At 36.1% G+C, this 72,089-nt stretch overlaps 1 protein-coding gene and 1 long non-coding RNA gene across 2 annotated transcripts; one reads left to right on the forward strand and one right to left on the reverse strand.

Moving 5' to 3' along the window:
• Window positions 1–26,524: 26,524 nt before the first annotated feature.
• On the reverse strand, window positions 26,525–56,639 carry LOC125788969 (endoribonuclease ZC3H12A-like). The gene is made up of 6 exons (XM_049472945.1): window positions 56,511–56,639; window positions 49,059–49,623; window positions 40,744–40,883; window positions 34,536–34,770; window positions 32,912–33,012; window positions 26,525–30,928 (listed from the first exon to the last, which is right to left on the reverse strand). The coding sequence occupies exons 2-6, from the start codon at window positions 49,604–49,606 to the stop codon at window positions 29,886–29,888; spliced, it is 2,067 nt and encodes a 688-aa protein (XP_049328902.1). The 5' UTR covers window positions 49,607–49,623; window positions 56,511–56,639; the 3' UTR covers window positions 26,525–29,885.
• On the forward strand, window positions 45,727–46,429 carry LOC125788971 (uncharacterized). The gene is made up of 3 exons (XR_007429925.1): window positions 45,727–45,809; window positions 46,054–46,133; window positions 46,380–46,429. It is a non-coding gene; the product is annotated as an uncharacterized LOC125788971 (long non-coding RNA).
• Window positions 56,640–72,089: the final 15,450 nt, after the last annotated feature.

The raw sequence follows: 72,089 nt of genomic DNA on the forward strand, positions 1-72,089 counted from the left end.
CAGTGTGAATTAAGGAGCTCTAGAACAGTGTGAATTAAGGAGCTCTAGAACAGTGTGAATGCAGAAAGAACATTTCAGAAAAGATTAAATGGGAGCAAACATTCTATAATAGTGTGAATAAGGGGAATAAATTGTAGAAATGGTCAATGGAAGTTCTAGAATGTATCCCCATTTAGCCAGTACTAGAATGTTTCTGTATCCACAGTGTTCTAATTTTTTTTGCTCATTGATCCTGTTCTAGAATGTTTCTTTATCCACATTGTCCTAGATTTTGTCTTTATTAACTGCTCTAGAATTTCCCCCCATTTATACTGTTCTGGAATGTTTTATCCACACTAGGATGTTTCCCCATCTATCCAGATTTTATCCTGTCCTAGAATGTTTCTTTAGCATCACTGTTCTAGAATGTGTCTTTATTAACTGTTCTAGAAATTTTACCCATTTATCCTGTTCTAGAATGTTTTATCCACACTAGGATGTTTCCCCATCTATCCAGATTTTATCCTGTTCTAGAATGTTTCTTTATCCACACTGTTCTATATTTTTTATTTATTTAGTGTTCTACGATGTTTCCCATATATCATGTTCTAGAATGTTTCTTTATCTACACTGTTCCAAACTGTTATAGAATGTTCCCCATTGATGCTGCTGTTCTATAGTAGGTTTCTTTATCCACGCTGTTCTAGAAGGATCTAACCCCCCCTGTTCGCACTGGTTCTCTGTTTTTCTGAACAGGTTACTGTAATAGGTCATCATCCACACTGTTCTAGAATGATTCTTTATATACACTGTTCTATATTTTTTATTTATTTAATGTTCTACGATGTTTACCAATTTATCCTGTTCTAGAATGTTTCTTTATCCACACTGTTTTAAACTGTCCTAGAATGTTTCTTTATCCACATAGTTCCACACTGTTCTAGAATGTTTCTTTATCTACACTGTTCTACAATGTTTCCCATTTATCCTGTTCTAGAATGTTTCTTTATCCACATAGTTCCACACTGTTCTAGAATGTTTCCTTATCTACACTGTTCTAGAATGTTTCCCCATTTACCCTGTTCTAGAATGTTTCTTTATCCACACTGTTCTATATTTTTTATTTATTTAGTGTTCTACGATGTTTCCCATTTATCCTGTTCTAGAATGTTTCTTTATCCACATAGTTCCACACTGTTCTAGAATGTTTCTTTATCTACACTGTTCTAGAATGTTTCCCCATTTAACTTGTTCTAGAATGTTTCTTTATCCACACTGTTCTATATTTTTTATTTATTTAGTGTTCTACGATGTTTCCCATTTATCCTGTTCTAGAATGTTTCTTTATCCACATAGTTCCACACTGTTCTAGAATGTTTTCTTATCTACACTGTTCTAGAATGTTTCCTTATCTACACTGTTCTACGATGTTTCCCATTTATCCTGTTCTAGAATGTTTCTTTATCCACATAGTTCTATATTTTTTATTGGGTAAAGTGTTGGGTGATGTGTTGGGTGAAGTGTTGGGTGATGTGTTGGGTGATGTGTTGGGTGATGTGTAGGGTGAAGTGTTGGGTGATGTGTTGGGTGAAGTGTTGGGTGATGTGTTGGGTGAAGTGTTGGGTGATGTGTTGGGTGATGTGTTGGGTGAAGTGTTGGGTGAAGTGTTGGGTGATGTGTTGGGTGAAGTGTTGGTTGATGTGTTGGGTGATGTGTTGGGTGAAGTGTTGGGTGATGTGTTGGGTGAAGTGTTGGGTGAAGTGTTGGGTGATTTGTTGGGTGATGTGTTGGGTGAAGTGTTGGGTGATGTGTTGGGTGAAGTGTTGGGTGATGTGTTGGGTGAAGTGTTGGGTGATGTGTTGGGTGATGTGTTGGGTGAAGTGTTGGGTGAAGTGTTGGGTGATGTGTTGGGTGAAGTGTTGGGTGATGTGTTGGGTGATGTGTTGGGTGAAGTGTTGGGTGATGTGTTGGGTGAAGTGTTGGGTGATTTGTTGGGTGATGTGTTGGGTGAAGTGTTGGGTGATGTGTTGGGTGATGTGTTGGGTGAAGTGTTGGGTGATGTGTTGGGTAAAGTGTTGGGTGATGTGTTGGGTGAAGTGTTGGGTGATTTGTTGGGTGATGTGTTGGGTGATGTGTAGGGTGAAGTGTTGGGTGATGTGTTGGGTGAAGTGTTGGGTGATGTGTTGGGTGAAGTGTTGGGTGAAGTGTTGGGTGAAGTGTTGGGTGATGTGTAGGGTGAAGTGTTGGGTGATGTGTTGGGTGAAGTGTTGGGTGATGTGTTGGGTGAAGTGTTGGGTGAAGTGTTGGGTGAAGTGTTGGGTGAAGTGTTGGGTGAAGTGTTGGGTGATTTGTTGGGTGAAGTGTTGGGTGATTTGTTGGGTGATGTGTTGGGTGATGTGTTGGGTGAAGTGTTGGGTGATGTGTTGGGTGATGTGTTGGGTGATGTGTTGGGTGAAGTGTTGGGTGAAGTGTTGGGTGAAGTGTTGGGTGATGTGTTGGGTGAAGTGTTGGGTGAAGTGTTGGGTGATGTGTTGGGTGAAGTGTTGGGTGATGTGTTGGGTGAAGTGTTGGGTGAAGTGTTGGGTGATGTGTTGGGTGAAGTGTTGGGTGATGTGTTGGGTGAAGTGTTGGGTGAAGTGTTGGGTGATGTGTTGGGTGAAGTGTTGGGTGATGTGTTGGGTGAAGTGTTGGGTGATGTGTTGGGTGAAGTGTTGGGTGATGTGTTGGGTGAAGTGTTGGGTGATGTGTTGGGTGAAGTGTTGGGTGATGTGTTGGGTGATGTGTTGGGTGAAGTGTTGGGTGATGTGTTGGGTGAAGTGTTGGGTGATTTGTTGGGTGATGTGTTGGGTGAAGTGTTGGGTGATGTGTTGGGTGATGTGTTGGGTGATATATGTGGTCAGTATGTTCTGACCTTAAAGCCTCTTCATGGAGGTGATTCAGTACATTAAAACACAACATAAATACACAATAATAATAAAGGGTCGGGTAGATCAGCAGGTCAGAAGCGTGGGTGTAAATGGTATTTATGGAACAGCTCGGTACTCTATGTTCTTTTTAATCTGGTTTGAAAATGTCAGAGCCTCGTTTTATAGACAGACCAAATACTGCCCTCTAAAGGAGGCATACTACTATATATCCTCTCTCTAATATTTACTGTTTGTTCATGTCACATTATGAATATATGTGAAACCTCTTGTATAGGTACTTTTGTATCAAAGAACATTTATTTCAAGTAAAATTATTTTTCAGGATTTTACTTGTTAAGAAATGCTTGTGCATCCCTGGAAAAGATGTGGTTATAAAGGGCAGATCAGAGTTGAGCTTTAGAGAACACATGCAAGCTTTCCATGAGGTGCTGTAAGTCTAAATATGTGTCTATTCTAAATATATATATGCAGTATTATGTAGATAAGGCTCTCCTGTTTGTGCAGTGAGCTTATTGCAGGTTGCAGTTTTTAACCGAGAGGTTCTTATCAGCAGAACCCCGGGTTACTCAGAGCACTGCAGCTCATGCTGGAGTGTTTTACTGCTCATCACCTACTCATCATCCTCTTCACCAGGTGATCCGGACCAGAGAGAGAGAGAGGAACATGCAGAATTAAAAACATTACATTACTGCGTACCTGCTGCACTGCTGACTCACTTTATTTCACTTATTCACTGATTATAATACACTGTATACACCACTCTCTATTACACAAGTCAAGCTCAGCATCAAATTATCAGATAAACAGTTTAAGCCCCTGTCTTACACCATGCACAAGATGTGTCAAGATGATAATTGCTATCTCACACCCTGTTAGCAGTCTATTTTCACGCATTTTTAAATAGAAACAGTGCTTCAGTCTGGAAATGAGGTGTGTTCAGGTACATTTCTGGAATTTTGAGTTTTTATCTTGGTAACAGAAAACACAGGTGCGCCACTGACTGAATACAACCTAGACAGACGTCAACAGTCAGACATTCATCGCTATCTTGGCAGTGAATTGTCAACACAGGCACATCCCCAACACACATACACCCACACACACTTGTTACACACATGAGATATTCTTTATTTAGAATTATCTTCTGCTAGAGTTAATAGCAAATGCAGATATAATATGAATATAATGACTGAATGGAATTAAAAATATAAGGATTCTAATTTTATCATGATCACTTTCTAGTAATCCACTTTGTTAGACTTATATATATATATAGTGTATAAATGTGTTAGTTGAGTGGGCAGGGATGGTTGTGGGTAAGGTGAACTGGAAGTGGTGGGTTGGATGTGGGAAGGATGGGATGGGTGTGGATGGGATTTAAAAGGAATAGGAAAACATTGTTCGTTTTTGTAATGTACTATATTGTTACTATAAAAAAAATGCTTTGCCACTGAACCATGGGGTTTCACAAAAATGTTGTTTTAAAAATCATATTGTTATCTGTATCTAATTATTAATGTATTTGTTTATTTGTGTTGTGTTTTTACATGAACATTTAACATGGTTAATAAAGTTAAATAGCTATTTTAATAGCTATTTTGTAGTTATCCATGCAGTTAAGTTTAAAATTTGTGAAGGGTTAAGCTAGATTAACTTAAAGCTGGTATATGTCACTTTGGACAAAAGCATCTGACAAATGTAATGTAATGTAATGTCATATATGTTTTATATTTTAGATTCTTTAAAGTGGCTCCTCTTGCTTGATGATCAGTTGATGATCAGTTTTGAACATCCTCTCAGTCAGCTTTATGAGGTAGAGTCTCCTGGAATTCAGGCTTTCAGTTAACAGCTGTGCTGAACTCATCAAGAGTTAATTACTTGAATTTCTTGTCTCTTAATAAAGTGTTTGAGAGCATCAGTTAAAGTAAAGTAGTGAAGAGGTAGAGTTACAGGTATACAGTGAATAGTGAATATTTAAGTAATGTTCTAATCCAGGTTATGAGAAGCAACAACTACTCAACTAAGTCAACCAATCTGAAAGTAAATTTTCTAAGAACTTTGAAAGTATCCTCAAGTGCAATCGCACTTCAACATTATAATGGTGAAACTGGCAGTCATCAGGACCGGTCCAGGAAAGGAAGAGCGAGAGTTTATCAGAGTTACAAGCCTCAGAAACTACAAGTTTTATCAGAGCACTTTTAAGTTACTACATGATTCCTTATGTGTTCCTTTATAGTCTGAATCACTTCTCTATTCATTTACTATTTATCTATTTCAGAGGTGGAAAAAGTACAGAAAAATTGTAATTAAGTAAAAGTACCCATCTAAAAATCTACTTGAGTAAAAGTAAAAAGTAAAAAAGTACTCAATTTAAAATTTACTTTGAGTAAAAGTTACATAGTTACTTTTAATTATTTGATGTAAAAAAAGTACAACAAATCATATATTAAATTGTTTTTAAATTAACTATTATTTTACATAATGATTTGGATCTTTTCAGGCAGTATTTGTTCAGACCACCCTATAATACATTTTCAAGAACAAGTGGTACAGGTTTCTATCATCCTTTTTTTGTTCTTTACTGTTAAAAAGTTATGGTCATATAGGCGACTATAAACTGTATTTTTATAGTTTTACAATTTATTATTATATTTTAATTTGCCATTGCTCTGCTTTAACTGCTATTTACATGTTTTTTTTAACATTAAAGCAGATTGTTTAATGATAAAAATACTTACACCACATGCTTTCTCAGGTTTGATGTGGAAGTTTTGAAAGCAGAACAGCTCTGACCGGCGGGGCACATTTTGTATTGCATGAGGAAGTTACTGCCTCGTTATTCCACACGCGAGCATCTGTGCCAATTTTTTTATTTTAATTCAGACAATTGTTTTTTTTCCCAACATTTTATTTTTACTCAGTAATTGGGACGTTTCTAATGTAGCAAAGTAAATTGCTTGTGTCAAAATGTACTTGTGTAAAAGTAAAATTACCTATTTTAAAAAAGATCTTTTTAAACTGTAGTTAATGCATCTAAAGTTAGTGATATGTCAGAAAAGGCATCTGGGTAAATTAAGTCATGTAAACTCAGATTCTGCCACTTGATGTCAGTACTGATAAACAGACAGTAATGACTCTGTTCACCTGTGTAAATATAGAATGTTATAGAAAGATAGAAATTAAAGGACATTTATATCATTTATATCTTTTGATAATGTTCTCTTCATCACTCTGTTGCTCATTAACAGATTACAGAGAAGCAGAGTAACTAGAAACAGGGGAAATGGGATTGCCGTGTTTAATAAAGTGTATCATTGGTGGTATCAAGGGAAATTACACATTTGACACAATTAAGACAATGAATCAGATTTTCTCCTGAAAGAATTCTCGTCTTTATAAATTTTACAGTTATTCTGATTAATAACTGATTAATAACCATCATCAGTCTCCCTTAGAAACTCATTAAAACCCCTTATAAATCTAGATCACCTTTGGCGTTCATTACAGGCACTCTGACAGCCCGACGCTACGTTAATAACATAATCATTTTCTCCATAAGTGTTTCAGAGCGGTGGTGTGAAATGTGGCCTGAGATCTTTCCTCAATTTCTATTTAAACAGGACCCAGAGGCATCAGCGAAACGGGTACCACTTTAAAATAAGACTACCTTTATAAAGGGTTTATAAATGGTTTACAATTAGTCTATTAATGGTTACTAATTAGGTTATAAATGCCTTAAAAATGAATTTAACGCCATTAATAATCAGTTATAACACATACGTAGAAAGGGCAACAGTGACCTGTTGTTTGCCAAATAGTGAACCCACAGCTATCTATATTGTTGCCCTTTCTCTGTATGTGTTATAACTGATTATTAATGATTTTTAAGGCATTTACAACCTAATTAGTAACCATTAATAAACTAATTGTAAACCATTTATAAACCCTTTATAAAGGTAGTCTTATTATAAAGTGGTACCATTTATTTAAACCAAGGGTTTCATTTCTGCCACATCGTTGACACACAGCCCAATTCATTTTTAATCTTAAATTAACCAAAGACTGAATACTAGTCCCCCCTTCCCCAAAAAACACATTTATCTAAAAGCCATAATGACGATAATGTTAAAATATTTAAATATTAACCTTGATAAATGTGGGATTTTGCACAAGGCTCTCTGTTTCAACCACATATATGACCATTGAAAATGAATTTCAGTACAATGTAAATAAAGCTCTGGAAAAAAATAAGAGATCACTTCAGTTTCTGAATCAGTTTCTCTGATTTTGCTATTTATAGGTTTATGTTTGAGTAAAATGAACATTGTTGTTTTATTCTATAAACTACAGACAACATTTCTCCCAAATTCCAAATAAAAATATTCTCATTTAGAGCATTTATTTACAGAAAATGAGAAATGACTTAATTAACAACAACAAAAAAAATATGCAGAGCATTCAGATCTCAAATAAGGCAAAGAAAACAAGTTCTTATTCATAATTCTCATTTTTAATCACCAGTGTTCCATGTTTTTTTCTCCGTTAGTGAATAATAGTGAATCACTGTGGTTCTCTGGAGACCCAAAGCTTTAGAAATGACTTTATAAACTTTTCCAGACTGATAGAAGATCGATGACTTTGTTTTTCTCATCTGTTGTTGAATTTCTTCAGATGGGGGTTTAATAATAATAATAATAATAATAATAATAATAATAATAATAATAATAATAATAATAATAATAATGTGCTGCTTTTTGTTGAGATCTTTTATCTGCTTCATGTTGTCAGACAGGTTCTATATTTATATCTTTTTATCTCTTTTTCTTTCATGTTCTGTTTTTCATACATCTAACCAGCCATGAAAGAACCCATTATTTAACCTCCAGCTCTGTTGGTTTAGTTCTGTGTGAGTGGTGCAGCAGGCTGGTACGTCAATCAATCAGGCTTATATATTTGAATATTAAGACTTGATATGAGTCTTCTCTGGAACCCAATTCAAAGACAATCAAAACATTCAGTTCTACTGTAATAAACATGCGGACAAGTTATTCCATGCAGCACTTCGGGGTAGAACAGGCTACAAACATCTACTTATTACCTGGAGAAGAGCCATGACTCTGCAGAACAGTTTTATCACTTTATGACTAAACTTTTTTATTTTCTGCAATAAATTTATTACATTTTCCTTAATTTACCAAGTGCTCTGTACGTCTTTTTTTAGACTTTATGATAAAAACAGCAGCAAAAAGCTCTATCTGGATGGGATTCGTTTCTCAGGGGGTCCTGGGGTTATTTTATTCCTGTCTAGAATGACCATATGTGTTTTTCTCAGACGACCTCTGAGAAAATTACAGGCTGAATTATCTACTGTTTTCCGTGGTCCTCCGGTAATTTTAGTCCCGTCCAGATCCACATCTCTGAGTTTTGTCTCCTCGCGTTTAATAAAATAGATATTTGTCCACTGCTGCACCGTAATTACACTTGGGCGCGTGTTTCCACGGAGATCCATGTTAAAAACACAACAGCAAGTGGAAATGGAGGAGCTACTGAACACCTGAATGTCATGTGCAGTCCGGATGCAGGAGTTTTATCACTGAGTAGAAGTGTGAAATATTTTTTACAGACGTCCTCCTCAGAAACTAATCCCATCCAAATAGAGATATTCATACACTACAGGTAAAAGCCTTTGTTGAAACTCAGTTTTTAATCATGTTAATCTGAGCTAAAGGCTAAAGCTGCTGTTTCCATGTGGGTCAGCCAGACGTCTTCCTGTAGCAGTTTTTTTCTCCAGTTTCCAAGAGTCTTTATTTGAAGGTGTAGAAACAGAACTCACTGCTCTCTGACTTCATCTGTAATTTCTCTAAAGAAAAGACTTCTACTTTTAATAGTTACAGAGTTCTCTGTGTTTCTGAGTCTTTTTCTAGTTATTATGATGTAAGAAAGTGTGAATGTGCTGTAAGTGTGTAAATGCTGCAGCAGTAGAGAGTAACAGCAGTAACACCATCTGTTCCAGCACTACAGCTTTACTACAGGACTAAGAGTTTGGACATCAAGGACGTCAAGGGTTCTCAACATTACGTCGCAAACCACTTTTATAGAATACAAACCTAAAAAATTAATATAAAAAAAAAAACATTTAAACATACAAAGACATGCAAAGTGAATTTAAGAGCTTTTCTAAGAAACTGAAAAGGAACATGACAAATGCATGTAAAAAAAAGTTGCTACAGTAAAATTATATATCAAAACTGCACAAAATAAATAAGAACAATAATAAAATGAGATATCTCCAAAATCAGATTAGCATTCATTATTTTTAATGACCTTTTAAGTTTTCAGTTTTTGTTTGTTTTTCTAAAAGGCTCTGTAAGTTAATTGAAATATTTTGTAAACTGAATTTTGGACCATTTCTGATTATTGATTAGACATACATTTTAATAAGTGGATTTTTTTTTCTAAAATGTTGACCACTAAAAATATTAAGAAATATAATAAATATTTATTTATTTTATTATTTAACTGTTTGTCTGCATCAGGTGCCCACGGCTGACATTTCTCAATCTGACAGTGTTTCTTTTGCCAAAATGCAAAAAATATTTACTTTTGCAATATTTCTAATATGTATGTTACATTTTTACATATGTAAAGATATGTAATATAAATAATAATATGTAACATAACCTATGTTGCCATAACATGGTAAAAGTGGCTCAAATCTGATATTGATGGTCAGGCTGATCAAGTTTTTACATCATTACATCAAACCCAGATAAAATCTATACTGTATGAGCAGGTCTCTGAGCTTCTTTAAGTAGACTTTGCTGTTATTTTTGCAGTTTTGGGACAGATTTTGTTATCAGTTACTCGCAAATGTCAACTTAATGGAAAAATAGCTTCTGGCATCATTTATTTGCATACTTGGTGAATGCTCAGTGTGTTGAAACTCCCCCAGGCTGTCCTGCACTGAGTGTTTTCCTATACTAAACGCTAAATGCCTCCTCCGATACATGTGAAGCCAGACTCCGCCTTTTTTTTAACTGCTGCTGATGCTGTAGCATTTCCGAGTAGCATCACAGCGCTAACGCTCGGAGGAAAGCGCAGCGACTCGGTTCTGATACATCAGCTCACAGACGCAGCCTCGTGCTGATTCTCATCACCCTAGGAGTGATGAGGGGAAAGAACGCCATCTACTGTATCCACCCAGAGAGAGAGCAAGACCAATTGTGCTCTCTCAGGGCTTCAGCAGCTGATGGCAAGCTGCATAACTGGGATTCACACCGCTGGAACACTCTGAGCCATGTGTTTTTATTTTTCTTTAGGTTCTATAATTAATTCTGTTATCTCTGGGTGCTGCAGTGCACTCGTAACCCCAACATTTGCGTGAACTCAAATAAATAAAGTCTGTTTTGAGTAAAACTGGATATTTTCTAACATTACCCAACTGCTATGAGTTATATGAACATTTGTGGCTACATTGTATATTAAAATCTGGTCTTTAAGTGAATAAATTGTAGTAAAATAACAGTTTTTAGTTCATTTGTTTTAGTCTTAGAGGCCCTGGCAGTTTACTAAAAGATTTTGTACACTAGATTTTGTGCCATTTCTGATTATTAATTGGACCTGAAAAGCTTAAATGGCAAAAAAGGGGGAAACATGGGGTCGTTGTCACGCCCTTGCCCTGTTTTCCCTGTGTTTCCCGTCTCCCCGTGTGCTCCTCTGTAGTTTTCCATTCACGTGTACTTTCCTCTGTTTAATCTGTAGCTCCGCCCCCCTCGTTACCTGTTTCCCCAGGTGTCTCCCATTTCCGTATCCTTTCTTGTGTATTTATACCCCTGTGTTTCTGCTTATCCACGTCAGTCTTTGCACTAACCCCTGTTGTTTTTTCTGTCCTGCGTCTGTATTGTCTATCGTTCTTGTTTCTCTCAGTTTATTTCTTGTTTAGTTTATTCAGTCTTGTTTTTACTTGTTTGTTTCTTTATTCTTGCTCGTTTATTTGTTTATAATATATAATAAAAGCTTCTTACCCGCAAGTACGTTCGCCTCCACGTCTCCCTGCCTGGCAGTTTTTTAGAACTTAAAACTCCTGAATAAAATATTCACCTATATATAATTAATTTATACATCAACATTAAATGTATTTATTTAAAATTGGTATTTTTTATTAATTATTATTATTAGTATTTGTTTGTATTGTTTGTATTTGTAGCTATTTCTAATTTCCTATCTAATGTTTTTAATCCTTTTTAAACTGTAAAAGCTCGGTTTCACTGTCCTTTAGTCACTGACACTTACCATCAGTGTGTATTCACCACCCAAATTATTCCCGGAAGCTTCCATTGTACAGAGTTCTGGACAAAAAGCACTAAATTACTGTATCTCAGCAAGCTGTGGGAGAGCGGAGGTGAGCTATTCATCAAAGATTAGCACTTTTTATCATGTTTTACTACAACAAAGACCATTTTCCTTTAATTTAAAGTCAGTTCTTCTTTAATAAATGATTTCCCCTGACCGCTTCTGCTCAGTAGACGTCAGTGTATCAGTTCGGCGTGATTGAGATAAATAAAGCTCAGATTTGGTGATTCAGGGCAGAGAACACGAGATGCTGAGTAATATAATACAGTGTGGTGGATCTAATCTCACATCACTCTGGAACTTCCCTAACACACACACACACACACACACACACACAAACGCTCTAAGTTTGCATATTAATGATGCATAAAAAACTCCTCATTGTAAAGCTGCTGATTTGCATGTTAGAAGAAATCTGAAGCCTCTGTCGGAGGTTCAGACCTGAGCTTCATTCCTCAGATCTCAGATCAGCGTCTGCTGATAATCAGCCGCAGCAGAACAGGTAAAAAAATGAATCACCTGCTGCTGAAACGCTGCCAGTCTCTCAGTGTTGTGTTTATAAATGTTGTACTGATGATGATGATGTTCGCTCGGGGTCACGTTGTTTCTGGAGCACTGATCTTTATCTTCATTAGAAAAGTAAATGTTGGTTAATTAAACCTGATAAACCAGATAAAGATCTAAATAAACACATCACTATTTACTTTACACTAAATCAGCTAAATTACACTGGATCCTCCTGCAGCAGCTGCTTTAACTACATTAAGCACCAGTGAGCTGGAATTCTGGGATCACTGAACCATTTATAACTTTATAAGTTTAGTTTCTAATCCATTTTTTTAGTTTATCATTTCTCTTATTATTTTTATTTGTATTGTTAAGTTTTAATTATTTATTTGTATTTTTTATTTTGATTATCATGATCTTTGTTCATTGTTGTTAGTTTTTTAATAATTCTTATCATTCTTATCATTTTATTTTATCCTTTTAGTTTACTGTTATTATTAATATTTGTATATATTTTATAGTCATTACTTTTTGTGTTTTATATAATTATTCATCTATTTTTTTATCTAACTATTACAAAACATGTTTGTAAAACAATATATGTTTTGTAAACAATATATGTATATATATATATATTTTTTTTTACATTTTACTTTTACAATATTCTATTTACAACAGAGTTTAGCATTTCTCTTATTATTATTATATATTTTTTATTGTTACATTTAATTTCTATATTTTTATTATTATTATTTTATTTTGATTCTCATGATTGCTGTTTATTATTGTTAATTTTATTATTTCTCATCGTATTTATCATTTTATTTTATCCTTTATTTTACTATTATTTTTTATATATTTTATAATCTCTTTACCTTTTTATGTGTTCATTTTTTATTTAAATTTAATTTAACTTATTTATTTCTTTATTTATTTCTATTATATATTATATATGATCTATTATAATGTTTCATAATGTTCATATATAATGTATAATATAATGTATATATAATGGAACTATTTTAAATCAATTTAAGTAACATTTAATACATTGTACTTTGAGTAAACTACTATAACAGTTCTTTTTAACAAACTAAACACTAAAACATTTACAAAAGTATATTTGGAAATAAGTATTTTAGAAGTATATTGAATTATATTAAACTAAAAGTGTACTTCACTGTAGTCTATTTATTTATAATACACTATATTGTACTTAAAAAAGTATTTGATGAAAGCATAATAATAATGTACTTTTAATATATTTGAAGTACATAAATATGTTAGTATATTCACGACATACTTAGACATTTCTCAATATGTTTTAAGTACAATTAAGTACACTTCTTTTTTTTACCAGGGTCCAAAAACACTGTTTTGTCTAGTTCAGGGGTGTCCAAACTACGGCCCGCGGGCCATTTGCGGCCCGTTTTCTTTTTTGGAGCGGGAGGTATTTTAGAAATATTAGAATAGAAATTTTTATAATGTGAGATTCAAAGTTTGAACGCTAGGTGTCAGAAACAGGCCAAAGAGTCTAAAAGCGGAGAGGGTGTTCATTTCTAGCGCAGAAAAATGGAGCAAAAGAGTCTAAAAGCGGAGAGAGTGCGCATTTCTAGCGCAGAAAATCAGGCCAAAGAGTCTAAAAGCGGAGAGGGTGCGCATTTCTAGCGCAGAAAAATGGAGCAAAAGAGTCTAAAAGCGGAGAGAGTGCGCATTTCTAGCGCAGAAAATCAGGCCAAAGAGTCCAAAAGAGGAGAGGGTGCGCATTTCTAGCACAGAAAAACAGGCCAAAGAGTCTAAAAGCGGAGAGGGTGCGCATTTCTAGCGCAGAAAAATGGAGCAAAAGAGTCTAAAAGCGGAGAGAGTGCGCATTTCTAGCGCAGAAAATCAGGCCAAAGAGTCCAAAAGCGGAGAGGGTGCGCATTTCTAGCACAGAAAAACGGGCCAAAGAGTCTAAAACGGAGAGGGTGCGCATTTCTAGCACAGAAAAACAGGCCAAAGAGTCTAAAAGTGGAGAGAGTGCGCATTTCTAGTGCAGAAAAACAGGCCAAAGAGTCTAAAACGGAGAGGGTGCGCATTTCTAGCGCAGAAAATCAGGCCAAAGAGTCTAAAAGCGGAGAGGGTGCGCATTTCTAGTGCAGAAAAACGGGCCAAAGAGTCCAAAAGCGGAGAGGGTGCGCATTTCTAGCGCAGAAAAATGGAGCAAAAGAGTCTAAAAGCGGAGAGAGTGCGCATTTCTAGCGCAGAAAATCAGGCCAAAGAGTCCAAAAGCGGAGAGGGTGCGCATTTCTAGCACAGAAAAACGGGCCAAAGAGTCTAAAACGGAGAGGGTGCGCATTTCTAGCACAGAAAAACAGGCCAAAGAGTCTAAAAGTGGAGAGAGTGCGCATTTCTAGTGCAGAAAAACGGGCCAAAGAGTCTAAAACGGAGAGGGTGCGCATTTCTAGCACAGAAAAACAGGCCAAAGAGTCTAAAAGTGGAGAGGGTGCGCATTTCTAGCGCAGAAAAACGGGGCAAAAGAGTCTAAAAACGGAGAGAGTGCGCATTTCTAGCACAGAAAAACGGGCCAAAGAGTCTAAAAGCGGAGAGGGTGCGCATTTCTAGCACAGAAAAACAGTGCCAAAGAGTCTAAAAGCGGAGAGGGTGTGCATTTCTAGAGCAGAAAAACGGGGCAAAAGAGTCTAAAAGCGGAGAGAGTGTGCATTTCTAGAGCAGAAAAACGGGGCAAAAGAGTCTAAAAGCGGAGAGAGTGCGCATTTCTAGAGCAGAAAAACGGGGCAAAGAGTCTAAAAGCGGAGAGAGTGCGCATTTCTAGCGCAGAAAAACGGGCCAAAGAGCCTAAAAGCGGAGAGAGTGTGCATTTCTAGCACAAAAAAATGGGCCAAAGAGTGTAAAAGAGGAGAGAGTGTGCATTTCTAGTGCAGAAAAACGGACCAAAGAGTCTAAAAGCGGAGCATTTAGTAAAATGGTGTGTAAATGAAATAATCAGGAAAATGTATTTTTTAAAGTGGTTTATTTCATTATTTGTTTTATTATAGAGTCTGTTTCCTGTGACTTCAAATATATATTCTCCTTCTGGCCCCCAACAAAAAAAGTTTGGACACCCCTGGTCTGGAGGATTCTATGGAAAAGCTATTTTTACATATGTTACTTATATCATATCAGATACAACATAAATCAGGATCTCATTTGACTAAATCTTTCAGTAGAGTTACAATAATAAAAAGAAAGAAAGAAATACAAAAAAAACCACATTTGGTCCCAAAAAGAACCACGTGAGGTGTGAGTGTAAGGAACCTTTTTAAAGTCTACTGATTCGATGGTAATATAAATGAATTGAGTAAATATTGCATTTTTAATCAGACTGAGTCTTAAATCCTCTAAACACTTCTGCTGAGAGATCTCTGCCAGGATCGTTTCATCGTATCTCTTAAGGAAGACACTGATCTGAAGATAGATGAGATGTTCAGAGCTCCACCAGACGCTGGAGAGCAGTCAGTTCCTGAGGGTTGTGTTTACTGGATGCTGTGTGTTGGAGACGTTCACTAACTCTTGAAGGAACTTGACTAAATAAACAGCTCATCCTGTGTGAGTTAATTGAGTGAAGTCGTGTACCTGAAGTGCTGCACGTCCCGCCGGCGTGTCCCGGCCTGTACTGTGAGTTTCTCTGAAGAACAGCCCACATTATGTAACTTAATAATGCTGAGTTTCAGCTCAGACTGAAGAGTGAAGCATGATGTTTCAAGTGTTTCCATAAATACAGTCGCAAGAAAAAAGAATGTGAACCCTTTGAGATCACTAGTGAAAAAAGTAGATTAAAGTATAATAATCTTTATTATACTATAGTGCACGAAAGTGTTCTTGTAGCCACTTTATTATTAATCAGTATAATTAAACAGTGCTAAAATTGAACAATTTTTTTTTTTACTTATTATAGTTTAACCCTTGTGTGGTGTTCGGGTCTGTGGGACCCGTTTTCATTTTTCATCAAATGATACAAAGAAAATATTTTTTCTAACTCAAACTCATTGGCATTGGCTCATTTTTGTGAAAAACATATATATTAAAACACATTTTCGATAAACACACACTGTACACCCCCCCCCCCCCCACACACACACACATTTATATTACATACAGTATGTTTGGCCAAGGGCTAATAAACATTGCTTCATTTGTAAATTTGAAACTAAACTAATTTTCTACTCATATCTTGAGTTTAATTCATTTTCTTTTACATTTTATTAAAAAACTAATAAAAAAAAGAGTAGCACTTTTTAAAAGAAATGTAACATAAAAAAGGTAAAGGGCAAATATTAACCATGTAAGCTGTTTATATTGCTTGCAGTTTAGGTGAAGCAAGCATGTGTAAAGCATTTTAATGTAAAATTGCTTAATTTACAAAAGTAACAAAGTAAACGAGTAACAAAAATATGAACACCACACAAGGGTTAATTACAGGATAAAAATAGTGCAAAAGTCTTACTTAAATTGTGCTAAGTGTACTTAACTGTACTAAATTTGAACTATTTTAAATATACTTAAGTAACATTTAAACATACTACTTCATGAATGTAACCCCATATATATACATAGTAAATATACTTACAGTAAAATTATAATACATTAAATGAGTATTACAACTGTATCACTATTTATTATACACCAGGTACAGTATTTTAGAAATGAACTAAGAATTGATGTTAAATATATGTGATCTATTTACATTACAGTACAAGTATGCTTCTTGTTCCTGTCTTTTGTAAGTAGCACACTTCTAGTATACTTCGTTGTGTATTAAAATATATTTTAACATACTGTACTACTGTACTAAATTGACTTTACATTTTATATTTGACATTTAAATCCTATAATTTACTTATATTTATATTTTCCTAATCATAATTACAAAGCATTGAAATACATTTTAACTGTTATATTAATGTAATACCTAAATATATTTAAAAAAAAAAGGAATAAATACCAATGTAGTCATTTTTTTTACTTTCTGAAAAGTTACATAATACATTGCACTTTAAGTGAACTACTGTAACAGCTGTTTTTAGCACACTTTGCTAAAAAATGTAGAAAAGTATTTTTGGAAATAAGTCATTTTAGAAGTATACTGAATTAGAATAGTAGTCTATTTACTTAAAATACACTATGTTGTACTTTTTAAAAAGTATGATCAAAGTTTACTTTCAAACATTTGATGAAAGCATAATATTAATGTACTTTGAATATATTTTAGGTTAGTTCATAAATCTGTAAAATAAATAGACATTTCTCAATATGTTTTAAGTACAATTAAATGTATATTTTTTTCACCAGGGATTACTTAGATTTCTGCATAAATTGGTGATTAAATGTGTTCTGATCTTCATCTAAGTCACAACAATAGACAAACACAGTCTGCTTAAACTAAAACCACACAAAAGCTGGAAAAGGTTAGAAAAGTATCTCTAAAAGTCTTAATGTTTATGTGTCTACGGTAAGACAGACTCAGGTCTACAAATGGAGAACGTTCAGCACTGTTGCTACTACTCTCCCCAGATGTGCTAAAGTCCTGTAAAGATGACTGCAAGAGCACAGCGCAGAATGATCAATGAGGTGAGGAAGAATTGAGGTTATTGCTGCCAAAGGAGGATCAACCAGTTATTAAATCCAAAGCTTCACATACTTTTCCCCCCCTCACTGTGAATATTAACATGTTGTGTTTAATAAAACCATGCAAACCATCATCCCTGCTAAGCCTGCTAATATATTTATTCTAAAAACTGGGGTTTCGGGTCGCTTTTTGCGGGAGTTCTTCTTCTGGCCACGTCACACGTCTTTACGTACTTACGTCACACATACAGCCTCTAAAAGAGGATCCGGCTCAGTTTTACTGAAGGCGAGCGGCTGGTGGAGCAATGGAGACTTCAGAAGAGGAAACTCAGAGCTCGGTAGCTCCTCCATTCACTCATAGTAAAAGAGAAACAAAGAAGTGAAGTTTCTGACTCAGCTCTCTCTGTCTAACTGAACATAACCTGGAATCGGATTCATCCGCTCTAAAAGGAGACCGCATCACAGCTGCCCAGTTTAAAATGAAAGAAGAAGATGAAAAGCAGTAACACCTTCTCCACTGATACTGATCTGAGGGTTTATCTGTTCCTGTGTTTCCCGCAGAGACCACACGGCAGGAAAATGCACAGCGTTGTTTTTCTGAGAAAATATATCTTGATTAGGATCTAGGACACTGACGTGGATGTTCTGAGCCGAGCGTTAAAGAGGAAGCTGTTTGTAGTATAATGAATGTCTGTGTTGTAATAAAATGTATTTTTCCATTTTGTTCTCTTCCATTACACCAAATGGTGGAGTTTTAATCTGTAATGAACTGTAATGTTTAAACTCACTGATGGATCACTGTTAGATACACTAAAATAAAGTAGAATTGCTGATAGAGCTTCACTGATCACTCTTTTTTTGAGTATGGTGAATTTGTTTTTCATTCAGAGCAAAATATATATTTAAATAGATAGATAGATAGATAGATAGATAGATAGATAGATAGATAGAGAGAGAGAGAGATAGATAGATAGATAGATAGATAGATAGATAGATAGATAGATAGATAGATAGATAGATAGATAGATAGATAGATAGATAGATAGATAGATAAACAATAATAGGGGGGTAAGAAAGCACAGTAAGAAACAGGGGCGTCGCCTTGCCTGAGCTTCCGGGGCTTTAGCCCCGAATAATTCCACTCAGTTGTATTATTAATCAGGAGACAGGCCGCTGGTATTAATATTGATCAATACTTGTGTAAAAATTATTGATCAATATTACTGTTCCATTGTTTCTAAACAAGAATGTTGATTGTGGTAATAAAGATTTTTTTTGTCTAGTACAATGTTTGGAGAAAATATATCCTAGGCCTTTTGGATCCTTTGGATCTATGAAGCTTAATATATTAAAAGTATCGGTATCGGCAATACTGGCCCTGCATTTACTTGGTATCTGATGGATAAAAAAATTCCCAGTATCGCCCACCTCTACTAATCACAGAGCCAGTTCAAGGATAAAGTTCCGCCTTTCAGGAGAAACAACCAATCAGCTTGCTGGTTTCATATATATATATATACATATATAGAGAGAGAGAGAGAGAGAAATATAAGACTATATTTGAAAGATTAATTATACCTTATAAGATATTAGTAAAAATAACAAATGCTGAAAGAAGAATATATACACAAATATATAAATACAAAAAATATATACAAAGTGTAAAAGTAACCAGTTGTAAAAAAATATATATGAACTTACTTACCATCAGAAGGTATAATTTAAGGATGTTTTTTCACATCTCCCTTTTTTATCTGGACTTTTTGACTTTTGACTCCAATCAAAAAAAAGTAGTTGTAAATAATGCTGTGAAACACATTCTAGACAAAAAAATTAAAAAAATGTGGTCCAACCCAAAGAGGTGTTCTCAGCCTGGATCTACTGGACTCGCTACATGCTCAGCTTACACTAATGGTTCCGTGGAATGTTCCATCTACAGGCCAGAGTGGGAAATTAGGTGATGTTCTGTGGGAAGAAGCTGTTCCAGAGTCTGGTAGTGGAGGTTTAGATGCTCAGATGATCAGTGTGAAGAGAGATGTGTTGGCAAAACTGGTCAACAATGCTGGTGGCCTTGCTTTGATGAGTTGTCAAAAAATTAAAATGTGTTGTTTTTTTTTAGTTACTCAAACATTTTAAGTCATTGTGTGTTGAAACAACAATTAGGGCCCTATTTTAGCGATCTATGGGCGAGAGGTCAATTGCATATCTCGCATCTGGATTTAGGGCGTGTTGTTGTGTCTTTGATATCATGACGTTGCTAAAAATAAACGTCTCGTGCTGCTTGAAATGTGCAAAAGGCATGAGCTAATTCTCTTAACTACTAATGGATGTGGTTAATTTTGGGCGTAATGTGAAATAAATCAATCAGTCTGTCAGTAATCGTTCCCTTTAAGAGGCAGGTGAGCTCTGACTAATGATATTTTATTCTGAATTTTCTCAATGTAGCCTGTAGTTTGTGTGTCTGTGTGTAGAGAGCGGATATATACATGGTGCACCTGCATAGCTACAAAGATAGGATTGGGCAGCTGACTGTGTTGTCGGGATTTTAATCAGTCAGTAGAGCTCCTGTATTTTCCAACACCAAGATATAAACACGTACGCCAGAAATTTACCTGAGCACACCTCACTTCCAGATCACCACACTCATCAGTGTAGATTTTGTCCTAAACTCTGACGCTATTTTAACAGTGCGGGCGTAAGACGTGAAAATAGACAGACAACATAAGTTTAAAATACTTAGACATTTCTCAATATGTTTTAAGTACAATTAAGTACACTTCTTTTTTTTACCAGGGTCCAAAAACACTGTTTTGTCTAGTTCAGGGGTGTCCAAACTACGGCCCGCGGGAAGGTAAAGGGATAAGAAAGGTAAAGGGCAAATATTAACCATGTAAGCTGTTTATATTGCTTGCACTTTAGGTGAAGCAAGCATGTGTAAAGCATTTTACATAAGCATTTTACATAAGCATTACATAAGTGTAAGATAGCAATGAACGTCGCTATTCACCTTGCACATGGTGTACGATAGGATTCTATAATTGTTGTGTCACCAGAATTCAATAAAACAGCTGTAAATGAAAAATTTGGCAAAATCAGGCTAAAGGGCAATAATGAATTAATCTTTACTTTGTAAGCTAATCTGAAGATCAGAGATTGAAGGTTAAATACTGTCGGAAGTGGACGTCTAATTTTTATCTCAGATACGTAAGTGCAGAACTTCCTGGATCATAATCACTTACTGATTTACTTCACTGCTAATCTGCTGTCTGTTCCTGTTCCTGTTCGTGGAGAGCGTGATCTAGATACCAGTCACTGATTCTCTCTAAAAATGTGCGGATTCCAGCAGTGGATCAGGATTTATTTAATATACAGCGCAATATAAAGTGGTGATTCAGGATCACACATTGATTTAAAATGAATAAAAAAGTTATTTGGCTGGACACATAATTTTGGGATTAAAGCATTCTTCTCATTCCTGAAAGAACAGAGATCTGTGTGAGCATTAAGGACATGTACATTGGTAAATATATATATATATATAGTAAAAAAAAAGAACCATAACCAATAGCAGTTTTACAGTAAAATAAAACGTCACTTTAATTAGCGCTTATGAATAAAACCTTAAATCTCTTATAATTGAGCTATGACAGACTTTCCAATCATAAACAATAATAAAATCAAAACCTAATTTAATCATAAGTGTTGTTAAAACACTGATTTTGACCTTCAATTTTCTTAAGACACGTTACAATATACCAATATAATAGTGTGTACCATTTTCATTTAGTCTAGACTCATTTAGTCTAGACTCATAGTCTAGAGTCATAGTCTCATTTAGACTTGCTTATTGCTATCTTACACCCCACCAACAGTCTATTTTCACACCTTCCTCCTGCCTTGTTTAAACAGCAACAGTGCTGAATATATCTACACTAATGGGTGTGGTGGTGGTCTGGAAATGAGGTGTGTTCAGGTACATTTCTGGAGTTTTGCTTGTTTATCTTGGCAACGGAAAACACAGGAGCTCCACTGACTGAATACAACCTAGACAGACGTCAACAGTCAGACGTTCATCGCTATCTTGGCATTAAATTGTAAAAACAGGTGCATAAACCCTTCTTTTACATTTTTACAACAGTAAACAGAATGAACAAGCGCAATTAAGCAAGTCAGATTCTTCTGCTGAGAAGCGTTGGACATGTCCAGGTAGCTGCGCTGTTAAATTAGCAATCCGCCAAAGTCAGAGCTCACCTGGCTCTTAAAGGGAATGATGAGCAAGTGACACACTGATTGGTTTATTTCATATTACGCCTAAAATGAACCACACCTATGATTAATTAAGATAATTAGTACATGCATTTTGCATTTTGAGCTGCACAAGGTGTACTTTTCCCGTCGTTACAATAGCAAAGACACACTGACACGCCCTACAGCAAACTGCAAGGTGCACACGGTTAATGGCTCACCTATAGTTTCATTTATTTAGGCTTAAATTTGACTTGATCTCTTAGTCTACATTTGAATAGGTCTTCTCTTGGATCTCCTCTGTAATGTCGGTAACAAAACAGCGTATTCAAAATCTAGTTTCGATTATATATTTGCATTAAAATGTATAGATTTATAGATTTTTGTGTAGAATCAGTGTAGTTTTTGTATGTTTTGTGTGTGGAAGCATGATCAGATTTTATCTAGTCATTTCAGTGTTTATTCACAGTTGAATTAACATTGAATTATGTGTTGATTTTGAAAGATGAATCATTGTTGATAAGTCATGCTTTTCAACAATAAATAAAACAGAGATTATAACAGTTTCTAATGTATTCTACATTATTTATGCACATTCCTAAAAAGTATGATTCTTCAAAGGTTTAGTAAAAACTTTGATTTTAACAGAAAAAATGCACTTGCAGCTGAAAAGATACTTCAGATTGAAGCAGAAGCTATTTTAATTTTAATCTTTACTTTCTATTTTCTTGTCATTGTTTTTAACATTTTTAACACATGAATTTAGATATTTGAAAAATTTTATTATAATGAAATCTAAATAATGTTTAATACTATTTATAAGACAGACATTATTTGAAGACTAAGTCAAAATTTCAGCATTGATTTATAAATGTTTTTTAAACAATGTTACAACATTTAGGGCCCTATTTTAGTGATCTATAGCACATCTGGTTTTTGTCTTTGCTATCGTAACGATGGGAAAAGTACACCTTGTGCACCTCGAAACGTGCAAAAGGCATGAACTAATTCTCTTAATTAATCATGGGTGTGGTTAATTTTGGGTTTAGCATTAAATAAACCAATCAGTGAGCCAGTTGTCATTCCCTTTAAGAGTTGAGGTGAGCTCTGACTTTGGCGCGTTCTTATCTTAACAGTGCGACGTTTTTGTGCGTCTCAGCAGAGACAGATACTGAGCTGCTCATTCACACTGTGAAGATACACCAGCAGCTCATTTAAGAGAACAGCAATGATATTTTCTTCTTTATTCTGTTTATTGTTGAGTTAAAAGCTGGATTTTCGAGCTATGGCAACATGCATGGCTAAGACAGGATTGGGCGGCTGACTGTGGTCAGGGTTTTAATCAGTCAGTGGAGCTCCTGGATTTCCTGCTGCCAAGATAGAAACATGTACGCCAGATATTTACCGGAACACACCTCACTTCCAGACCACCACACCAAACCATCAGTGTAGATTTATTCCTAAACTCTGACACCATTTTAACAGCGCAGGCTCAAAGCGTAAAAATAAACAGGTGTTGACAGGGTGTAAGATAGCAATGAGCATCACAACGCCCCAGAGAGTGTACAATAGGTCACTTAAAGTTATTTCAACTACAGCTGACGTTATTTTTAACCACATTTCAATGTTAAAGGTCGATGTTTGGCAGATGTGTCTTGTGATGAGTTTAGAGGCAGATATATATCTATAGTCTGGTTATTTCTAAATGCTGCTACTCCTACACTGGTTACACCATTAAATGGCAGTTAATCCAGAAACTGAGGGGCCGTAAATTGAGTATATAGGTCATTAAGGCGAGAAGAAGATAGTAAAAAAAAAACAGAATTAAAACCACAGAAATAACCCGGGTGTTTTTTGGTGGTTAACTGCCTGCAGGCCTGAAGCGGCAGTTTGCTTCAGCGTGGATTTCCTGTAGATAAGAACCTTCTACAGAACAATGCATTACCATGTTGATATATTGATGTATTTATATATTTTTTATGTGAATATTACAGGTCAAAGCAGGTGGATTAAAACAAAACATTTTAACAGAAAAAAAATCATTCTTAATTAAAAACTACATATAAAATATGTTATTTTCAATGACAATCTCACATAATCTCAAAAAGAAATTGTATGGTTGATTATGTGTATTGTACATATTGTACATATTATGAGAAGCAAGAACTACTTAACTAAGTAAAGAATAAGAAGTAAAAAATAACTTTAAGAAATGAAGATCAGTCAATCCGAAAGAAGAATTTCAAGAATTTTGAGAGATCGATAAAAAATGCCTTCAAAAATGTTATGATGATGGTGAAACGGGCACTAATCAGGACTGCCCCAGAAAAAAGGGAGACTAAAAATGTCCTCTTTTGTACAGGATAAGTTCATCAGAGTTACCAGTTTGGTTTATTTAACACTTTTTTAAGTTACTACATGACGTATGTGAAGTTCTTGTATGAAGAACTGAAACGTTGCATCATTTGTTATTCACCATCATGAGACAAGAGCAGTTTCTATATCGGTTTCTTATAATTAACACTGTGTGTGTGGTTTAGTGTGTGTGTGTGTGTGTGTGTGTGTTGGTGGGGGTCTGTATGGAGTGGGAGTGTGTGTGTGTGTGTGTATAACGATAGTGATAGAAGGTGGTAAGTGTGAGTAGCAGTGTTTTTCAGTGAGCACTGAAACGCAGGGAAAGTCCAGAAAGCAGATCTATAAACGACTCAGTGGTTTAGATCAGTCATTCCACTCCTCCAGACTCGAGTGGGCTTTTGGCTTTTGGGCTTCAGAAGAACGTGAGGCCACATGATACTTAACTATAACTAATATATTCCTAAGACTTTTCTTACTAATGGAAATTACATATCAGCCACACGATGAGTTTATCCAAATAAAACAGTGGCTTTTAAAAGTATTCATACCACTTCAGATTTTTAACATTTTGTCACCATAAAAACACAAACTTAAAATCTATTTTATGAAGATTTTAATTGATAGATCAACATGAAGTATTGCATACGTGTGAAGGAACGAAAATTATACATGGTTTTAACTATTTTAATTAAAAAAAAATTTAAAAAATGTGATGTGCACAAGTATCCAGCCCCCTTTACTCTGAAACGCCTAAATAAAATCCAGTGCAGTCATATTCTGTTAGTGAAAACACTAAAAATACACTCAGTAGTGTTGTGTCCTGTGTTTTAAATTTGTGTCTACTAAATTTGTGCTTCTTACAATGGTTCTCTTTTATTAAAAGAATGTAACTTTTTACGTTTTAAAGAGATTTTTGGCAGCTGGTAATATATAAATGTTAGATAACACAAACCTTCCCAAGACTGTCAGCAGAATAAGACAGTACCCACAAGTCCTGTTTATTGCAGTATATTGTCATTAGCTCGATTCATTGCTCTCATCACCACTGACCTCGCTTGTAAAGCCAGTGTCATGCCGAATTCAGCACCCTGCCAGGAAAAGCACCCTCTCTCGGGAGCGCGCACCCTTGACCCTTGTCTTCTTATCTTTAACGTTACTTAGAAAATGGAAATAAGACACCCAAGATACTGTTCTAAGATACTTTGACGCGTAATATATAAGAAAAAAGGAAACGTCACCTGCAGCTTCTCCTGAGAGAGGGTGCTTTTTCTGGCGGGGGTCCTGAATTCAGCACCATAGTAGTGCCTAAATCTGCACCCCCACTATGAAAAGCACCCCCTCTCAGTAGTGTTCTTGATAAAAGTGGAGATAACATGTTTAGCTAACTTTAATTAGAAATGTGCTCCAGAGACAGGGTGCTTTTTATGGCGGGGGTGCAGATTTAGGCACTTTCAAAATAAAAGTTTGTTTAATACAATTTCTGCTTTTTCTGCAGTATCCTTCTTGGGTGGAAAAATCCACCTATTTCTGATCCCCCGGTTCCTACGCCAATGTTATCACCAATCCAGTATTTATGGAGCAGCTGTAGTGTAGAGCAGGATCTACAGGCCCAGCTGCAGCAACATTACTTTATAATTGAACGCTTTGACAAACGCAGCATAACCTGCAAATTAGCATAACATACTTAATAATATATACACAAACAGTAGTTTCTGTTTTAAAGCTCTAATTAATAAGGAAATAATGTCATAAATGTCTAGTTAGTAAGTCAGCATTCCTGTACTGCAGTAACAACATTAACAAATGTTTGTGTTTCCTTTTAATAGAAAAAACACAAAGACGATCTCAAACAATGAAGCAATCAGCTATGAAAACAGCACCAGAGAACCAGTTCCACTGCTCAGTTCCACTGCTGATCTGTTTTACTCTAAATCAGGAACTGTTCCTCATGATCCTCCATATGTTCCTCATTCCAGCACCAGCTCGGGTTCCAGATAATCTTTTCCTACACTGTATAAAGACTTTCCCCAGGTATATTTTGCATTAATATAATAATTTGTCTAATGATACAGTAGATATTACAAATAGTTCTAATTCTAATTCTAATAATCTCTAAAAGCCTTGATGTTCATAGGCGTGATAAAGTCCTGTAAAGATGACTGTAAGAGCACAGCGCAGAATGATCAATGAGGTGAGGAAGAATCCGAGAGTGTCAGCTGAAGACTTAGTCTTTAGACTCTGGCACATGCTAACATTTTTGTTGATGACTTTTTGAAAGATCTCTGGGTATTTTTATTTTTCCAAAACTTATCCACGCCTGGAAATAGCTTTTTTTTTTTGTTCCATGAAATTTCTAGGTTTTTCATGACCGTACGAAGCCGGCAGTGATCTTTTAAGCAGCGATGATATCCCTTATAAGGTAAAATGTTAATATTGTCGTGCTCTATAATAAATGCAACACTAACACACAACATACACACACACACACACACATATATATATATATATATATATATATATATATATATATATATGAAACAAAAAACAGTATCATTTGGTACAAGAAGATTGTTTATTTTTATTGCATTACATTTTACAAAGAGCAGAAGACCCCGCCCTTTACTTAAGTGACTTACAGTCGACATTCGTCTCTGAACACAAAACCTGCACACTATGATTTTTCAAAGTCTAAAATAAAAGTCCTTAATCTCCATCTGTCAGTCTGAGGTGGTTATTTGACCATTTCTCACTGACACTCTGTCAGGGTGTGGTTTTAGTACCTATTGTGTTCTTCTGACTGCTAGTCATGGGAACCCTGATTTGCATAGACGTGTGATTATGTGCTATTATATTTGTGGTAATTACTGCTCACAGTGATCATCAGACTGTTTAGAGAGCTGAATGGGAAAAAAATACACAAAAAGACCCACAGGGCATACACTCCTCTACCTGCTTTAGGTAGTTTGGCATTGGGACTGCTGTTTGAGGCACACAGTGCCGACAGATCGCATCCACATGTCACCTCCAGTAGAATATTAAATAAAAATAATTATAATCGTAGGTCTGTCACAATTATTACGATATTGAACAATATATGGACTTAATCTTAGAATTTTTAGCTGACTTCTATATTCAATTAATTGATTTAATTGGTAAAGCCTATGTATATGAAATAGCTGGTATTTTGGTTGTCTTTTCAATGTATTTACTTACAGTACCAGTCCGAATAAACACATAAGGTAGTAAAAAAGCGTTAAACAAACCAAAATACTCTAATATAACTTGCGCTTTCTGAGGCTGGTAACTCAGAATGAACTTATCCCATGCAGCAAAGGTAATTCTTGCTCTTCCTTTTCTGGGGAAGTCCTGATGAGAACCAGTTTCATCATAACATAACTTAAAATTGTCTTTTGGATTGACTGACCTTAATGTTTTCTTAAAGCAATTTTTTTCTTTATTTAGTTGAGTAGTTGTTGCTTCTCAAAACCTGGATTAGAACATTACTCAAATATTCACTATTCACTGTATACCTGTAACTCTACCTCTTCACTACTTTACTTTAACTGATGCTCTCAAACACTTTATTAAGAGACAAGAAATTCAAGTAATTAACTCTTGATGAGTTCAGCACAGCTGTTAACTGAAAGCCACCCTTTTTTTGTTTACTAAATAAATCCATGTTTTTTCTTTATAGTTTGGATGGCCTTATTATTAATGAAGAACATTTTCAAATAAAAAAATACTACATTTATGGTGTGTCCAAACTTTTGATTGGTACTGTCAATATTTACATTTTTACATTTCGATTTTCATTTTTAAAAGTGTATTGCTCTATAAAAAAGGGATTAATTTATTTATTATGCTGTTATTTTATTATTTACCTTTATCTGTGGCAAAAAATATAATAAAAATATAATACAATTATTTCTGGGCAAAATATTGTACAATACAAATCATTATTGTGACAGACCTACTTAATAGCTATATCCTATAATTAATACTCATAATATAAACTATAAACACTACCTAAATAGAATGGATTGAGAAAGGTAAAAATTAGGCATTAAGTACAATGATATATGTTAATGATAATAAAATAAATGATATGACTGTTGTCAGGTAAAAAATATATATAATTATAATTCTAAATAAAAAATAAACATAAGTAAACATTTGAAACAAATAAATAAGGAATAAAAAACATTGTTATACTATGGTACATATAAACACAATTGTATGCCAAAGTGCTGAAGAAACAATGCAGCAAGACATGAGAACAAAATCCAGACAAAAAATAAAACTATTACATTTTGTTGGTTAATGCAACCAATAACACACTTACCACAAATATACAAATACACCAACCCAGCCGTAATCAAACAACTGACAAGCTGAATGAACCCATATTAAATACAGTATATTAACTTATAATTTAGAATTAGGTGTAAAATCTATCCTAAACCATGTGCTGCCCACAGATAGCATAAAACTTTCCCCCTCTATACTACATATTGTTTATTTGATCTGTTATATTTGCTGTGTTTTATTGAGATGGTTTTCAATAAAGTTATATTTTCCTGCTATTTTAATGATTAGTTTGAACTAGATCTGCTGTGCACAATTAACAGTAATTTATTCATGGAAAATATTATCAGACACTACTGAAACAGCTGCTAAATGAAGAGCCAGTGCAATTCCATGTACAATAGAAAGGTTACATTGTTAATTGATTTAAAAACATCATTTAAGTTGGTTCAAAAACTATTTTTGTAATGTGTATGCTTTTAATTTCCACCTACACCCAGGTTCCTCCCTGTCAGTTTATATATAGCATTACAAATGCATTTTAGGTAATAGAAAATGTGTTTATTTTCTCATATAATTCCTGCAAAAGTCAACTTGTAGAGGTTGTAAAAGTGCATTTCTGTAATTCTGTTGCTTAGGAGATGAAAAAGGAAGGACTGTATACAAATCAAAGTTATTGAACCAATTAAAAGGGTGTAACCTTTTAAAGGGTGTAATGGGATATTCTTTGCCAACCCAAACTGTAGTATGTTTTGTTTTCCTGTCTCTAAAAGTGAACAGTTGCCTTGAGTTAACAGATATTTATATTTATCATGACAAACATTACATGCTTTGTTAGTTAGATTTAAGTTTTAAGTTATAACCCAAAAAATACTTTGAAACTATATCACTTGGTCCAACTAAATACATTTTCTAATTCTCATAAATTAGAATAAAGGTTTACTTAATGTGTAAATTGATTTCACATCAAATTTATGTTCAGCGGGTAAATCTGGCTATTAGACTATTTGAATTAGTGTAATGTACAATTTGGACAGTCTCATACATTATCAGGATTACCAGGAAGGGGTCCTGTGTGAACAGAAGCAAATACACTACCAGAAAATACAGTTAAAGGAGAACTCCGGTGTAAAATGGACTTTTGTTTTAGTAAAACATAATAAAAAGTACTTACCTTTGATGAATAGCACACCTCGGCTCTCCCACAGCGTTCAGAGATCCAGAAATTTTAACAATTTGTCCAAACACCCTTCAGACCCTTCACACTGGGTGACACGGGGCATAATTTGCCCTGATAAATAGCTTTTTACACAACTATCCAGCCTCAAAGTAGCTCCATCTCAGAACCAGAGTACTTTTTATCATGTTTTACTACAGCAAAAGTCCATTTCACACCAGAGTTCTATTTTAATTCTGATGACACAGACAAAAGACGAAACCATGCAATGCAATAAAATAAAATAAAATAATACCTATCCCAACTGTCTCACACAATAAAGTTCAACACTTCCAGCACTATCATAAAAAAATTTAACTCATAAATACCAAGCATGAAAGCTTGTCTGTGGCCCTGGAGCATTGATGAGTCCGAAAGGCGGTCGATAAACCTCATAAAACCCCTTCGTAGGACTGCAGATTGAGTATCTCCACAGCTAGTTTTTGAGGATCCATAACGTTGGGGAACAAATCCATGGCTCTGTCCACGAGATGGGTGTTAAAAACTGCCAGAAGCTTCTTACGAACCTGCTCTCTCTCCAGCATTTGAGAGTTGGGTTTCCCAGGGCTGGCTTTGGCCGGGCTGGGTTTCCCTGGACCCCATGGAGCAATCTCACCCGGCATGGGGCTAGGAGGGGAATGGTTGTAGCCACCATAGGGCTCAGACCAGTAGCCATGTTGGGGATGAGAAGGATGAGGAGGAGGCATCCTGCTGTGGTGGTGGTGGTGATGGTGGTAATCCTGGGGAAGGCTATATTGGGGCATATTCACTGGTAGGTATGAAGGTGCTCCTCCATAAGAGTTATATTGAGGCTGAAAGTAGGGCACAACACCTTGTTGTGAGTTGTGAGGTCCAGCTAAGTCCATACTGTGGTGGTGGTGGTGGTTGTGGTGGTAGCTTGTGCCAGAACTCATGGACTGGAAGGAGCAGCAGCTGCACGGTTGGATGCTGGGCGGTGGGGTCCGGTGCCGACTGCCATGCTGGTGATGCTTTCCTGATGAATTCCTGTGAATTTCTCCTCTGAATGTTTGATCGCATTGGCTGCCATGCTCAGAGCTCTGGTACTCATACGAGCCCAGTCCAGAGTCCAGGAGCTCCTGAGAAGTAGCATGGACAGAGTCCAAGCTTGTCGAGGAGTAGTGACCAGAGCGTTCACGCTTTGAAGGGAACTTCCTCTGAGTGGACTGTGGTCCAGTCTTCAAAACTGGCACGTTCTCGCTTAAATGAGTTTTCTTAACAGGTCCCTTCAGATCCAAGGAGAGCTTCTGCTCCATCACCTCCTCCAGAGAAGCACCATGGCTAGATGATTGTGTTCTGTGTGGAGAGGGGGTCATCTTGGCCTTCTCTCGCAGTTCATCCGCCAAGGAACGATGGGACTGCTTGGCTCGTTCAGGGTGGCTGAACTTGCACTTGAAGCCGTAGGTGCATTTCTTACCTGCCGTCAAAATTGAAGAGAATCAAGGATTATTATTCTTCAAGTCAAGAGCTTGGATAAAGAGAGGCCTCACCTGAAGGCCTTACAGAATTACAAGCGACCAATCGTTTACTATGGGAGTATGTCATTTTTTTAGCTGTGATTTACCGAAAAGTGACAAGCAACAATTCGAGTTGAGATTTGGAAAGAAGATTTATTACATAATTAGTAGGACTGCAACTAATGATCATTTTGGTTGTCGACTAATCTGATGATAATTTTTTCGATTAGTCGATTATTAGTCAACGATTATTTCTGCCATGTCCTCCATCTCTAACAACAGAAAAACAGCTAAACATAAGATTTAAAAGGCATTTAAATGTCCACATCTTGTTAAAACGTGGAGAGTACTGATATTTAGTGAATAAATATGTAATCTTTTGTGTTTGGGCACTTTTGGAGACACAGATCAAGTTTCTTATGTCCCCAACACTTTGGGGAATGTCGTACTGTTACAAATTAACAATTAGTCGACAATGAAATTTGTAATCGACAAATTTAAATAATTTACATTGTCGAATATATCGACTAATCATTGCAGCCCTAATAATTAGAGATATGGCCAAAATATATATTGCAATATATTCCTTAATTTCGGCTGATACGATATGATTTCGATATCAATATAAACACTTTCAAGGCCTCTGAAAAACTGCTAAATTTCCCTGCAATGGGAATCTGTACCCACTACTGTCTGAAATTTTAATTTAAGTCTTTGAAGCCTCCTCCCACAAATACTATATAAAACTTTATAAATATAAATCGCGATAAATACTGATATCGAATTACTGTCCAGGCCTATGCATAATTATTATTTTTAATGATGTTTATCATTTATTTGCTGATGATATCCAGCTCTAATTCTTTTTTTTCAACTAAGTGCACAGAGCTTTTGTGGATTTCTTTCCCCAAATTGTGAAACACTTAGCCTCTTAGATTCAAATATATTAGTTTTAAATTTTTTAGTGCTGTTTGGATTGTGATTGTTTATTTTATTCTGTGCAAGGATTTCTTTTAACTTTTTGTTTTCTGTCTAATTTCTTTTACTTAACAGTGTAGAGCTGAATGCCTCATCTATGAGCAATTCTCAATTTATTGTGCTCTCTTACTCTAACAAAATAATACAAAAAACATCAAACTGCACAATCTAGAGCTATCAAATATGCAAGCTGTTATATTGAAACATTTACTTGCTTTCAAGGGGGTCAAAAAAGTGCAAGTCCAATAAAACCTTTTTAGAAAAAGTTTAATTTAGCATTTTTAGGTTAAAAAGTAATATCAAGCAGCTTTTATTGTATATTGTACACAGTGCAAAAATGAGCTCCTTATATTTTAAATAAGGAAAATGCAAAATATGAAAATTACTGCCATACGCCGAAAGAGTTATTTACAGGTTTATGACAAAAGCTTAACTGATATGTAAATGCTATCTATTATCCCATTAAGAAAACTGCATTAAAACAGTAATTCTATTTATTAAATTAATTTGTTTAACCTCACAGCACTAAATCAATTTTACCCATACAGGAGCAGATTGAAGAAAAAATAAGCATTGCTAGATTAGCCATTAACTTTAAAATTATCAAGTGACACAGCCACAATCTACACAGCCACATGCAAACTGCGAGTGGCCTTAAACACACAAAAAAGGGAAACTTTGGGCATTATCAGACTATTCGTTTGGTAGCACAAACACAAAAACTTTACCACAAAAAGCAATACATTTAGAATCAGTGAATTTATAAATTATTACTTAGTATTTTAAAAAAAGCCACACATAAATGAAATAATCACTAAATCACCATTCATTACACTTCTTCAGATACAGGAAGGCACTGTAATTCTGTTTGAGCTTGCAACCACAATCTGGATAATGCTAGAGTACAAAATTTGCATATTAGGCGCTTGGTATTCCGAGAAGTTGGACAAGATTTGGCAACTCACCATAAGGGCAGGGAAGCCTTTTAGGAGCTCGAGGAGTTCTGCGAAGAAAGTTGTCAAGATTAGGTCCATGTCTTCCGAGGGGATCATCCGGGGGCATAAATCTTAGAAAGTAAAAAGTGTAAGATGAATTTATGTTAGTGCAATTTTGCCTTGGAGAAAATAGAAATTTACAAGTAGGGGTAAAATAATATCATAATATTTCAAGGTATTTTCACAATAATGATACTCGGTTATATGACAAAACACTGAATTAAAAAAACATCAAGAATTCACTACTGCAACAAAATGAAAATTAACCCTCTGGTTATGTTATGTGTCAAATTGACCCGTTCAAAGTTAAGTATAAAGATCTAGGAAAAACAGTTAAAAGTAATTTTTCAGTATAAAACATCTGCTTGCTTTAATTAGTGTAATCACCATATAACCCCCTGCAATAAACAAAAACTAAAACAAAATTCAACGTTATGTTTCAATGTTATGTAAAGCTATTATGTCTAATATATTGTTTTTTCAAAAGTAGTAAATTAGTAAAACATTAAAAAAGGTTTGAACATCTTTTTTATTTTTAATTATCCTGATTGAAGCATTACCTGTAAGAGGTAAGGAACATTGCACTAAATATTGATAGAATAATTAGTAATGTAGTTACTATTAAAATATTCACACTGCTTGTTTGGATTCTTTGAATAATTATAATTTTGGATAATTATTACTTTGGATATTAATTGAATAATTAAACATGCACTGGATCAAATTGACCCGAGAACACCATTGCTGTTCCTGACAAATGAACATAACGGGAGCGTTACATTTTATCAGAATTTTATCAGATTTGTATCAGAAGTCAATGGTGTAGAATGTCATGATACTAATAATAATGCACTCCATATATCTCCATACATCCAGGATTAAAGTAAAATAAATGATACTGAACAGATATAATCTGTCTCTAGTAGATATATAATGGGAAATGAGAACAGTGTGAATTTTTCTTAAAACAGCAATTAGGGGTGGGTGATATGAAACGATATTTCAGGGTATAATAACGTCCACCATATAAAAAATATGTTGGCGATATTATTGCATATAATACGATATGGCACACCTTTATTTACAAGCTTATTTTTTGGGGTTATTTGGGTTATTTTTGGTTAGGGGCAGGACCACCAACCTATTTTAATGACTTATGACAGGGGTCGACCATAGGCTGGCCAGATGTGGCCTCCAAGCATAAAACATCTGGCCCGTGAGGTTGTTTTTGGACTATAATGAACGATAATGGGAAAAAAAATAATAATAATAAAATGCTTCTCTGGTGAGCTTTTGTTTACATTCCTCCCCTGTCTCTCTCTCTCTCATTCGCGCTCGGCGTGACTTTAGTTTCTGCCCGCTCTCGTTTTTCCACACGTTCTTGGGCTCCCTATCTCTTTATAAGGGTGTTTTTTCCAGGTCGTGTCCCAATTCACTAGCCAGGGCAGCTGTAGTGTATTGGACTGCGACCCTGACGACAACCCTCTGGGCTGGAGAGTTACTAGTCTGTAGCACTCCATCCCATTACACTTCATTTTACACAACAGATTTTTTAATGTAATTGCTTGGAAAATTGTTGTTCAGCAGAACCTACTTGTCGTTAACAAAGGAGTACATGAGGAGTCTCTCCTCGATGAAGCGCTTCCACTCCGGTTTCTCCCCCTGCAGGTCACGGTAGGTATCGTTGGACACGATGATGCCGTCGGACTCGTACGCTAGCTTGACGATGAAGCGATCGTCATAGCAGACCACTCTCTTTCCAGCTACCCGTCGTGATGGAGTAAACACCAGGATCTTCCTCTTCTCCAGCTCCCGCAGAATATGCTGATCTGTGGTGAATAAAGCAGAAGCAGAGGTTTATGAACTCGTGCTTTCTCAGTACTTATACTGTATTTCCTATTAATACACTCAGTGTTCAGGTCAGTGTTATATGACTATTAATAAGGGCCTAGCGCTACGTCACCCACACACAGGAAGCAGGTGGAGGAGGCGGAGGTTTTTGGAGAGGTGGAGCCGAGACCAGGTTATCAATAAGATTAACATTAAATGTACCTTAATAACATAACGACAGCGCTGTGTAGTTCTAATTATTAGGAATACTGTCTAATGTGTGTGTGAGTAGTTTATTACAACAGAGACTTCTGTTCTAAGTTCTAGACTTAATACAGGATTTATGTAAATCACCAAACACAGTGCTGTGGAGTTTATAAATAAATACATGTTAAAGTTAGCTGAGCTAAAGTTACTGTATTATGTCATTTAGTTAAAATGCACAACATAAAGCCAATGTTTATGCCTTTATTATTAATTAATGCTCTATATTAAATACTTACAATAAATCCTAAGTTGAAATAATTTAACTTTATTTATTAAATTATTAATTATTCAATTATTACTTGTGGTATGTATGTCTATTTTGTGGGGGGTTTTTTGTTTATTTTTATTTGTGTTTGCAATGTGGAAACGTATGTTGTGAATTAAAAAAAATAAACCAATTGGTCATTGATTATTAAGTGAAATGCTCTTATTTTATGAAATCTCTTATTTTATGTTTTATCCGATTTTTCGATTAATTGAATTGATTTTTCAGTAGAGTACTCGATTACTAAAATTTTCGATAGCTGCAGCCCTACTATTAATATGAATGAACTAATATAACTAAAATGACACTTGAAATCCTAAATCTTGTTTCTGGTTGAAATTTTCTAGTGGCCCAAATGCAACTTGGAATGATGGTCCTGAAGTAGGCCAGGGGCAACATTTGAAACCCAGATATACATTTTATTTAAGGTGGAATGGAAAGTTAGAAAATTAAAAGGAGAGTTTTAAGTTAGCTTAGCTTAGCTCAGAGCACTGTAGTAAATGTGATTCATCAATGTGCTGCCAGATACTAAATGAATTGAGACTTTTATTTTGAAGTGGAGATCAGGTCTTCGCAGCTGTTGTGCTTCACACAGGAAGCACCAGAAAACTAAAATAGGTAACAAAGCTAAATAAATAAAAGGAAAATAGGCTGTACCTATTGGCCATCCACTGGGATACCACTGGTGAAAGACTTTAATCTTTACATTTTAAATGTTGATGCTAGTTAGCATTTGTGAGTTTAATAATGATGTAGGAAAAATGTTGTATATGCAGTGCAGTGCAGGCTAGCTAGCTAGTGTACCTAGCTAGCTGCAGTTAGCATGAGACATAGCCATGGTACAAAGCACTTATATGTTGACATATTCAATTTAATTGCTAAAAAAAAACTTTATTACTGTTAATGCAAGGACAAAATCATAATTATGTTCCTGTTTTTGTATTATAATTTTTTTAAGCTAATCGTAAACCAAATGAGGAGAAATCCTTCAATAAATCACTTTAGATGGAGATCAAAACTGCTATAAAATCTCTTTAGCTGGCCAAGTTTCTTTTGAAGTTAAAGCAAAAGCTGGAGCAGATTTTGAAATACTTGACAATCAATCAGTGGTGGGCGGTCCACAAAACATAACTGTTAGTTAACTGGATTAGAAAAAGTTTGATTTAAATCTCTGTTCTCTAAAGGTTTTTGTTCCACCCCAACAAAACCACAAAGACTGGATTAACTTGCACAACTAAACGCTGAGGCGCCCAGTCTGAATGTTTTCAAATATTGCGTCATTTATTTGGGTCGTAATAAAAATATTTTATCTTCTGGTCCTCAAAATCTTATTAATCATATTTTCCAGTTTCCAGCATCAGGAATTTGTCCTTCCTGTTACGGAAAGCTGCAGCTCAGGGTGCTGAGGTCATTGTTGAATTGTTTATGGTGGCTGTTCTTGTTCTGTATCAAACACATTTTTCAGATACTCAGAACTATGGCTGGTCGATATTGTAAAATATATTTTGCAAATATTCTTTACGTTTCTGAGCGATTATTGATTATTATCTTTATATTTTATTTAATTTTCTTTTTTTTTTTTTACAAATAGCAAGCAGCCTATTCCATCCTTACATGCAACCTTTAAATTAAACACAGAGTAAACATAACACGCTTGTATTTCAGTTACATAAAAGGAACAGTGTAAAATATGTAAATCACTGCCACCAAAAATAATTTGTTACAGTTTTTTCTAAATTTGTAGTTTTAAGTTTTCCTAAAGACTAGAACACGCCTCCTCCGATACATGTGAAGTCAAACTCCGCCTCTTTTTGAACTGCTGCTGATGCAGCATTACTGAGTAGCATCACAGCGCTAACACTCCGAGGAAAGCCCAGCGACTCGGTTCTGATACATCAGCTCACAGATGCAGCCTTGTGCTGATCCACATCACCCTAGGAGTGATGAGGGGAACGAGCCCCATCTACTGTATCCACCCAGAGAGAGCAAGACAAATTGTGCTCTCTCAGGGCTTCAGCAGCTGATGGTAAGCTGCATAACAGGGATTCCATCCAGCGATCTCTCACTGGACCAATCGGCGCCCCGCTTTATCTACCGAGGTTCACTCTGCAGCTCCTACATGAAATTAATTTGATTAAACTTTCTTAGTTTAAACACTTAGTTTAATCAGCTTGATATTTTTTACAAAACTTGCTAAATTAATAACTGAAATTACTACATTTTTGTGTTTTTTTGCCACAGTCAACTTATTGTGTTACTTTCTCACACTCAACTTAACTAGACATTTAACCACTGCAGACATGGCAAAAAACCCAACCCCACATCAAAGAAATCTGTATAAAATGCTGAAATAATTCTTTATTTCTCTTTAAAGTGAAGATTAACGTGTAATAATGTGTTCATTCAGGGCTGAAATTTAAACAACAAAGCTGCGACACAAAAGGTAACGTATACTTATTGTGTCTGCTGAATGTGTACTCTTCTATAAGGAAGCAGTGGTTTAGTGTGGTGAAATGAACAGTATTATGACAGTGCAGTTTCTCATCAGGCTGCAGGAAGTTTTCGAACGCTACAGAAACGTCAATTCAACTGCTCCGGAGACAAGACACGAGTCTGAGCGGGTTTCCCCTGCCTTCCCTGATCATTTATACCAGTCTGTTTCCAGATCAGAGGAAGAAGCATTTACTACCATACTACCATTTACACTTAATCGAATTACAACCCGGTCTAAAATCTACAACTTTACGCCTCACAAACAAGGAAGTTCACTACAAAAATTAAAGAAAAGGAAAGACACTAAGGCTTTCCTAGAACACTGCCAAAAATGTTATATAATATACACATAAAAAAAGAATTAATCTAGTTCAGGAGTTCCCAACCTTTTACAGCTCACTTAAAAGGTCTCATTAAAGGGCGCCGAGTGGTCCAGTGGTCTAAAGCGCTGCCACTATGTGCGGGAGGTCGCAGGTTCGAACCCTCGCTCATGCAGCTTTGCCATCAAGCTGCCGGCGCTCAGAGGGAGCAAAATTGGCCCTGCTCCCTCTGGGTGGGTAGATGGCGCTCTCTCCCCACATCACTCCTACGGTGATGTCCACAGCACGGGGCATCTGTGAGCTGATGTATCAGAACCGAGTTGCTGCGTGCTGGCTGCTCGGCAATGCTGCATCAGCAGCAGCTCGAAAAGAAGCGGTGGCTGGCTTCACATGTATCGGAGGAGGCATGTGTTAGTCTTTGCCCTCCTGGTGTGTTTTACTTGGGGCATTACTAGTGATAGGGGGAGTCCTAATGAGTGGGTTGGGTAATTGACCGTGTAAATTGGGGAGAAAATGGGAAAAATTTGAAATAAAATTCTAAAAAAAAGGTCTCATTAATAGGTCTCTCTCTAAGTTGTTTATGATGCTGCCTCAGAAAAACGAGTCGATCAGGAAAAGCTCTGAAGTCTATGTCAACCCATACGTTCACCACAACTTGGGGCCGCCCACAGGCAGCGCTGAAGCCGGGAGTTAGCCAAGTTAGCTAAGGAGGAGCTTACAGGTTCTGTTTACAAAGCTACTTAGCGTTAGCTCTCTTGTGTAAGTAACTGTAGGTTTAAATCGGATCTCCGGTTGATTCTGCATTTTACCAAGACCTTAAATAAACACTAGGGGAGCACAGTTTGACAAGGTAGCACAACTTAACAGAACACTGGTAAAAGTGGTGTAGTTCGGATCAGATTTTATGATATAGAGCGGAATCTGCAGATTTGACATTGAATCTAGTCAATACAGCTAATATTTCTAATTTTGAGATTATTAAAAAAGAAGCACCATGCAATAGCAAGCAAATCCTCACTGCCTTACTGTTTTTCACTTTTCTCCATAATGTGTCTCTGGTACTTATATTTTATCTTTAACTTTCAGGAAGGTTGGAGAATTTTCCTGGAATTAAATATCCCCTGGACTTAAAGGTTTATGTGTTTGTTTTTCATAAGACTACCCATTACATCATGTCACAAAGGTATCTGTGTCATGAGTCAGCGAACGCAGGTCTGCGCTGGAGGAAAAAAAAAACTCATTTGCACATTGCATTCTTACAAGCCCACAGGCGCAGTTTTGTCATTGATTTAATAGATGGGATATAATCAAATTACTTTTTTAATTGGGAACTATTTGTACTTTCTGTTTTTGGGTAAAAGCCAGATATAAAAGCCACAGCATCAGAGGAAGCAGCATTTACTGGCAATAAAAAGAGTTGTAAAAAGAGTAAAAATAAAAAATAAAAAGAGTGTCTATTCTCCATGGACGGCTTTCGATTAGATTCTGGCACATCGCTGTGAGGATTTGATTGCATTCATTGACAAGGGATCAGGATGTTGAATGATCGCCACACCAACTCAGCACCTCGTCCACAACTGATATTAAACTCACATCCAACTCCCCAAATTCCAAACTCATCCTCAACTCCCCAACTCATCCTCAACTCCCCAACTCATCCTCAACTCCCCAACTCATCCTCAACTCCCCAACTCATCCTCAACTCCCCAACTCATCCTCAACTCCCCAACTCATCCTCAACTCCCCAACTCATCCTCAACTCCCCAACTCATCCTCAACTCCCCAACTCATCCTCAACTCCCCAACTCATCCTCAACTCCCCAACTCATCCTCAACTCCCCAACTCATCCTCAACTCCCCAACTCATCCTCAACTCCCCAACTCATCCTCAACTCCCCAACTCATCCTCAACTCCCCAACTCATCCTCAACTCCCCAACTCATCCTCAACTCCCCAACTCATCCTCAACTCTTCCTCAACTCCCCAACTCGTCCTCAACTGATATTAAACTCAAATCCTACTCTCCAAATCCCCAACTCGTCCTCAACCCCCCAACTCGTCCTCAACTGATATGAAACTCATAAACTCATATCCAACTCCCCAAACCCATTGTCAACTCCCCAACTCGTTCTCAATTCTCAAATTCCCAAACTCATCCCCAACTCGTCCTCAACTCCCCAAACTCGTCCTCAGCTCATATTCAACTCCCCAACTCATCCAACTCATGCTAAACTTTCAACCCATGCAAAAAGTATGAACTATTAGGCGCATTATTAAAATCCTTTAATTTTCTCAAAAATCGGCAGTGCGTCTTATCTGGAGCGCGTGACCAGAATTCTGTCACTTTACTTTTATACTTTATATTTTATCTGTATCATCTGTATCATTCTATCTTATCCTTCTTCTGTAACTTCGGTGTGCTACGTATATGTGCTAATTGGTGTCTAAAATTTCAATATGGAATCAATACTGTGTCTGCCTTTCTAACCCCTGCAAGTTAATATTATACTCACGCTTTTAGGCTGATAAGCAGGAAATCAAACTGAATATGGAAATTATTTCTTGTAATATGAACAGCTATCAGCCTGGACAGGAGGAGACTTGCCCTGCACCTTCCCCCAGCTCACCTCTGATTGGTACGTCCGGCCGGGGCTGTTCCCGCCTCCACGACGGCACAAACACAGTAACGTCTGAATGACCTCGCTCCAGGAAGTACCTCACCGCCAGCTGGATTCCCAGGCAGGAGAACACTTCCTTGTTGCCATGGCTGAAAGAGAATTAAAACATTTACAGGGAGTTTTAGTAGTAGTAGTAGTAGTAGTAGTAGTAGTAGTACAACAGCTCTTCCACAGAACAGGTAGAATCAGTGCTATAGCTCAAAGCACTGGAATTCATTTATCAGGAATCTTTCTTTTTAAGGAATCCTGTTCAATGAGTTCTTGAGAAATGATCTGCCTGTCAGACTGAATTCCCACATAAGAAACAGATGTACAAAGACCCTAAAGGGGCTTGATGTTTGTTTATTTTTGTTTATGTAAAACGTGGTGAGCACCAGATAGTAAGTGGTGAGCACCACTTAGTATGTGGTGCTCACTACTTAGTATATTCACTTGTCTCTACCTGACTTCACAGACTGCTATGTTGTGCTGTGCACATGCTCTGTAATCCTCCATTAAAGTATCACAATCATATTAATTTAGCTGCCATTTGTGATCTAATGTAGGTTGATTTTGCAAAGATCTAGCTAGCTAACCTAACGCTAGCTAAGTTAGCTTAGCTTTAAGGCTTTCATTGCTCTCTGTACAATATATGGTAGGCTTGGGTGAAAGTAACCGCTGTGTTTGGCGTGTGTGTGTGTGTGTGTGTGTGTGTGTGTGTGTGTGTGTGTGTGTGTGAGCGCCCAAAAGCTTTTTCTGTGCACATCTAATAAAAGTTAGCTGGCTAACAAGCTAAAACATTCCCCACTGAAATAGTAGCTGTAGTAGTTAACATTAGCTAACTTAGCTAACATTAGCTAAAACATTTCAAGTAACTACAGTCATATGAAAAAGTTTGGGCACCCCTATTAATCTTAATCATTTTTAGTTGTAAATATTTGGGTGTTACTGTGATGGACACAGTAATATTTCAGGATTGAAATGAGGTTTATTGTACTAACAGAAAATGTGCAATATGCATTAAACCAAAATTTGACTGGTGCAAAGTATGGGCACCCTTATCATTTTATTGATTTGAATACTAGTAACTACTTTTTACTGAAGCACAGAATTGGTTTGGTAACCTCATTGAGCTTTGAACTGTCCTTGACTGTTCTCACCATTCTTCTTCTCTGCCCTTCTGATATTTTTCTTGACCTGCCACTGGGCTTAACAAGAACTGTCCCTGTGCTCTTCCATTTCCTTACTATGTTCCTCACAGTGGAAACTGACAGGTTAAACCTCTGAGACAACTTTTTGTATCCTTCCCCTGAACAACTATGTTGAACAGTCTTTGTTTTTAGATCATTTGAGAGTTGTTTTGATGAGCCCATGATGCCACTCTTCAGAGGAGATTCAAATATGAGAACAACTTGCAATTGGTCACCTTAAATACCTTTTCTCATGATTGGATACACCTGGCTATGAAGTTCAAAGTTCAATGAGGTTACCAAACCAATTTTGTGCTTCAGTAAGTCAGTAAAAAGTAGTTAGGAGTATTCAAATCAATAAAATGATAAGGGTGCCCATACTTTTGCACCGTCAAATTTTGGTTTAATGCATATTGCACATTTTATGTTAGTACAATAAACCTCATTTCAATCCTGAAATATTACTGTGTCCATCAGTTATTAGATATATCAAACTGAAATGGCTGTTGCAAACACCCAAATATTTACAACTAAAAATGATTAAGATTAATAGGGGTGCCCAAACTTTTTCATATGACTAAGTACAAATACTTCATTACCTTACTTAACTAGAAATCTATCTATATCTATATCTATCTCTTATCTATACTTTACATTTTCACACAATTATCTGAACTTCTAAGTTACTTCTTACATTTTAATAAAAATAGCCTCGTTACTCCTATTTCATTTCAGCTCATTGTCATCACTGCTTCTCATCGTTTAATAAAACCCCTAGTAGGGGTGGGCGATATGGCTCTAAAATAATATCACGGTATTTCAGGGTATTTTTGCGATAATTATATACTTGGCGATATAGGAAAACTAAAATAATCCATTAATTTCAGGAATATAGTATAATAGTATAACAGCATGATCATAATGTGGCAAAATAAATAATATAGCATGAAATAATATAATGCAGCAAATAATATTGCAGAATATTTAGTGCATGCATATAAACTGCAAACTAAAACAATTATACAATAAATACACTTAAAGCTTTACAGTAAATAATAGACTACTTTTAAGACAGAACAGCCCTATTATCATGATATGGATTTTTAATATCACAATATTTCTGTGTCACGATATATTGTATACGATATCATATTGCCCACCCCTAAACCCTATCCAGATAAATCTCTCCATCCAGATAGAGTAAATCTGATTGTGATTGGATGTAGAGAAGTATAAACATATACCATTCTGACACCCTATTGGTTTATACTGTGACCATCACACCTGCACACGCCCCGCCCCAGAGTCTATATCATATCCTGCTCTAGATCATAAATTCCATCGCAAACGGCGCCGCTTTGACTGGTGTTCTGCTGAATTCTGCTGCCTTGTCAAACTGCGCTTCCCTAGTGTTAATTTAAGGTCTCAGTAAAACGCAGTTACTCACACAAGATAGCGGAGAGTTACTGCTCAGAGCTTCATGCTCTGACAGCTCGTCTCACTGGGGAATGTGAAGGCCCTGATTTGCATAGAAGCAGATTTGCATACAGGGAGTGAATAGACGTAAAGGAGTCTGCTGGAACAAGTGGGTCAAATGCCTGCGGGCTCCATACGACTGCTCTCAGACACGTACATCAACACCCGTCTCCTCGCTGTACATACTGTATTTCACCTCCACCACGTACATTACTGAACATTAGATCTACTTAAGAGCTGCTTTACAGTAAAAAACATTAACTTTTAAAGAAAGTCAATTGATAAAATCATTTTAAAACATTTCTATTCGTCCACTCATCAAATCAAGTCAAATTCCTTATTAAAACAAGTTTAAAAAAATTAACTTTTGCCATGTACTAAAGATTAAGGGCTGTATTTTATCAATCTATAGGCAAGATGTTAATTACGGATCACACAGCTGGATTTAGAGCGTTTGTGTATCTTTGGTATCGTGATGCATTAAAAAATACACCTTACTCTAGGGCTGCACAATATTGGGAATATTTTACATTGCAAATGTTCTTTTTTTTTTCGACGATATATATTGCGATATTAAACAATGCAGGGTCCATGACATCACCAGCCCCGCCCCCACCCTCGTGCTGTCTCGCATCCGGACCAATCAAGAGCCGAGTCAGTGCCGAGCTCTCAAAACCTGAGGAAAAACAGCTAAACAACAGTAATCGGCACTTTAATCAGTCATTTAAATTGCTTTTTAAAAAGGTAAATAAGAGCATATAAAATGTTTAATATGTTAGAATTCTAATTTAATAGAAAAAAATATAAAAAGTAATTTTAAAGAAATATATATTGCTCCATTCATCCCTAAAAAAAAAAAAAAAAAAAACATTTCAGAGACATTCTGACAACTAGGATGTACAACTTCTTAATAAAAAGTTTGGTAAAACATTCAATGTAACATCTTATCTTTAAATAGAAGCCAATAGAAAAAAATAATTATTATACAAGTTATTTTGAAACATTTCTATTAGTCCATTTATGAAACCTGTCGAATGTCAAAGTCAACTTCCTTCTTAAAACAGATTAATAAATAAAGGTTAATTTTGTGTAACAAAAACATTTCATTTTAAAAGGTCATTACATTTTGGGGCATAAAATATCTTTGAAAAAAGGCAAGGTAAATAATGCCCATTTTTTGTTACAAAAACGTTTAAAAATAACTTTAAATTAACGTCAAAACAAATGTTATTATAAGTATTTTTACTTTTAAGACAGAACAGCCCTATTCTCACGATATGGATTTTTAATATCATGATATTTCTGTGTTACGATATATTGTATACGATATAATATTGCCCACCCCTAACCCCTATCCAGATAAATCTCTTCATCTAAAATTCAGTGTTTGGTCATATCGTCAAGAGTATCGTTATCCCGATAATACCATGAAATATCGTGATATTATTTTAGGGCCATATCGCCCACCCCTAATGTACAGAAGTATAAACATATACCATTCTGACACCCTATTGGTTTATACTGTGACCCATCACACCTGCACACGTCCCGTCCCGCTCCAGAGTGTGCTTTACTTTAAATAACGTCAAAACAAATGTTATTATAAAGTATTTTTTTGAGAATTTCTATAGGTCCATTCATGCCAAATAAAAAAAAACTAATATTTGTGCAAACTGCAAAAAAAAAAAAGAACCTTTATAGTAATAAAAAAAAACAAATCTTAACTTTAAATGGAAGCCAATGGAAAAAAAAAGTTTTACTCCAAATCATTTTGGAGAATTTCTATTGCTCCAGTGATCATTCAGTTCTTCGAGTATATAAAGAACTGTAAGACGTAAGATTATGGGAAAAGTGAAAAAATTGAAAATGGAGATACAAGGTTTTATGACAGTCCAGTGATAAGGTCTATAAACATGGAGCTTTGTTTGTGAAGCTGCTTCTATTTAAATACTGTTTACATAATAAATAAAAATGAAAAAATGAGTTGTTATTGTTGTGGGTGTGTGTTATCCAGTATATCCAGTTTCCAGCCAACAGCTAGTTTATCTAATCTATTCATCTACTGACTGACTTTACGTTTTACTGGGTTTAGTATTCTAATGTTATATAGAGTTAATTACAGGTAGACACTCACTCTCACTGATCACTGACTTTATTAATGTTTATTTGGGTTTAGTATTCTAATGTTATATAGAATTAATTACAGGTAGATACTCTCACTGATCACTGACTTTATTAATGTTTATTAGGGTTTAGTATTCTAATGTTATATAGAGTTAATTACAGGTAGACACTCACTCTCACTGATCACTGACTTTATTAATGTTTATTTGGGTTTAGTATTCTAATGTTATATAGAGTTAATTACAGGTAGACACTCACTCTCACTGATCACTGACTTTATTAATGTTTATTTGGGTTTAGTATTCTAATGTTATATAGAATTAATTACAGGTAGATACTCTCACTGATCACTGACTTTATTAATGTTTATTTGGGTTTAGTATTCTAATGTTCTATAGAGTTAATTACAGGTAGACACTCTCACTGATCACTGACTTTATTAATGTTTATTTGGGTTTAGTATTATAATGTTATATAGAGTTAATTACAGGTAGACACTCTCACTGATCACTGACTTTATTAATGTTTATTTGGGTTTAGTATTCTAATGTTATATAGAGTTAATTACAGGTAGACACTAACTCTCACTGATCACTGACTTTATTAATGTTTATTTGGGTTTAGTATTCTAATGTTATATAGAGTTAATTACAGGTAGACACTCACTGATCACTGATTTTATTAATGTATATTTGGGTTTAGTATTCTAATGTTATATAGAGTTAATTACAGGTAGACACTAACTCTCACTGATCACTGACTTTATTAATGTATATTTGGGTTTAGTATTCTAATGTTATATAGAGTTAATTACAGGTAGACACTCTCACTGATCACTGACTTTATTAATGTTTATTTGGGTTTAGTATTCTAATGTTATATAGAGTTAATTACAGGTAGACACTAACTCTCACTGATCACTGACTTTATTAATGTATATTTGGGTTTAGTATTCTAATGTTATATAGAGTTAATTACAGGTAGACACTAACTCTCACTGATCACTGACTTTATTAATGTTTATTTGGGTTTAGTATTCTAATGTTATATAGAGTTAATTACAGGTAGACACTAACTCTCACTGATCACTGACTTTATTAATGTATATTTGGGTTTAGTATTCTAATGTTATATAGAGTTAATTACAGGTAGACACTAACTCTCACTGATCACTGACTTTATTAATGTATATTTGGGTTTATCTTATATATATCTCATTGTTTAAATGTTTAAGGTCATTACATTGAACAGATTTTTCTACTTTCTTTTTCTACACAGGTCAGGTGTTCAGAAACAGTTTCTGGGTTGTTTCTGAAAAATTTAAAGAGGAACTGTGTCTAAGTTTTCTGACTTCATATCAGCAGCAGACGGGGAGAAAACAGGAACCGATCTCACGAGGCAGAGCTCAGCACTCCTGAACAGAAACATATGTGCAGTAGAAGTAAACAAGCACCTGAGAGCCTGTGGAGTTTCACAGAAACTATCAGTGAGGAATTTCACATAAGTGACGTCTAAAAACTCTGTGAACCTGAATTCCTAAAGCATAAAAGTGAAATATGGTCTAAAAATAGCTGTTTTTCTCATTTTCTGCCTGTTAGAATGACATGTGCATTTAAAAAACTAGAACGTCATTGAAAAGTTACTTTATTTCAGTAATTCAGTTTAAAATGTAAAACTTTTACATTATATAGATGTATTAAACACAGAGTGATCTATTTTAAGTGTTTATTTATTTTATTGTTTATTATAATTATGGATTACAGGCAGTGAAAACCCAAAAATCAGTGTCTCTGAAAATTAGAATACTATATGAGACCAATTGGTACTTTATGCAGTGTGGGCAGTGTGCCAAGTCCTGCTGGAAAATGAAATCCTCATCTTCATAAAAGTTGTCAGTAGCAGAGGGAAGCATGAAGTGCTGTAAGATTTTGCAGGAAAACAAAACTGTTCTGTAAGATGGAGTGCTACAGACTAGTAGCTCTCCAGCCCAGAGCGTTGTTGAACCCAATTGCAGAACAGTTGATCTCAAAGCAGGTAAACCCAAGAAGAAAAAATAATAAATAAATAAATAAATAAATAAATAAATAAACACACTGCTCCTCACGCAGGATCGAACCCGTTTTGTAAGGGCTGCTGGCCCAGCTAGTGAATTGGGACACGGCCGTGAAAAACGCCCTCATAAGGAGAACAGGAAAGGAAAGGAAAAATGAGAACATGCGGAAACTAAAGTCACTACGAGCGCGACAAAAAGAGACGGGGGGGTAATGTAAACAAAAGCTCACCAGAGAAGCATTTTTTTTTTTTTTTTTTTTATCGTTTATTAAAGTTCAAACAAACAACCTCACAGGCCAGATGCCGATCCCTGATCTATAAGGGGTACCCACTATATATATATATATATATATATATATATATATATATATATATCAGTGGCGATTGCTCTAAGACTGCAAGGGAAGCTCAGCTTCCCCTAAAATGTAAAAACATAAGTGATTAAATATATACTGTTGTGTGTACATGTCACTGATTAAATATGCCCTACACCGCGCTGAACTTAGTTCAGAATCAGCTTCTTATCACTGGTAACGCCGCGGCTCTCCTCTCACTCGTTCCCGCAGCTTCACAGCGCTGCTTTAAACAGTGCACAGACTTCAATAGCGGAGCAAAGCGCGCTATTGAAAGCGAAACGAGACGAGTCATTGGATAAACGCTGGGCTTTGTCCCGCCCATCGGACGCTCAGCGTCTCTGGGGGTCTATGGAGCAGTGAAAAACTTAAGAGTTAAACAGCAGGGCAGATCAACTGCTCAGATTAATTTGGTGTAAAATGTGGGGAAAAGTAACAGGTATTTTCAGCTGTTCTGGTATGATAAAGTGAGCTGGCTGACTGGAAGTGCTGTAACAAATAAAATGTACTGATGGCCATTCCTCTTGATGAAACCATCTCAGGACATAAATGAACAGGGGCAAGTAGTAAGGATTGTGTTATTATTAAAAATAATTAAAATAATCTAAATTAATAAAGGGATTATTCAAGGAAATTAAACCTGTCCAAAAATGAAATAAATTTACCTGCATTTTTTCCTTTACCATAGCGTCTTTTTTTATGTAATTGTTTAATGTAAAGAATGGGTACCTTTTTGTTGTGTAGTGAAAACTTTAAAATAATGTATTTTGTTTACAAAAAAAAACATCTCAGGGAGAGTAGAATTTTTGTATAAATAAAACTACATATGTTAAGATGTAGGCCGAAATTGAGCTTCCCCTCCTTGAAAGACCAGCATCCGCCACTGAGATATATCTATATATATATATATATATATATATATATATATATATATATATATATATATATATATATATATATATATATATATATATATATATATATATATATATATATATATATATATGACACTGTGAAATGTTGCTGGAGGCATCAGTAGCAGATGTTTTATATGAGCTCACAGAGATAACAATAGCACAACAGCACTTACCTCATAGCTACGTTGCTGCCATCAATCACTACAGGTCTGAGGGCGTCGTCCTCCTCCTCGGCGGGTGGATCCTCCTGCTCTGTGGGTGAAGAAATGCTGCTGAAGGACTTCCTGCTGATCTCTCCACGAGACACCAGCGCCGGAGCTCCGGGACTCTGGCTCTTCTCCCGGTCCTCAGCCTCCCCCCCGGCCTGGATCAGCTCAGCCAGAACCCTGTTAGTGTCCGTGTTCAGTCCCACCTTCAGCAGGGCGGCTCGGACCTGAGACTGGGAGAAGCCCAGCTTACGGAAATGATCCAGCTGGGTCTGGAACTCTGATCCGCCCTGATCCGCCGGCTCCTCCTGGGTCCGCTCCTCCATTCTGCCGCTACAGGAAACTGACGGGTCGGACAGAGAGGGAAAAGCTCCCCATACGGGCGAGTGTCTGCTGATGGAGGAGATCCAGGAAGCACTACGAGAATCGGGCCAGGCGTACGAATCTAAAGCAGAGGGCAGGACAGGGACCGGGCCGATGCTTGTACTCATCTCCCCAAATGAAGGCCTTCTCATTTACTGTGCACACTCACCTGTAAATACAATTAAACACGCATGAAGTTCATTTACTAAATTCTAGGGGTGTAACAGTACAGAAAATTCAAGGTTCACTTCACACTTCGGTATAAACCCCACGGTTCGGTACGTTTTCGGTATGGTTAGTGGAAAAAATAAAGAGGCTGGTAATTCTGTATAGCCTCACCTTTATTTTATTATCATCATAATAACAATAAATCTTATTTATAATCATGTTTTGTTTTTTGGGATGGAATGTTGTAACGGGACTCGAGCTCTTTTATTAAATATTGAAACCAGGGTTCTCTCCTACTGTCATCATGAGAGACTCCATCTTTTAGATCTTGTTGAAGAGAGAGTGCGAGCGCCTAACCCTGCATTTACTCTGGAAAGCGACAGGCAAGCATTAGTTTCCTGTGGCAGCGCAGCCACGTTGTGTGAACAGTATGAATGAGTTTCTGCGCTCTCCGTTTGTGTGCTCCAACTTCCAGTCCAAGCTACATTCTCAGCGCAGGCTATTGGGCTAAGTCAGTAGCGAGTTGCTAATAGCAACAGTGCGTTTATTGGTTCCACAGGTCTCCAAACTATCCAAACCAACCCCTATGGGAATAAGTAACAACCACCACATTTTTCAGAACGCTGAGCTCAATTTCACTTAAATAGAAGCAGCTAAAAGACCTCAAAAAGCAACACATTATGTCATGATCTGAATGAATTCAAAAACAGATAAGAAAACAAAGTCACCCCAGTTTAGTATACAGTATCTTTCTAAGATCATTCTAAGTAAAAGCCTTAGAAACCTAATTAGGCGTGCATCTAGTTGAGAGAGCTGGTAATTTGCTCAGTAATTGTATTTTAAGTTCAGATGTACTTCTTACCAGAGTATTCTCAGATTTCTCTCAGATATTCGTCTCTGGAGCACTATAGAAAAAGCTGTAAGAAGGACAGAGATGATCTGTTATACCACAGTTAGTTCTATATGATTGGCTGAGAGACGTTCTATGAGTGCCATTAATGCACTGTAACGAAGCTCTCCATGTATTACTCCACCACATACAGGTAATCTAGCAATGATGCAGCGCTTACAAACCAAATACAAACCAAATGCCACTGGGGGCACCAAAGTAAACAAAAACTTTTTTTTTCAAAGCCAAACGAGTGCTGGACGTTAATCTACACAGATTTCTCTCCTGAAAACTGTTTATTTGGGTGAGTAAAGCTCTTACGCTTATTTACAGTACGCTTAGATTTCCACAATTTTGACTGAAATGGCGTAAAAAAAGAGGCCACAACAATAAACTAGCAACAATGCAGAGCTTACAGCGCAGCTACAAACAGAGCAGTAATTAAACTATTTTAACTGGAGTTTTCATAACCAAACAAATCAAATTTTCTCCTCCTCTTTAACTCAAAATCTTTCAATAAACAGTGATTATGGAACAGGGGTAAAGTCGCAATAATACACTCCACAGCACAGCAGTGCCAGTATTACACGTTATAGCACTCCCTCTTGTTTATTATAGCTTAATTAGAAACCTTTTTCTGAGACTCTATACTGTCTGACTGCAGATCTGAAATCTGGTTATTCCCTGGATCATGTAAACTCAGAGTTTTCCCTATTTAATCACAGAGCTGAGAGTTCACTTAAAGACTGACTCAAACTTCTGCTTCACTTCATTTCTGATAAAGTGAAAGCCTGGATCCAAACTCTGAGCTAGATTGAAAGTAATTATGATTAGGATTCATGATTCACCACCAGAAAACTCCCTCACTCTGCATTCCTCCTGTAAACTGATCCATCTTTAAGTGAAATCATTCAAATTCCAGTTTTGTGATGAACAAATTTCAGGCTCTTGTTTTCATACACATTATTCTAAGAAGTTGGAAATAGGTCAGTGTAATGTTTATTAATTAAGTTTTCTGACCGTTGGAATGCAAAAATTGAAAATTGGATCTAAAAACTCATTGTTTAATTTTTTTAAATGTAGTTTAGTGCACAAGAAATAAGTTTATCCATTTTTTCTATTTTATTTTTATTTTTTTCATCTCTGCCCCTCGCAATCGAAATTTCAGGAAAAACAACAAAAATATATTTTATTTTCAAAATACAAAAGTGGACAAATCTGAAAAACGAGACAGTCAGTTTTCTTGAAATTCTGTTTGCAAAAGCTGAAAAGAAAAAATAAATAACTAGTAATTTTGGTAATTTGGATTTCCCATTTCTTCTTTACTATAGTGAATCGACCCAATTTTCTATTTTCGAATTTAGCTTGATATTGTCAGAAAACTGTATTAATTAATGTTACACTGACTGAAATAGGTCTAAGCAGCACATAAACCCATCTAAACAGGCCTAAACAGCTAAATGTACAATCTAGGAAGTTGCAAATAGGTCTAAATAGCACATAAACCGATCTAAACAGGTCTAAACAACAAATAATCCAATATTAGATGATTTAAATAGGTCTAAAATTTCTCCAAATGACGAGTGAACTAGCACTCACAGGTGTGGTGCGCACCATTTGAATTCATGCGACTTTTACATCAAAAAGAAGGAAATAGGCATTAAGGGTCAGTGTAACGTTTAGCAGTTTAATTTTCTGACTATCAAGAAATCGGTTTTAATCCAATTTTTCAATTATCGAGTTTTTCATTTCAGCCTTTCGCAAACAGAATTTTAAGGAAAATTAAAAGTTGAAAGATTTTGTAGATTTGTCCATTTTTGTATCTTGCAACACAAATCTGATGGTATAATCCAACTTGCAACTTAAATTGCAAAAATTAAATAAAAAAAAAGAAAAGAAAAGAAAGAAAATATATATTTTTTATTTTTCCTGAAAATACGATCATAAGGGGGAAGGATTGAAAAAAATGTAAAAATAAATAAAATTGGAAAAATGGATCAAAACGTATTTCTTGTAAATTGCACTACATTAAAAAAACATTGAATAATGAGTTTTTACATCCAACTTTCTATTTTTGCATTTAGCATCAGTCAGAAAATTAAATTAATTAGAATTAATCATTTATTACAATTTGTAAAATAATAATAATAATAAAAAATAAATTTATAAGATACGTATTTGTTCACCCATTTACTGTAATATATGTGAACAAACATACAAATAAACACAATAGATGGTATCACAATAATCTAAAATTATTGAGATCATGTTCATTTAGTGTAAGATAAATTGATATTGCACTTATTGTGACACGCCTATGACCATTATGTCAAAATAAAAAAAAATAAAAAAAGTCTGTAGCTGAATATTGTGTTCTTTAAAAAGCGAGACTAAAGTGAACTCTCTGTAATAAGCTCAGTCAGCTCCAGTTTCTAAACTCATTCACAGCTCTTGAGATTCTGACTGAAGGAATAAAGTGAAACTTAATGGGAAGCACTGCTCACTGCTCCTGCACTCACTCCTGAAGGTTTACGCTACCTCCCGGCCGCTGCGCTCCTCCAATGAACGTCGCCTCGCTTTACCAAACAAACATTCACACAAAGCAATCCAGACTGTTCTCAAACAGAGTTCCCCAATGGTGGAACAAACTACCTTCCACTACCAGATCAGGAGAATCTCTCACTATCTTTAAGAAACTCCTGAAGACAGAGCTCTTCAAAGAGCACTTACTCTCCTAACACCTCTAACTAACTACCTTCTACTACCAGATCAGGAGAATCTCTCACTATCTTTAATAAACTCCTGAAGACAGAGCTCCTCAAAGAGCACTTACTCTCCTAACACCTCTAACTAACTACCTTCTACTACCAGATCAGGAGAATCTCTCACTATCTTTAATAAACTCCTGAAGACAGAGCTCCTCAAAGAGCACTTACTCTCCTAACACCTCTAACTAACTACCTTCCACTACCAGATCAGGAGAATCTCTCACTATCTTTAATAAACTCCTGAAGACAGAGCTCTTCAAAGAGCACCTACTCTCCTAACACCTCTAACTAACTACTCTCTACTACCAGATCAGGAGAATCTCTCGCTATCTTTAATAAACTCCTGAAGACAGAGCTCTTCAAAGAGCACTTACTCTCCTAACACCTCTAACTAACTACCTTCTACTACCAGATCAGGAGAATCTCTCGCTATCTTTAATAAACTCCTGAAGACAGAGCTCTTCAAAGAGCACTTACTCTCCTAACACCTCTAACACACTAAATACCTCATTTCCTTCTTCCCCTCCTTCACTTCTCTATCCCTTTATTTCCCTTTGACCTCCTTTAAGCCCTATCTAAAAATGGTTTATCTTAATTCCTATTACTTTTGCACTTCAATATTGTAAGTCGCTTTGGACAAAAGCGTCTGCCAAATGTAATGTAATGTAATGTAATGTAATGTAATGCTCCGTTGCTCATTCGTTTTACTTACAAAGTGTGAAACTTTTTTAAATCATATGTCAGATATGGGTCACATTAAAATGATTAATAATGTAAACAACCTAAAATAAATATCAAATTTGGTCAGGAAATTAGATTTAGGCCACTTTTACTTTTACTGTAGTCTAACAGACACCTGGGATCTTTCTTAAAGCTGCCAATTTGTTCAGAGTTCACCATGTCACGGGCAAGTTCAGACACAGCAAGCCGACACACAATTCCCCCAGTTAATAACGTGGATAAAACCTAATCGCAGACGCAGAGCTGAGTTAAACTGAGAAATTCCAACAGGCTAAAATTAAACTACAACAACAGAGTCATTCATTAATCAGCCCAACCCACCAGTTAGATTCATTACGATACATGTTTAATCCTGTTCAGATAGGGAGTATTTAATTTGTAGACCAGTATACAACTGTTAATATGGAAGCATTTTACAGTAAAACCAGTATAATAAAGGGATTTATTTGGTTTAGATTAGATTTTTTTCCATTTAACATAGATGTGTTTGTTTCTTAGACCTATGTAAAGTGAATTAAACTACACAGTTTACTAACTAAACCTGCGTAGATAAGACTATGTGACGTTTAGACTAGGTTAGACTGTTCAGACTAGGTTCAATAAATGTTTAGAGCTATATACACACAATATCTTTTGTTTGCAGCAGTTTAGATGTGACAATCTGCTGTTTATATCGATTTATAGTTCTTAATTAGTGTTAAGATTACATTATACGTTTCCTGATTAACCCTTTTATACAGAGCTATGTACAGGTTGACCGGTTTAAATTAGATTTTGAGCTATTAATATTAGTTCACAAATGAGATTATGTGGGTTTGTTTGTTATTTATATTTGTGCAAAGCTGTTTAGATGGTACTGTTTACTGATTAAACCTGTTAAAACAATATTATTTAGATACACATGTTTAGAACGACAAATAATCCAGTATAATCATTTTTAAATAGGTCTAAACATCACATAAACCCATCTAAACAAGTGTAAGTGGCAATTAATCCAATCTAAGAAGTTGTAAGTAGGTCTAAACAGCATATAAACTTATCAAAACAGGTCTAAATAGCACATAATCCAATCTAAGCAATTATAAATTGGTATAAACAGCACATAAACCCATCTAAACACCCATAATCCGGTATAATCATTTGTAAATAGGTCTAAACATCACATAAACCCATCTAAACAAGTCTAAGCAGCAAATAATCCAATCTAATTAGTTCTAAATTGGTCTAAACAGCACACAAACCAATATAAACAGGTCTAAATGGCAAATAAATCAATCTAGGAAGTTGTAAATGGGTCTAAACAGTACATAAACTCATCTAAACAACTCTAAACCACAAATAATCCAATATAAGAAATTGTAAATAGGTCTAAACAACAGATAAACCAATCTAAACAAGTGTAAGCAGCAAATAATCCACTTTAAGACATTGTGAATAGGAATATGTGGCACATAAACCCATCTAAACCGGTCTACATGGCAAATAATCAAATACAATATGTTGTAAATAGGCCTAAACATCAATCTAAACAGGTCTAAATCACAAATAATACAATATAATACATTGTAATTTGGTCTAAACAGCACATAAACCAATCTAAACAGGTCTAAGCAACAAATAATCCAATAAAAGAGGTTTTAAATAGATCCAAACAGTACTAAATGGCAAACAAATAATCCAAGCTAAGCATTTCTAAATAGGCCTAAACAGCACATAAACCTATTTAAAGAGGTCTAAACTGCAAATAATCCAATATAATATGTTGTAAATCAGTCTGAACAGCACATAAACCAATCTAAACAAGTCTGCGTAGCAAATTATCCAATCTAATTGGTTGTAAATGGGTCTAAAGAGCACATAAATTCATCTAAACAACACTAAAATGCAAATAATCCATTCTAAGCAATTGTAAATAGGTAAAAAAACGCAAATAATCAAATATAAAAGTTGCAAATAGGTCTAAACAGCACATAAACCAATCTAAACAGGTCTAAATAGCAAATAATCCAATCTAAAAAGTAGTAACTAGGCCTAAACAGCAAACAATCCAATGTAAGCAGTCGTACGTTGGTCTAAACTGCAAATAAACCCACCTAAATAAATATAAGCACCAATTTAAGTGGTTGTAAATAGGTTTAAAAAGCACATAAACCCATCTAAATAACATTTTAAGTTGATTAAATAGGTTATGGGCTGTCTATAACATTTTAGATTGGATTATTTGCTGTTTATACACGTTTAGAGCTGTTGAAATGGGATTAATATGGTGCACAGGGATGTTTAGACTGGATTAAGAGTTGTTTCTGATGTTTATACTGGATGAAGTGCTGTTTCTACACATGACTGACCCTGTAAAGCAGGTTATAGGTCAGAACTCAGACTGTAGCGAGTCTCAACACAGTTTAACAGTGGGGTTTAGGTCAGAATCAACAGTAAATAAGAGAAATCTGTAGGAAATAAAGTAGAAAAGTTTATTATAATCAGACTCACCTTCAGCTAAACCCAGTCCGAGTTTCTCTCCATGATCAGACTGAGTTTCTGTCCTCTAATCTCTCTCTAAACGCGTCCGACTTTCGTAAAGCTGGACTTTCCAGCTCTTATTTAACACCCTCTGCCTCAGGTTTTCCTCCATAAGCCCCGCCCCCAAGCTCAACTCAAGCCCCGCCCCCAAGGAACACGATTGGCTATTAACGTCCCAAAGGGCAGGGCTACGATTGGCCAATTGTAACAGAGTAGCAACAGCTCTCCAGCTCTAGGATTGGCTGGTGTGGGGTGAATAGAATTAGTTTATTAATTTCAGTTTTATATTTATTTATTGTATATTAAAAAAAAATCATATTCTATTGTAAACTAATACAAATACTTAAACTACAAAACTACTACTCAATTACTTTCATTATGACTCTTAAATACAATATATATGTTAATATAAACCATTCAATATCAATAATTGCTTAAAAAAATACTATAAATCATTATGTATTTAATTTATTATATATCCACAATAACTATTTAGTATATACTATGAAACATTCAGAATCTCTTATTAATTATGAATCATTCTGTATCTACTAAACTTGTGTTTTAATAAATATAATAAATAATTATTATTATCTATGAATTATTTAGTAACTGAATAAGTTATTACTCTCTTAATTTTATTTATATTAAATTAATTATATCACTCTCTGTGTGTATATACTGAGAACCATTCAGTACATAGGCTACTATCAGTTATTCGGTACCGACTAGGAGTTTTTTAGTATCAATTAATAAATTAAACTCGAAACACATTGATAATGGACCCTAATTTACAGTGCAGTATAGCTGAGCATTGTATAGGAGAAAGAATTGAGAATATAAATGTAAGCTTCAAAGTATAGCAGAGAAATTAAAACAAAACCGTACATTTAATCATAATTGTGATACATAAAGATTAAAACTGTAAAAAAAGTAAATTAATAGAAAAACTATAACCTGGAAAAAATAATATATACAGCTCTGGAAAAAATAAGAGAGCGCTTAAAAATGATGAATACATTTTTTAACACATTGAAAACCTCTGGAATATAATAATCAAGAGGAAGATGGTCACAAGCCATCAAACCAAACTGAACATAAACCTATAAATAGCAAAATCAGAGAAACTGATTCAGAAACTGAAGTGCTTTCTTAATTTTTTTTCACAGCTGTATGTAATTAAGAGTATTAAGATTAAATAAAAGAACCCTTAAAAAAAGGGTAAAAAGGGAGAATTGGAAATTAAAATGATACAAAAAATATACTATCAGTATTTACTATGAATCCCTTTTAACCATGAAAAGTTCAGTAATTCCTGTGAATTATTCTGTATCTACTATGGTTTGCTCAGTATCCACTATGAATTATTCAGAAACTACAATAAACTACAATAAATACTACAAAAGCACTGAAAAGTATTATAAATTACTCAGTGTTTAGTTTAAATTATTCTGTATCCACTACATAATGTAGTTCATTGTTCATTTCTAATAAAATGTCTAAATGTACTACATGAGAACCAGTTTTTGATTTTTTTTTTTTATGAAAATGATTCAGTCTAAAATATTAGTGTTAACAATTAATGATGATGTTTTCAATTAATAAACAGCAGTAACATTAAAAACATCAAACACTTTAAACCTTTAATATTTGGTAAAGTTTATTGATGTGCTTTAGATTCATTTACATCATTAAAAAATAATCCCAAACTGCACTAAAGTCCCTTAAAAGCATTTTAAAGAAATGGAAGTTTTAAAAAAGTATTTTCTTGTTTTTCTAACAGAGCCGTCAGTGAGCTGGTGCTGATTGATGGGATTGTGAGCTCAGAAGTGTTTAAAGGAATTCTGTACACAGATCTGCGGAAGTCTGCAAAGAAAACTGATAAAACGATAAGAATCTGAAACACTTCAGACAGATTTTGCAAGAAAAGCAAAACCAAACAAAACGGCAGTGTTGAAATGATCTGTTCAAAATAAACGACAGCTTGTTTTTCTAATATGGTGAAATAAAGCATGTTTAAATATGGTATTATCGTCCAAATACTTTCTGTGTCCACCTAAAATCATTCATATAAGGATAAATTAAGGGCTACACTCTAAGCATTAAAATAAAAAATAAAGCTGAATAATTGTTTTTATTTTAGAGGTGCTGTGATAATCAGTTTTGTTTCAGAAAGAAAATGAACTCTAAATTAGTATTTAGTAGATCTTACCCCAATTAAAGGTTCATTAGGTCTCTATAAGGCAGTGTTGTAGTAATTAAGGCCAGTCCTAAGACCATAGGACCATAGGTAATGTTTATAACAAACTGATCATTATTTTTTATATTATTTAATTTTATATTTAAAATATATATAATGAAGTATATTTAGAAAAATATATCAAATAAAATTACTATACAATTAAGTCCCTGACAGAAAATTACAATGAATAAACATATGTTCTCTAGATGCATTACATCATTTAGTGTTGATGATGGAAAAACAACTTTTAACCCCTTAACTGTCAGGTATTTTTTGTCAATTTTTCACCTGACATTACATGCCTAAATCTTGAGGATTTCTTTTTTAAGCATTACATAAAAGGTTAACTTTACTGAAAATATAATTAATTAAAATCAATATTTTCATGAATACATAACATGTATGTCCTCTAAATGGTTTTTAATTGTACTTTTCTTAAGTATTGTACTTATCTTGATCAAAATATATAAGCCAAATATACTTAGAATGTTCTGTATTCTAATCAGTATAAGGCAAGTATATGTAAGTTGTCACGAGTGACCCAGGCAGGGAGACGAGGAGGCGGACACAGGTGCAGGTAGGAGCGATATAAATAAATAATTTATTAAATAAATAACAAAGAAACACAAAGAAACAAGTAAACACGTAACAAAGATAATCAAATCACAAAGAACACGTAATAATAAAGTAAACCAAAACAAACGAGAGGAACTAGTGAACATAAACTCAACAAACAAGAAGTACTAAATATATATATATATAAACAGGGAGTAAATAAACAAAGAAACAAACAAAGCTAAGAACATAAACAAGGAATAAACAAGAAACTAGAAACTACCAAAAATAACCAAGAAATAACCAAAACTAAACAGGGCAGGGATATATATATAGACAAGGAATATACTAGAAACAAAAACAAAGCAGGGTATATACAGGGAGCTAGGGAACACGAGCTAAACAAGAAACTAGAAAAAAACAAACAAGAAATAAACAGAGAAAAACACAGAGCAAGGACTAGGGCTAGGGCTAGGAAACGCGGAGAAACACAGAGAGACAAAACAACAGAGGTTAGTGCAAAGACCGACGGAGACAAAGTGGTAGACAAGGGCTATTTAAAGAAACAGGAAACACTATAATTAGAAACACCTGGGGAAGGGGCGGAGCTACAAATGAAACACACATGGAAAAGTACTGAGACAGGAGACACAGGGGAGCACAGGTCACGTGGGGAAGACACACAGAGACACAGACAGGGCTAAGACCTGACATAAGTATAATTATGTTTAGTATGTCACTGATAAGTACAAAAAAAGAAAACTGAAAGCATACTTGTTTAATTTAAGTTTAGAAAAAAGTATATTAATAGTACACTTGAATAAACTTCTTTTTGATAAGGTTATTTTCTGTGCAACAAGGTATATTTTAAACTATTAATATCTAGCCACCTTCAGACAGCCTGTTCCTGTTTTACTGTACCTGTTTGATTTATTCTTAGCTTTTATTTTAGTTCTTCTTTTAGTTTTATTATTTCCTTTTTTTATTTTGTTTCCTTATTTTATTTTCATTTTATATATTTTTTATTATTATTATTCTTAAAGTTATTATATTATTTTTTTATTATTTGTAATAGTTTTTTATTTTTGCTTTTTATCTTATTTTGATTTTATTTTATTAGTGTGATTGCAGTAATGCAATCACAGTATTGTTCTTCTTAAGTCTTATTCTTCTTCTTCTTCTTCTTCTTCTTCTTCTTATTATTATTCCACCTGTTTTTTGTCCGGTTAACTAGTGCCGCAGTTTTCGAAATATCGACTTCGTTCAAAAGAGAAAACGTGCGTCCATATCGGGAATGGTGGGCTTGTATACAGCTTTCCGATCGGACTTACGTTTTTCGTAAAAACTTCGTAAGTACGCGTTTTTTTGCCCATTGAAAATGAATGGGCAGAAATTTGCACGCCCGTGGACGTCGCAATTTTTGAAATACGAAGATGAAACCAATTGAGGACCTGTAGAACTTATTGAGCTCTTTCCGAAAATATGCGTTACGAAAAGTTACGACGTACGGATTTCGTACGATTGTCGTACGAAGTGGCCCCATTGGAATGAATGGGGCAAATCGGAGGACGGCAGCTAGATCGAAGGACAGGTAGCTAGAACTCCAGTACTGTGTGTAATGGAGCAGCTATGGGATAAAACAGCATTAGGTCAAAAGTTTGGACACCCCGGCCCCCCAGTACAGTGTGTAATGGAGCCACGGGTCAAAAGTTTGGACACCCCAGAGCCCCAGTACTGTGTGTAATGGAGCCACGGGTCAAAAGTTTGGACACCCCCGAACGGCCAGAGCAACCTAGCGTGCATAGCTGATTGATGTATTTGCACGTTGCGTAGCAACGTGCAAACACCATTTAATCAAATTTATGCATATACATCAACTAGCAACCACCTAGAAACACCATAGCAACCACCGCGGATACCATAGCAACACCTTAGCAACCACCTAGCAACTGCTTAGGAGTGACCTACCAACCACTTAGCAACACCATAGCAACCACCCTGGATACCATAGCAACACCTTAGCAACCACCTAGCAACCATCTAGCAACACCTTAGCAACCACCCCAGATACCATAGCAACACCTTAGCAACCGCCTAGCAACACCCTAGCAACCACCTAGCAACCACCTAGCAACACCTTAGCAACCACCCCGGATACCATAGCAACACCTTAGCAACCGCCTAGCAACACCCTAGCAACCACCTAGCAACACCTTAACAACCACCCCGGATACCATAGCAACACCTTAGCAACCGCCTAGCAACACCCTAGCAACCACCTAGCAACCACCTAGCAACACCTTAGCAACCACCCCGGATACCATAGCAACACCTTAGCAACCGCCTAGCAACACCCTAGCAACCACCTAGCAACACCTTAGCAACCACCCCGGATACCATAGCAACACCTTAGCAACCGCCTAGCAACACCCTAGCAACCACCTAGCAACACCTTAGCAACCACCCCGGATACCATAGCAACACCTTAGCAACCGCCTAGCAACACCTTAGCAACCACCTAGCAACACCTTAGCAACCACCCCGGATACCATAGCAACACCTTAGCAACCGCCTAGCAACACCTTAGCAACCACCCCAGATACCATAGCAACACCTTAGCAACCGCCTAGCAACACCTTAGCAACCACCTAGCAACCACTTAGCAACACCTTAGCAACCATCCCGGATACCATAGCAACACCTTAGCAACCGCCTAGCAATACCTTAGCAACCACCTAGCAACCACCTAGCAACATCTTAGCAACCACCCCGGATACCATAGCAACACCTTAGCAACCACCTAGCAACACCTTAGCAACCACCTAGCAACACCTTAGCAGATACCAGCCAGCACTGCAATCACACTCGCAGTTTCTGCAGGAACTGCAATCTAGTTGTTATTACTATTTTTATTATTATTATTGCTTTGATTTTTGTAAGTTCATTTATTTATTTGAATTTTTAGTGTATTATGTACAAGTTAGTTTTAGCTAATTTTAACCCATTTTTTTGTATTAGTCTTACTTTCTTTTGATCTTATTTCTTTGTCAATTAAACCATACTTAATTATAATCATTATTTTTTATTATTATTATTTATTTATCTATTTTTTTATTCTAATTCTACTTTTGTTTTATTTATCTATTTTTATATTTGATTTACTGATATTTTACAATAATTAAATTTAGCTTTTATTTTAGTAGTAGATAGTAATATTAGAGTAGTATTTAGCTGTTTAAACAAGAATCTGCCTTTAATAATAGCACAATTTTCATATATTACAACTAACATACTAGTTTTCAATATCATTATCACCAAAAAACATCTTTATATCCTCTATAATTGTATATAAATACAGAATGTACAGCAGGTTAGATAATCTGTAGCTGAAATGTACAGAGAAAGGCAGCCAGTCCTTTAGCTTAGCGGACGAATGCTAGCATTCAGTTACCTCAGCGTGCTAATGCTAAGCTAGCCTTTTTTTGCAAGCTAGCCTTTGTTATCAGTGTTTGGTAACTGATGTAATAACTGATATAAGGTGTTAAAAGAAGTTAAAAGCTTTATTTGCTTCAGTTTATTAGAGTAGAGTTTATAAATAAACTTTAACTTGCCGTTTGTTTGCTCACTGCTGCCATTCTGTGGTGCAAAGCTAGCTACGATAGCTACATAGCTATCGCTAGCTACACTGCACTGAGAGAGAGAAAAATGCTGAGGAGGAGAAACATCTTTAGCTAGTAAGCTAATTATTACCAAAATTAAAAAATATTTAATGTAATTAAATAGATTTTGATATCTGGCAACATTTATTTGATAATGTTATCAGTATGTGTGTGTGTGCTGAAGTATATATCGCTAGCTAGCTACATAAAACATAGCAGTAAAAGTAAAGAAATGTGTGTTTGGTAGATTTTTTTTTTCTTTATTATTAATCAGTATATTTAAAGAGTGCTAAAATGGAACAGCTTTTTTGTACTTATTATACTTTAATTATATAAAAATTGTACAAATGTTTTACTGGTGCTAAGTGTACTTAACTGTACTAAAATGGAACTATTTTAAATACACTTAAGTAACCTTTAAACATTTAAACTACTTCATGAATGTAAGCACATATTTTAAATATGCTTACGGTAAAATTATAATACATTTAATGAGTATTACAACTGTATCACTATTATACACTAAATGTATTAGAAATGTACTACGAATTGATGTTAAATATATGTGATCTGTTTACAAATACAGTACAAATATGCTTCTTGTTCCTGTCTTTTGTAAGAAGCACACTTCTAGTATACTTTGTTAGGCATAAAAATATGTTTTAAAAAACTGTATTACAATTTTTAGCATGTTACAAATTTACTTTACAGTTTTTAAATTAGTAGTAGTAATTTAATTAACTTTCTAAAAAGTTAAGTGAATTACTGTAACAGTTGTTTTTAACACACTTTGCTAAAAACATACAAAAGTATATTTGGAAATAAGTATTTTAGTAGTATATTGAATTGCATTAAACTAAAAATGTCCTTTATAGTAGTCAAAATTTTTTTTATACAGTATACTGTATTGTATACTGTATAAAAAAAAGCTAAGATGCATTGATACAACAAATAAATAAGAAGAAATCTACCAAAATTACTTTTTATACTATGTTTCTGCTGATGCACTAGCTAGCTAGTAGCTCCATTTGGTACAGCTTGTTGTTTAGTGTTGCCAGTTCAAATGGTTCCTTGCATGCTAATTTTTTCACAATTATAACATATATATATATATATATATATATATATATATATATATATATATATATATATATATATATATATATATATATACATAAATATGTAAAAATTAAGAAACCACGTGAGAGGGTAATGGAGAGGCTCCTGGTAAGTGTTTATGTTTATGAACACGGTGACAATTCTTCTTTTTGTGGTTTGGTTTTGGCACTGGTTTGGGTTCTGGTTCAGGCTCTGGTTCAGGTTCTGGTGCAGGTGCAGGTTCAGGCTCTGGTTCTGGTGCAGGTTCAGGCTCTGGTTCAGGTTCTGGTTCTGGTGCAGGTTCAGGCTCTGGTTCTGGTGCAGGTTCAGGCTCTGGTTCTGGTGCAGGTTCAGGTTCTGGTGCAGGCTCTGGTTCAGGTTCAGGCTCTGGTGCAGGTTCAGGCTCTGGTTCAGGCTCTGGTTCAGGTGCAGGTTCAGGCTCTGGTTCTGGTTCTGGTGCAGGTTCAGGCTCTGGTTCAGGTTCTGGTGCTGGCTCTGGTTCAGGCTCTGGTGCAGGTTCAGGCTCTGGTGCAGGTTCTGGTGCAGGTTCAGGCTCTGGTTCAGGTTCTGGTTCATGTGCAGGTTCTGGTGCAGGCTCTGGTTCAGGCTCTGGTGCAGGTTCAGGCTCTGGTTCAGGTTCTGGTTCTGGTTCAGGTGCAGGTTCAGGCTCTGGTTCAGGCTCTGGTGCAGGCTCTGGTTCAGGTTCAGGCTCTGGTGCAGGTTCAGGCTCTGGTTCAGGTTCTGGTTCTGGTGCAGGTTCAGGTTCAGGTGCTGGCTCTGGTTCAGGTTCAGGTGCTGGCTCTGGTTCAGGTTCTGGTTCAGGCTCTGGTGCAGGTTCTGGTTCAGGCTCTGGTTCAGGTTCTGGTTCTGGTGCTGGCTCTGGTGCAGGTTCTGGTTCAGGCTCTGGTTCAGGTTCTGGTTCAGGCTCTGGTGCAGGTTCAGGCTCTGGTGCTGGCTCTGGTTCAGGCTCTGGTGCAGGTTCAGGCTCTGGTGCTGGCTCTGGTTCAGGCTCTGGTGCAGGTTCAGGCTCTGGTTCTGGTGCTGGCTCTGGTTCAGGCTCTGGTGCAGGTTCAGGCTCTGGTGCAGGCTCAGGCTCTGGAGCTGGTTCTGGTGCTGGTTCTGGTGCAGGCTCAGGCTCTGGTTCAGGTTCTGGTTCAGGCTCAGGTTCTGGTTCTGGTGCAGGTTCAGGCTCTGGTTCTGGTGCTGGTTCTGGTGCTGGTTCTGGCTCTGGTGCAGGTTCAGGCTCTGGTGCAGGCTCAGGCTCTGGTGCTGGCTCTGGTGCAGGTTCAGGCTCTGGTGCAGGTTCAGGCTCTGGTTCTGGTGCAGGTTCAGGCTCTGGTTCTGGTTCTGGTGCTGGCTCTGGTGCAGGTTCTGGTTCAGGTCTCGCTGTAGTTTCATTTAGAGCAACAACTCCATCGATGCCTGTATCTGGCTCGTTTGAGCCGGTTCCCGAGTGGCAACTCAAGAAGATTATTTGTTGGATGAGTTTTGGACCTGGGAAATCCATGGCAATAATTCCAATACATGATGGCTGCTTCTTTAAATGAAGAAGACTCAAGAGATAATCATCAAGCTGCTTGTTTAGTTTTTCTGCAACTGTACGTGGTTTTTCATATTGACCTTTGGCACCGGTGTCGGTAAGCATCATCTCGTTTTGGCAGTGCTCTGAAGCACTTTTGATGTTTGCCTGCATTTGAGCTACCTTGTCTTTGGTGGTCAACACCTTAGCATTGATTGGAAGACCCCAGTTGAAATCTGGACTTTGAATGAGGACTATTTTACCCCTTGCTTCACCCATTTTTGGGATGTTTTTATCTTTCCAAAGATCAATGACTGTTCCTTCACTTAGCATTTTCTTGGCAAGACTGATTGCCTTAGCATTTCCGGTGAGCCTCAACAGCACCGTCTCTGATTTTTTATCTCTAAGAAATATCTGTAGCTCATTCACAGTGTGAGCAAATTTTTCTAGATTTATCATACCATTGTTCTCTATGTATAGTGTGCCAAACTGTATATAAAGAGTCATATCAAAAAATCGCACACCTGCAAACAGCTGATTCGAAAGTTTCCACACCTGAAAATTCCTGTATGGATTCACTCCTCCTTCCTTCAGGCTTTGGTCTGTTCCTGGAATGGACACGGCGGAGAGCGACTGGGCATCAGGAATGCATTTCATCCAGTCTAAATTGACGTGATGAGGATGCAGAGTTTTGTAATCGTTGAAATCATCCAAGTTTCCATCACACTGATGAGCAGCGAACCTGTTCGGTAAATGTTAAACATGTCGATCAAAGTAATCAAACACTTCATTTTACAACCGCCAAGAAACTACTTTCATTATTACACTGTTAAGAAGGACTTACAGCAAGAGCATGAAGGAATATCCAAGCGCTCCCATCATCCTGAGCTCCATCAACAGCTACTGATTCTACAAGAAGTCAGTAATGCAGCGTTTGTCCTGAAGAAGTCAACGAGAATCAGTGGATGTTTGATTAGTTCTACCTGCTCAACACAGTTATCCAACAATGCAATACGAAACGGAAAGGGAGGAGCTGATCCCTTCTGAAACAATCATCTTATAAAGCATCTCAGATTTAAGCTCCTTTTTAACCACTTTTTATACTGACCCTGGATCAGCATTTTTACTTTGGGCAGTTTAATAAATATGGACCAAAATTAAGTATAAGTATATTAAGTATAAGCCTTATGGAAAGTTTTTTTTCCTTATCTAAGGGAATCACTTAACTAAGGGAAAACAGAAAGGATGACAATGACGGTTACAAAAATGTAACAATGACAATGACTCCACAAAAATAAACATTTGCTAAACACCACTGTAAAAAGAGCCAGTGTTGCTAATTTAGATAGTTTGTCAGTAGATTTAGAGACTTTTGAGAAGCTTTTCATTTATTTTATTCAACTTAATGTTTAGTTTTTGGGAAGTTTTGGGTCCCCTAAATAATGGGAATAGACTGTTAAGGGACTGTATGCAACACTCAGGGGTTATAAGAGTTCACCTTAAGGAAGCCCTTAGATAACACTTAAGGTATTTTTTTCAATTAAGGGGCCTTATTTTACCGATTTAAAGGTGAGCCATCAACCTCAAACTGTGCAGCTTGATTTAGTGTCAATTTTGCTATCATAATGACAGGAAAAGTACACCTTGCCCAGGCCAAACTGCTCAAAAGACATGTACTAATTCTCTTAATTAATCATGGGTGTGTTTTGGGTGTAACGTGAAAAATAAAACAGCTTGTCATTCCCTTTTAGAGGCAGGTGCGCTCTGACTTTGGCGGATTGCTCTTTCAATGGTGCAGCTATCTGGACGTTTATGCTTCTCAGCAGAAGAAACACGTTCACGCTCATTAAGGGGAACAGCAATGTTTTGTTTTGTATTCTACTTATTGTTGATGTAAAAGTTGGGTTTGGGAAGTGGGTTACTTTCATTAAGCACATGATAGCAAGATAGCAATGAACATCTGATTGATGACTTCTGTCTAGGTTGTAATCAGTCAGTCACGCCCCTGTGTTTTCTGTTGCCAAGAAAGCAATATACCAGAAATTTACCTGAACACACCTCATTTCCAGACCACTAGATTTATTCACATATAAGTGTCTTTAATGGTAAAAGGCAAGTAAATAGACTGTTGGTGGGGTGTAAGATAGCAATGAGCATCAGGATGAGCCTTGCACATGGTGTAAGATAAGACCCAAGGAGTCAACCAGCAGAGATACTCTAAATATTTTCAACCAAAAGTATTGGTTCACCTGCATCTGTTGAAGGAATTGTCTTATTTCTTGTGAAGGATTTTTACTAGATTTTGAAGCATTGCTATGAGAATTTGATTGCATTCAGTATCAAGCAATCATAAGGACAGATGTTGGATGATGATCACAACCCCACCTCATCCCCAGCTTCCCAACTCATCCCAAAAAACTTTACATTACAGAAGTTACATTACTCTACAGCTCAATGCTGGGATGCATTATATCCCTCAAGCTCACATCTGGCATTGGGTATGGTGCCAGTAGGTTCCAGTTTATCTGCTCCAGAGAGTTATATTCTATGTTTTTAGCAGTACTTATAAGTCAGCAGTGGTTGTAACTTACAGTAAGTAAATGCATTCATCAAAATAAATTTTACATGCAGTGTATAAGTCATTTAAGTATGTCATAACATTTGCATAGTGTTGCTGTTCCAGATCCATCTTCTTACCTAAGACCAGTTTAACAGCAATGCAAATTTCAACTTAAACACATGCATTTGTAGCAAGTGACATACCAAACTAAACTTTAAATATGAGTTATTGTAGCAGCATCAACTTAAAGGCATGTGTTTCTTACCTTCTTAACCCTTTCTCCTGCAACAAGTAGTGCGTTTAATCTTTTTCTTGAGGTACCAGCTGCTGCCGGTCGATTCCAGGGAACTGGTTGGTGTGCTTGGATGCCTGTCCGTCAAGAGATGGTGTCAGCTTTTGCATTGACACCTGTGATCTCCTGACACCTCAGCGGTTTATGTAAATGTTAGTGCACCTTAATGTTGATGCATGGAAAGCAGTACTCACACCGTACTCCAAGATAGGATCAGATCACATTTCACACCCTCACATTTCCATTCTGTGGTCAAGTGTGGTCAATGGTTGCAGATGAATTAAATGTGTTCAGTGAATTAGTGAGCTAATCCAATTGGTCAACCAATGTCTTTACAAAAATAGTACCCAGGATTGTACACCATTGGGTCAACTCTTTCCTGGATAAAAATATGAGATTGAGACGGTTGGGAATAGAGGTTCTACAGGTTCCATATGGCATATGGCAGTACATTTATCTACAGATACTGCTAGAGCTGGGCCTGTAGATCCTGCTCTACACCCATAGGTTGAAGCTGAAGCTGCAGTGTCCAAGCTGCTACCATAATCAATGCTGGATTGGTGAAAAATCTAGTGACCAGGCAGGACAAAGAAGTTCTGGAAAACCCTTGATGTGTATGGGCAAGAATTATCACAGTGGAATCCAACAGGTCTTGAAAGAAATTCAACTCCATGGGCAAGTCACAGTTCGAGGAAGGAGCCACCTGGTGGAAAGAGCTCAATCATTGGTTACTATGTTTTTTGATAGCAGGAACGCAAGACCCTCTCAAACCAATTGGCCAGACCCATAGTCTGGATTCAGATGCCACACTTGTCCCTCCAACTTGTCCACATGAGGTCCACACTCCGAGGAAAGGGCCAAGTGTGTGTCAATGTGTGTAAGGAATCCATATCTGCTTCACTACCTAAGGTAGTAGTGGTCTTTACTCAGACTCTATGTGTCCAGGTCTTAGTCTTTTAGTCTTAGTCCTTGGACTTGACTTGACTTCATTGACTGCACATGTCTAGATCTTAAGCCAGACTTGACTACAAAAATCTTGGTCTTGACTCAGACTCTATGTGTCCAGGTTCTCTATGTGTAGGTTCAGTTGCAGGTTTATGTGTAGGTTCAGTTGTAGGTTTAGGTGTAGGTTCAGTTGTAGGTTTAGGTGTTGGCTCAGTTTCAGGTTTAGGTGTAGACTCAGTTGTAGGTTTAGGTGTAGACTCAGTTATATGTTTAGGTGTAGGATCAGTTGCAGGTTTAGGTGTAGGCTCAGTTGTAGGTTTAGGTGTAGGATCAGTTGTAGGTTTAGGTGTAGGATCAGTTGTAGGTTTAGGTGTAGGATCAGTTGTAGGTTTAGGTGTAGGATCAGTTGTAGGTTTAGGTGTAGGCTCAGTTGTAGGTTTAGGTGTAGGATCAGTTGTAGGTTTAGGTGTAGGATCAGTTGTAGGTTTAGGTGTAGACTCAGTTGTAGATTTGATTAGATTTGATTGTTCGAGTTTTGAACCTCGGAAGTCCATGGCAATACTTCCTTAATATGTAAAATTTTATATGCTTTGTGGGTTTTTTAATAAATTACTAGAAGAAAAATGGAAAAAGTAAGAAGTTCATAAATAGTAAAGTATAAGTAAAATGTAAAAAATTAAGTAACCACATAAGAGGGTAATGGAGAGGCGCCTGGTAAGTGTTTATGTTTATGAACAAGGCGACATTTCTTCTTTCTTATTATTATGACAATTTTGTGGGCTGGTTTTGGAGGAGGATAAGTTGTAGGTTCAGTTGTAGACTGAGTTGTAGATTTAGGTGTAGGTTCATTTATAGGCATTAGTGTAGACTCGGTTGTAGATTCAGTTGTAGATTCAGTTGTAGATTCAGTTGTAGACTCAGTTGTAGATTCAGTTGTAGATTCAGTTGTAGATTCAGTTGTAGACTCAGTTGTAGATTCAGTTGTAGATTCAGTTGTAGATTCAGTTGTAGAATGAGTTGTAGATTCAGGTGTAGGTTCATTTATAGGCATTGTTGTAGATTCAGTTGTAGATTCAGTTGTAGATTCAGTTGTAGATTCAGTTGTAGATTCAGTTGTAGAATGAGTTGTAGATTCAGGTGTAGGTTCATTTATAGGCATTGTTGTAGACTCGGTTGTAGATTCAGTTGTAGACTCAGTTGTAGATTCAGTTGTAGAATGAGTTGTAGATTCAGTTGTAGATTCAGTTGTAGATTCAGTTGTAGAATGAGTTGTAGATTCAGGTGTAGGTTCATTTATAGGCATTGTTGTAGACTCGGTTGTAGATTCAGTTGTAGACTCAGTTGTAGATTCAGTTGTAGATTCAGTTGTAGACTCAGTTGTAGATTCAGTTGTAGATTCAGTTGTAGATTCAGTTGTAGAATGAGTTGTAGATTCAGGTGTAGGTTCATTTATAGGCATTGTTGTAGACTCGGTTGTAGATTCAGTTGTAGACTCAGTTGTAGATTCAGTTGTAGAATGAGTTGTAGATTCAGGTGTAGATTTAGGTGTAGGTTCATTTATAGGTATTGGTGCAGACTCAGTTGTAGACTCTGTTTTAGGTGTTGGTGTAGTTTTAGGTGTAGGTTCAGGTATAGGGCTCACTACAGTTTCATTTAGAGCAACAACTTCATTATCGTCTGTTTCTGGCTCGTTTGAGCCGGTTCCTGAGTGGCAACTCAAGCTGATAATTTGCTGGATGAGTTTTGGACCTGGGAAATCCATGGCAATAATTCCAATACATGATGGCTGCTTCTTTAAATGAAGAAGACTCAAGAGATAATCATCAAGCTGCTTGTTCAGTTTTTCTGCAACTGTAAGTGGTATTTCATATTGACCTTTTGCACCGGTGTCGGTAAGCATCATCTCGTTTTGGCAGTGCTCTGAAGCATATTCGATGTTTGCCTTCATCTGAGTTATCTTGTCTTCGGTGGGCAACTCCATTGCATTGATCGGAAGCCCCCAATCGAAATCTGGACTCTGGATGAGGACTATTTTACCCCTTGCTTCACCCATTTTTGGGATGTTTCTGTCTTTCCAAAGATGAAAGCCTGTTCCTTTACTTAGCATTTCTTTGGCGAGACTGATTGCATCGGCGTAGCCAGTGAATCTCAACAGCAGCGTCTCTGAGGTTGCAACGCTAAGAAAATTTTGTAGCTCACTCACCGCATGATCAAAGTATTCATAATAATACACTGCGTTGTTTGCTACGTATAGCGTGCCAAACAATATCCAAACCGTCATATCGAAGAATCGCACGCCTGCGTACAGCTGACTCGAAAGTTTCCACGCCTGAAAATTCCTGTATGGATTCACTCCTCCTTCTTTCAGGCTTTGGTCTGTTCCAGGAATGGACACAGCGGAGAGCGACTGGGCATCAGGAATGCATTTCATCCAGTTTGAATTGACGTGATGAGGATGCAGGGCTTGGTATTCGTTGAAATGATCCAAGTCTCCATCACTCTGATGAGCAGCGAACCTGTTCGGTAAATGTTAAACATGTCGATCAAATCAATCAAACACTTAATTTTACAACCGCCAAGAAACTATTATCATTATTACACTGTTAAGAAGGACTTACAGCAAGAGCATGAAGGAATATCCAAGCGCTCCCATCATGCTGAGCTCATTCAACAGCTACA

The sequence above is a fragment of the Astyanax mexicanus genome, unplaced genomic scaffold (genome assembly GCF_023375975.1).
Source record: "Astyanax mexicanus isolate ESR-SI-001 unplaced genomic scaffold, AstMex3_surface scaffold_31, whole genome shotgun sequence".
Taxonomy (NCBI): domain Eukaryota; kingdom Metazoa; phylum Chordata; class Actinopteri; order Characiformes; family Acestrorhamphidae; genus Astyanax; species Astyanax mexicanus.

Coding starts and splice junctions, on each gene's coding strand:
- LOC125788969 (XM_049472945.1), bottom strand. CDS start 49,606: ATGAGAAGGCCTTCATTTGGGGAGATGAGTACAAGCATCGGCCCGGTC. Junction 33,013..34,535: donor TACTCCTTTGTTAACGACAA/GTAGGTTCTGCT, acceptor TTACTTTCTAAG/ATTTATGCCCCCGGATGATC. Junction 30,929..32,911: donor AAGGCTTCCCTGCCCTTATG/GTGAGTTGCCAA, acceptor TTTTGACGGCAG/GTAAGAAATGCACCTACGGC.